The sequence below is a fragment of the Muscardinus avellanarius genome, assembly GCF_963383645.1.
Source record: "Muscardinus avellanarius genome assembly, chromosome: 21".
NCBI lineage: Eukaryota > Metazoa > Chordata > Mammalia > Rodentia > Gliridae > Muscardinus > Muscardinus avellanarius.
Window position 1 is genome coordinate 1,436,463 of NC_137807.1, and position 69,805 is coordinate 1,506,267.

General features: G+C 50.5%; 2 protein-coding genes across 3 annotated transcripts; both read left to right on the forward strand.

Moving 5' to 3' along the window:
• Window positions 1-2,017: 2,017 nt before the first annotated feature.
• Window positions 2,018-9,274, forward strand: PSMD9 (proteasome 26S subunit, non-ATPase 9; the record flags this gene model as incomplete). Of its 2 annotated transcripts, XM_080717978.1 has the most annotated exons (6): window positions 2,018-2,155; window positions 4,109-4,211; window positions 5,901-6,112; window positions 7,765-7,866; window positions 8,458-8,546; window positions 9,247-9,274. In XM_080717978.1, the coding sequence occupies 6 exons, from the start codon at window positions 2,018-2,020 to the stop codon at window positions 9,272-9,274; spliced, it is 672 nt and encodes a 223-aa protein (XP_080574104.1). The 2 variants fall into 2 exon arrangements, with proteins under 2 accessions (XP_080574104.1, XP_080574105.1); XM_080717979.1 differs by lacking the exons at window positions 4,109-4,211; window positions 5,901-6,112.
• Window positions 9,275-13,962: 4,688 nt separating this feature from the next.
• Window positions 13,963-59,153, forward strand: CFAP251 (cilia and flagella associated protein 251; the record flags this gene model as incomplete). Its single annotated transcript, XM_080717583.1, has 22 exons — window positions 13,963-14,154; window positions 14,248-14,490; window positions 15,138-15,410; window positions 20,582-20,722; window positions 22,191-22,300; window positions 23,595-23,706; window positions 23,835-23,915; window positions 26,351-26,428; window positions 27,994-28,044; window positions 29,776-29,987; window positions 33,499-33,693; window positions 34,933-35,183; window positions 36,208-36,359; window positions 37,283-37,456; window positions 38,919-39,103; window positions 44,187-44,301; window positions 44,701-44,864; window positions 48,325-48,415; window positions 49,919-50,062; window positions 56,111-56,339; window positions 57,322-57,423; window positions 59,041-59,153. The coding sequence occupies 22 exons, from the start codon at window positions 13,963-13,965 to the stop codon at window positions 59,151-59,153; spliced, it is 3,408 nt and encodes a 1,135-aa protein (XP_080573709.1).
• Window positions 59,154-69,805: the final 10,652 nt, after the last annotated feature.

Genomic DNA, 69,805 nt, shown 5'->3' on the forward strand with positions numbered 1-69,805 from the left:
TATTATGAAACAGGATCTCACTGAGTTGCAAAGGGCCTCACTAAGTAGCTGAGGCTGTCCGCAAACTGTAATCCTCCTGTTTCAGCCTCCCCAAGGCTGGGATGACAAGCGTGCACCACCATGCCCGACCTTATTCTTTATTTTAAAACAGGGTCTTACTAAGTTTCAGAGAGCCTCACTAAGTAGCTGAGGCTGATTGCAAACTTGTGATCCTCCTGTCTCAGCCTCCCAAGTATTGGGATTACAAATATGGGCCACCCCAGCTTATGTATGTATGTATGTATGTATGTATGTATGTATGGTGGTACTGGGGTTCCTGGAAGCCCTTCTACCTCTGAGCTACACTCCCAGACCGATTTTTAAAATATGTATATATATTTTTTATTTGGAAACAGGGTCTCCTAAGCCAGTGAGGCTGGCTTCGAACCTGAGTGATCCTCCTGTCTCCGCCTCCCAAGTGCAGGGATTACAAGTGTGTGCCACCATGTCCAGGTTAAGTATTTATAAATAAATAATAATTATTATATATATTTTTCTTTTTAGTCCTGGGCAGGCTTGCCCAATGCTCAGGCAGAGGACTATGTCCCCAACCCCTATTCACTACTACTTTTGTGTGTGTGTGTGTGTGTGTGTGTGTGTGTGTGTGTGTGTGTGGTACTAGGGATGGAACCCAGGGGCATTCTACCTCTGAGCTCCACCCCCAGCCCTAGTTTTTATTCTTTATTTTGAAACAACGTCTCACCGGGTTGCAAAGGGCCTCATTGAGTAGCTGAGGCTGTCCTCGAAATGCGATCCTCCTGTCTCCGCCTCCCAAATGCTGGGATGACAAGTGTGCGCCACCGCGCCCGGCCGGGACAGTCCTTTGCCACTCGAGCACCCAGGGCAGTGTGTGGCAGGTAGAAAGTTTCCCGTGACTATTTCTTTGGCCCAAGGACAGACACATAGATTGCTATCAATCTATATAGACGTGTAGACGGCCGTATGCACTGGTAGACTGTTATGAACATATGGCACCATCTTACAAATGAGAACACCGACGCTCAGGGAGGTGGAGGTAGTTTATCTAAGGTCACACACATAACAGCAAGTGACAAGAGCCCAGATTTAATCTCAGGCTTGTAAGGTTTGTAAAACTACAGGTAGAGATGGGCTTGGTGGTGCCTGCCTATAATCCCAGTACTTGGGAGGATGAAACAGGATCGCAGGTTCAAGGCCAGCCTCAGAAAGTAGTGAGCCGCTCATCACAGGTAGAACGCCTCTGGGTTCAATCCCCAGTGCCACAAAAACCAAATAAGTAAAAAATAGGGTTGAGGGCCGGGCATGGTGGCGCACGCTTGTCATCCCCGCGCTTAGGAGGCTGAGACAGGAGGATCGCACGGGTTCGAAGCCAGCCTCAGCTACTGAGTGAGGCTCTCAGCAACTTAGTGAGACTCTGTTTCCAAATAAAATTTTTATAAAAAAGGTCTGGGAGTATAGCCCGGAGGTAGAAAGCCTCTGGGTTCCACCGCCAGTACCACACACACACACAAAAATAATAATAATAGGGTTGAGGGTGTGGCTTAGAGGTAGAACACCCTGGGTTCAATCCCCAGTACCACAAACACAAAACCAAACCCAGAACATATTCTGTGTCTCATCAGTTTTGTAGCTGTGAAGAACTGAACTGGAGTGCCAGGGCAGAAATCCCTGGCGTATACAGCAGGAGCTCAATTAGTGCCTGTTGTGTGAATGAGAAAGGAACGAGTCCGCGAAAGTGAACTCAACCCTTAAGACGTGGGAGTCGGCACAGCAGCGGCCCGGGCCTCCTGGTTTCGGCACGCCCTCGGGGGTGACGTTCACTTTAAGACCTCGCGCTCCAGAGGGGCGTGGTTTACCAAGACCACGCCCTCGAAAAGCCCCGCCTCCGCTTCGCGGCCCGCGGCGAGGTGTTTTGGCCCGCGGCAGGACCCGTAGCCCCAGTCCCCACCCGCGTCCGGCGGGGCGGCCGGCTTTCCGGAAGGCCGGGCGCAGGTGCGCGATGTCGGGCGAGGAGGCGCGGCCGGGCGGAGGCTCCTCCGAGGCCCGCGCGGCCGCCGTCGGCGACATCCACGAGCTGATGCGGCGCAAGGAGGAGATCGAGGCGCAGATCAAGGCCAACTATGACGTGCTGGAGGGCGTGAGTGCGGGAGCTGGGCCCGCGGCCTCCGTCGCCCCCGCGGCATTTTTAAAAAAATATACTGGCCATTGAACGCAGGGGCATTCGGCCTCTGAGCTACACCACCAGCCATATATATATATATATTTAAAAATATATATAAACTTAAATATATATAATTAAACATATAAATTAAACATATATATATATATATATATAATTAAAATTTTTTTGGCCGGGCGTGGTGGCGCACGCGTGTAATCCCCGCGCTTGGGAGGCAGAGACAGGAGGATCGCGCAGGTTCGAAGCCAGCCGCGCGGGCTGGCTTAGGAGACCCTGTTTCCAAATAAAATTGTAAAAATTGGTCTGGGAGTGTAGCCCGGAGGTAGAAGGGCTTCCAGGAACCCCAGTACCACCAAAAAAAAAATTATATATATATATATATAGAAACGGGCTTGCAGAGTTACTGAGGCTGGCCTCGAACCTGCGGCCCTACTGTCTCAGCCTCCTAGGTATCGGATTGTAGTTGTGCGCCACCACACCCGGCCTGGCGCCGTTTTAAGTGCTCTGTCAGCCCACTTAGTCCTCACAACCATCCTTGGCAGGTGGGAGCTGTTATTTTCAGGACAGGGTGTGGAGGCTTAAACACGCCTAAAGACAAGAGCTAGGAAGTTTGCAGAGGCAGGGTGATGTCGCCACTACCGTCGGTCGGTTGTAAACGTTTACCCCGAGTATCTTAGATTTCATTATTGGAAGCGGGGCGTGGTGGCGTACGCTTGTAATCCCAGGATTTGGGAGGCAGAAACAGGAGGTTCATGGGTTCAAAGCCAGCCTCGGCAATTTAGCGAGGCTCGCAGAAATAGTGAGGCCTTGTTTCCAAATGAAGAAATAAAGTCGGCTGAGGGCAGAGCTTGGAAGTAGAGGGCCTCAAGGTTCAATCCCCAGTACCAGAAAAACAAGGAAAACAAACAAACAAAAAAACTCTTTAGTATATGTGAGAATCACCTGTGTATCTTGTAGACACTGCTTTTTTTTTTTTTTTTTTTTGGGTGGTACTGGGGGTGGAACCCAGAGGCTTTCTAGCTCCGGGCTACACTCCCAGACCTCTTTTTAAATTTTTATATTTGGAAACAGGGTCTCCTAAGCCAGCGCGCGCGGCTGGCTTCGAACCTGCGCGATCCTCCTGTCTCAGCCTCCCAAGCGCGGGGATTACAAGCGTGCGCCACCACGCCCGGCCACACTGCTTCTTTCTTCCTTTTTTTTTATTTTTATTTTTTTTTGTGGTACTGCGGATTGAACCCAGGGACATTCTACCACGGAGCTACACCCCCAGCTGTATTTCATTTTTATTTGGAAACAGGGTCTCACTAAGCTTGTAAGGATCTAAGTTGCTGAGGCTGCCCTCAAACCTGAAATCATCCTGTCTCAGCCTCCCAAGTATTGAGCTTACAGGGATGCCATCACATCCAGCTGTTCTCAAATTAAATTTATCTGATAAGGAGATAGTATCTAAAATATAGTAAGAAAAAAATAGACCTAAGATCTAACTAGACATTTTTGCCTAGGAAATGTGGCCAATACAAATGGCCAGTAAGCATACAAAACAATTATGAACACTATTAACTATCAGGGAAATTCAAGTCTAAAGTGAAAGCCTACTTTTTATTATACCCACCTGTTATATCCACTTTAAGACTTATTATACCCACTTAACATACCCACTTTTGTTATTGTTGTTGTCGTTACTGGGGATGGAACCCAGGGGCATTCTACCTCCGAGCTACACTGCTATCCCTATTTTTTATTCTTTATTTTGAAACAGGGTCTCACTGTATTGCAGAGGGCCTCACTAAGTAGCTGAGGCTGTCTGCGAACCATGATCCTCTGGTCTCAGCCTCCTGAATGCCGGGATTTCAAGCATGGGCTACCACGCCTGGCCTGTGCAGAGTTTTTAACCATGTGTCTTTCCTGCAGCAAAAAGGAGTCGGGATGAACGAGCCACTGGTGGACATCGAGGGTTACCCCCGTGCCGACGTGGACCTATACCAGGTCCGCACTGCCAGGCACAACATCGTCTGTGAGTGGGCCTGGCCGGGGGTGGGTGGGTGGGTGGGTGCTGCAGACCCACAGATGGAATCGCCTACAGCCAGGGCTGTCAGCCAGACACTGCTCTTCCTGCATGCAGCCACCTCAGTGTCCTCATGCAGGGACTGAGATTGAAGGGAGTGGGTTAGACTCTAGGGCCCTATATTTATGGCTTTATGGTTTGTTTTGTTTTGTTTTTGTGTACTGGGGTTAGAATCCAGAGCATTCTACCTCCAGGCCCTGGTTTTTTTTGTTGTTGTTTTTTTTGGTGGTACTGGGGTTCCTGGAAACCCTTCTACCTCCGGGCTATACTCCCAGACCTATTTTATATTTTTTATTTGGAAACAGGGTCTCTTAAGCCAGCACGGCTGGCTTCAAACCTGTGCGATCCTCCTGTCTCCGCCTCCTAAGCGCGGAGATTACAAGCGTGCACCACCACGCCCGGCCCAAGCCCTGTTTTTTATTTTTTATTTTGAAACACGGTCTCACTAAGTTGCAGAGGGCTTCACTAAGTAACTGTGATTCTCTAATCTCAGCTTCCCAAGTACTGAGATTACAAGTGTGTACCACCAAACCCGGCTTTTCTCTCTCTCTCTTTTTGTTTTTAAGAATTTTTTTTTTTTTTTTTTTTTTTTTTTTTTTTTTTGCAGTACTGGGGATGGAACCCAGGGGCATTCTACCTCCAAGCTACATCCCCAGCCCTATTTTTTATTCTTTATTTTGAAGCAGGGTCTCACTAAGTTGTAGAGGGCCTCACTAAGTAGCTGAGGCTGGCCGTGAACCTTCGATCCTCCTGTCTCACCCTCCCAAGTATTGGGATTAGGGATTACAAGTGTGCGCCAACACACCTTTTTTTTTTTTTTTTTTGCAGGCCTGGGGATGGAACTCAGGGGCATTTGACCTCAGAGCTACACCCCCTGCCCTATTTTTTATTCTTTATTTTGAAATCGGGTCTCACTGAGTTGCAGAGGGCCTCACTAAGTAGCTGAGGCTGTCCGCGAATCGCGATCCTCCAGGTTTCAGCCTCCTGAATGCTGGGATGACAAGCGTGCGCCACCACACCCGGCTACACCTGACTTTTGAGAACACTTTTTGAAGCTGGGCATGGTTGTGTATGCCTGTAATACCAGCTACAGGTGGGAGGCTGAAGTAGGAGGATCATAAGTTCAAGGCCAGACCGGGCAATTCAACAAGACCCTGTCTCGGCAGTGAAATTTAGAGCCAGGCATGGCAGCATATGCCTATAATCACAGTACCTGGGAAGCAGAGACAGGAAGATTGCAGGTTTAAGACCAGCTTCAACAACCTAGCGAGCCCCTGCTTCCAAATAAAAAATAAATAAATAAGAAAATTGGTTGGGAAGCCAGGCGTGGTGGCGCACGCTTGTAATCCCCGCACTTGGGAGGCTGAGACAGGAGGATCGCACGGGTTCTAAGCCAGCCTCGGCTACTTAGTGAGGCTCTCAGCAACTTAGTGAGACCCTGTTTCCAAATAAAATATAAAAAAGGTCTGGGAGTATAGCCCGGAGGTAGAAAGCCTCTGGGTTCCACCCCTAGTACCACCAAAAAAAATCGGTTGGGGGTGCAGCTTGGAGGTAGAACGCCCCCAGGTTCCATCCCTGGCACCTAAGGCAGGCAGGCAGTGAGCGAGCGTGCTATCTGCTGTCGCGGCTTCTCCCCAGGCCTGCAAAACGACCACAAGGCGGTGATGAAGCAGGTGGAGGAGGCCCTGCACCAGCTGCACGCACGCGACAAGGAGAAGCAGGCCCGGGACATGGCCGAGGCCCGCCAGGAGGCCCTGGGCCACAGGCTGGGCCCCGCCGAGAGCCGCAGCCCTCCGCAGGCCTTCGCCAGAGTGAACGGCGTCAGCCCTGGCTCTCCTGCCAGCGCTGCGGTAGGTAGGCCCCGGGAGGCCGTCTGGGCTGCGGGGCTGCAGCCCTGGATCCTGTACCCTCAGCAGACGCTGGCCCGCCCTGCAGCGTGGGGGTGGGGCAGGGTTGCGGGGTGGGAGCCCTGCTGCACCCAAGCTGCTGGGGAGACTCCCCAGTGACACCTGGGGCCGAGGGAGACGCTGAGATGTGTCTCAGAGGGTCAGAGGCTCCCTGCGTGGGGCGTGTTTGAGCTGAGCGCTGAAGAAATCAGCTGGAAATGGTGAGCACTGCCGTTTACCCAGGGTCCTGTCAGATGAGTCGCACAGCTGCCATGGGATTGTTAAAAACATGTGGAGCCAGGCCAGGCATGGAGGGGCATGCCTGTAATCCCTGCATTTGGGAGGCTGAGACAGGAGGATCGTGGTTTGCGGCCAGCCTCAGCTACTTAGGCCCTCTGTAACTCAGTGAGACCCTGTTTCAAAATAAAGAAAAAATAGGGCAGGGAGTGGAGTTCAGAGGTCGAATACCCCTGGGTTCTATCCCCAGACCTGCAAAAAAAAAAAAAAAAAAAAAATAGGACTGGGGGTGTAGCTCAAAAGTAGAATGCCACTAGGTTCCATCCCTAGTACTGAAGAAAAACAAAACATTTTGAGCTGGGCATGGTAGTGAATGCCTGTAATCCCAGTGCTTGGGAGGCTAAGACAGGAGGATTGCAGGTTCAAGGACCATCTCAGCAAGTAGCGAACTCTCAGCAATTTAGTGAGATCCTATTTCCAAATAAAAATAAAATAGGAGCCGGGCATGGTAGCGCACACTTGTAATCCCAGTGCTCGGGAGGCTGAGACAGGAGGAGTTTTCATAGCCAGTGTCCGCAGTCAGTGAGGCCCTCTGCGACTCAGTGAGACCCTGTTTCAAAGGAAAGAATTGGAGCCGGGCGTGGTGGCGCACGCTTGTAATCCCAGCATTTAGGAGGCTGAGACCGGAGGATCACGGTTCACAGACAGCCTCAGCTACTTAGGGAGCCCTCCGCAACTCAGTAAGACCCCGGTTTCAAAAAAAAAATTGGGCAGGAAGTGTAGCTCGGAGGTTGAATGCCCCTGGGTTCCATCCCCAGACCCGCCAAAAAAAAAAAAAAAAAAGAAATAGGGCTTGGCTTGGGGTATACTTCAGAGGTAGAATGCCTCTGGGTTCCATCCTCAGTACCACACACACACACACAAAATAACTACATAAAGTAGGCCTGGGGGTGTAACTCAGAGAAAGAATTCTCCCAGGTTCCATTTCCAGTATCACAAAAAACAACCCCCCCAAAAAAAAAACACAAAATAGGGCTGAGGGTATAGCTTGGAGGTAGAATGCCCCCGGGTTCAGTTCCTAGTGCCAAAACAAAACAGACCAGTAGCAATGAAAAACATTAGACCATGTCTTTGAGACAATTTCCATGCCTTCAGTTACCAACTTAAAGCGTCGAATCCAGTGGCTTTTCTTGAATCTTTCACCACAGCGCATCTTAAAACATTTTCATCATCCTAAAAAGAAAGGCTGGGTTTGAACCCGCGATCCTCCTGTCTCGGCCTCCCGAGCACTGGGACGACAGGCGTGTGCCGGCGACCTCAGCGTGAGGCGCTGAGCGTGCGTGGCCCTGGCTCGGCTCCATCTTGTCTCCGCCCCGCAGGGCCTGCAGGTGGACGATGAGATTGTGGAGTTCGGCTCCGTCAACACCCAGAACTTCCAGGCGCTGCAGAACATCAGCAGCGTGGTGCAGCACAGCGAAGGCGTGAGTCGCTGGGCTGGCTCTGGGCCGCAGCCCCAGGGTCGGGAGGCCGCTTACCACCGCAGCGCGGGCCTGGCCGCGCCCTCCCGGGTCTGCAGGGATGTGCCAGCCCCGGGGTCTCTGTGTGGTCCTGGGGGTTGGACGCCTGGCTTCTGTCTCCCTCCAAGCTACGTCACCATCCCGATTCTGCTTTTGCTTTCGGAAACCAGGTCTCAGGAGGTTGCTAAGAGCCTCGCTAGATCGCAGAGGCGGCCTTGAGCCTGCAGTCCTCCTGTGGCAGCCTCCCGGGGCTCAGCATTTTTCTTTTTCTTTTTTTTTTTTTTTTTTTTTTTTTTGCGGGTCTGGGGATGGAACCCAGGGGCATTCGATCTCCGAGCTACACCCCCTGCCCTATTTTTTATTCTTTATGTGGAAACAGGGTCTGACTGAGTTGCAAAGGGCCTCACTAAGTAGCTGAGGCTGTTCGTGATCCTCCGGTCTCCCCGAATGCTGGGATGACAAGCGTGCGCCGCCACGCCCGTGGCTCGGCTTTTTAACCGGGGTCCTTTCGAGTGTGGTGAACATGGTTCCGCAATGATCTGCTTTTCCTTTCAGAGCCCCCTGAATGTGACGGTCATCCGCAGAGGGGAGAGACACCAGCTGAGACTTGTTCCCACGCGCTGGGCCGGGAAAGGACTGCTGGGGTGACGACTGCCTTCATTAACCCCTCGCTCTCACAGTGCGGCCTCGGGGGCGCGGTGGACAGAAGGCTGGGGACCGTCGGGGCCCCTGAGTGATGGGCCCCCAGCATGTGTGGCACTGGTGATAAATACTTGTGGTGGACACGAGGCTGTGGGAACAGAGCGGAGGGAGCCCGGGGTCCCCTAAGAGTCTCTAGTCTTCAGTCCGCTGGGCACTTGTGTCAAGAGAATGAAAGCAAGCCACGCCTGTCATCCCCGTATTCGGGAGGCTGGACGGGAGGATCCCAGGCTCCAGGACAGCCTCGGCAAAGTAGCGAGACTCAGCATTCTAGTGAGACCCTGTTTCAGAACAAAAAACAATAGCCGGGCTTGGTGGTGCACGTTTGTAATCCTAGTACTTGGAAGGCTGAGACAGGAGGCATCCCAGGTTTGAGGCCAGCCTCAGCAACTTAGCAGGACCCTGTTTCAAAATGAAATGGGCAGTGGGCTGGGGGTGTAGCCTGGATGTAGAAAATCCCTGAGTCCAACCCCCTGTACCACAAAAATAAAATCAAAGGGCTGGGGTGCAGCCCGGTGGTAGCGTGCCCCTGGGTCTGAGCCCAGTTCGGAGCAAGTGACCCTCGGAGGATGGGGGTGCGGAGGGGTCACTGCGCACCCTCCTGAACGGAGCCGCCGCTGAGGCCATCCCCTCTCTTCCTTGCAGCTGCAACATTATCCCTCTGCAGAGATGACGGCACGGCCCAGCCACAGGAGGGCTGCCCCTTCCCTGGCTCGGAGCGCGAGGGCCTGGAGAGCGAAGCCGGGCCCCGCCTCAGTGCGACCCCGTGGACCAAGGCATCATTGGAGACCTGCTTTGTGTGAGCGCCTTGTGCGCATCAGCCCGGCCCTGAGTGGGAGCTCTCTGAGTTGTGGGCACTTGAGTGGGAGTCACTCTGGCAGGTGACAAGATGACTGATTCTTTTATGGAATTTGTTTTCCAAATAAACAGTTTTGCAGTGCTGATATGACCATGTTATCACCCCAACTGGATTTCTTATGAACCTCTCTAGCCAAAGCACAGGCTTGGAATCCCAGCACTTGGGAGGCTGAGACAGGAGGATCACAGGTTCGAGGACAGCCTAAGTAAGGAGTGAGACTCATCAACCTAGTGACACCCTGGTTTTTTTTTTTTTTTTTTTTTTTTTTGGTGGTACTGGGGTTCCTGGAAGCCCTTCTACCTCCGGGCTACACTCCCAGACCCATTTTTACTTTTTTAAAATTTGGAAACAGGGTCTCCTAAGCCAGGAGACCCTGTTTTAACATAAAATTAAATAGGGCTGGGAGTGTATCCTGGAGGTAGAATGCCCCTGGCTTCAGTCCCCAGTACACACACACACACACACACACACACACACACACACACACACACACACACACACCCCTAAGAGCGGATGGGGTTGGAACATCCCTAGAGAAAACCAACACAAACCAGCAACTGGGCTGAGGTCAGGAGTTGGCCAGCATCTTCCCTGGCATCGGGTCCTGGCAGCCATGGACACGGAAGGTTTTGGAGAGCCAGTGCGTCCATGTGGTGGGGCCTGCAGCCACCTAGCTCCCCTTGGAGATTGGGGAGCCTAGATCCCCGGGGTAGCCCAGCGGCTGGCCGCTGTGCTTCAGAAATCCCGTGAGGCAGCTAAGATGAGAACTCTGCAAGCCAGGCCAGGTGCGCGCGCCTGTCATTCCGGTGCTTGGGAGGCTGAGGCCGGAGGATCACAGGTTCAGGTCCAGCCTCAGAAATGTAGGGTGACCCTATTTCCAAAAGAATACATAAAATAGGCTGGAGGTATATACTTTGGAGGTAGAATGCCCCTGGACTCAATCCCTAGTACAAGGGTGGGGGGAACCCTGCAACGTATCTCCTAATTTGGTGTTTGGTGGTTGGGCTCTGGGCCATGGCCGAGGTCACAACGCTAAGGTGTGCTTGGCTTTTCTCGTGGGACCGTGAGACTCCCCGGAGCTGCTGTGGTACCTCGGGCTGATTTCTGACCTTGTGGGCTCCAGCGGTCACGCTCTCCCCGTCCTCACGGCCTCTCCCTGTTTAGAGGGGCCTGGCACATCCTGTGAGGCGCCTGTGCCCCGGGGTCGGGGTTCGCGGGGCAGGTGCCTGTGCCGGCCGGTGTTACGGTGCCAGCGCTGGGGTGTCGGCCGCCCAACACCCCCCAAGCTGCTGGGCGGGAGAGTCCTGCGTCCCTCGCACGGCGCTCGCGTGTTTGCAGTTTAAACCGCACGCTCTAATTCTAATGTTTTCCAACCTCTTTATAGATCCGGACTATAATAAACAGCGTGCGGCATCGTTTATCCCTGATGTTTTTGTTTTTGTCTTGAGGTGTGTGCAGGTGAATTAGCTAACGGGCCCTGGCGTGCGGCTGAGGGAATCTTCATTCCTATAACGACAGAAAGGTTGTGTGAGGCCCCTGGCAGGCTCCTGCAGGCCTCGGCCGGAGCTCAGGGCACCTGCGGGCTCAGTGTGGGGCTCTAGCCGAGGCAGTGCGACCCCGAGTGAGCCTGGTTGTCGGTGGGAGCAGGCGAGCGGTGTAACCCTCAATCCCAGCTGGCCAAGCTCGGGGTGCGTCGCCCCAGCCCAGCGAGCTAGCCGCTGCAGCAGGTGCGTGCCGCAGGAGCCCGGGAAGCCGCCCCTGGTTTGCCAAGAGAATCTCATCCACAGGCCGCCTCGATCGATCGCGTGCGGGATCGTGTGCGGGCTGCGGAGGCCAGAATCGCCAAGAGGAAGCCCGGGAGGCCGAGGAGGACGAGGGCGCGGCCCCGCCGGCAGGGGGCGCGCGAGCCCCGCTGGAGCGCTCGGGCACGTGACCACTGTCCCAGCCGCTCGCTTGCCGGTCAGATGCCCCAGGCGGGGCGAGGGGGCTGTTTCCATGGGGACGGAGCTTGGGTGGCAACCGTAACTAGGGAGCTCCCGGAGAAGGCCAGGAGGAGGCTGAGGCTCCGCTTGGCAGGACCGAGCACCGGAGGCGCTGTGAGTTGGGGGTGGGGCCCGGCTGGGGGCCCGGCCTGGGGGGCGCTGACTCTCCTGAGGGGCGTTTGCTCACCCGGGCTGCCAGGCCTGGGGCTGGAGAGCCACACTCCTGTCGCCCCTCCCCGAAGCCCCCCCCCCACTCCCCCAGGATCCCAGCCCGGGCGGGGAGCACTCACCGGCAGCACCAGAGCCACACTTGTACAGTGGAGGGACTGAATTCTTCTCAAGTCATCGGGCCTAAGTCGTTTCACCTCTCAGAGCCTCTTGTTCGTTGTAAAGAAAAGCAAAGGGCCAGTGTCTAGGCCCCCCCCCCCCCAGTGCTAGGGATCAAACCCAGGGGCATCCTACCTCTGAGCTCCACCCCCAGCCCTATCCTAGTTTTTATTTTTATTTGGAAACAGGAGGGCCTAAGTGGCCGAGAACCTGCGATCCTCCTGTCTCAGCCTCCCAAGTACAGAGATGACAGGTGTGAGCTGCCACATCTGACCTGCGTCGAGGGCTTTCAAACTGTTAGCTTTCTTTGCAAAATTAGGATGGCTTTTATCCTCATAAGAACTGTTATACGCTTCTTAGTCCTGTCTTTGGAATTATTGCAAATGCCCAGGATAGGCATGGTGCTGCCTGTGGGGAGATAAATATATTTTATATTTTATATTTATTTATTTATTTATTTATTTATTTATTTATGAGGCGTGGAACCCAGGGGCATTCTACCTCCGAGGTATACCCCCCAGGCCTATTTGATTCATCATTTATTATTATTATTTATTATTATTATTATTATTATTATTATTATTATTATTATTATTGGTGGTACTGGGGATGGAACCCAGGGGCATTCTATCTCTGAGTTACACTCCCAGCCCTACTTTTTATTCTTTATTTTGAAACAGGATCTCACTGAGTTGCAAAGGGCCTCACTAAATAGTAGTTGAGGTTGTCCTCAAACTGTGATCCTCGCCGGGCATGGTGGGCACGCTTGTAATCCCCGCGCTTGGGAGGCAGAAACAGGAGGATCGCGCAGGTTCGAAGCCAGCCCCGCGCGCTGGCTTAGGAGACCCTGTTTCCAAATAAAAAAATGTAAAAATAGGTCTGAGAGTGTAGCCCGGAGGTAGAAGGGCTTCCAGGAACCCCAGTACCACCAAAAAAACAAACAAACAAACAAAAAAACTGTGATCCTCCTGTCTCAGCCTCCCAAATGCTGGGATTACAAGCGTGCACCACCACACCCGGCATGAATACATTTTAAATAGTTAGAGGCTCTACAGTTATTCCTAGAAAAATAAAACAGCCTGGAATCAATATTTGTAAGATTCAGGGCCAGAGATGGGTATGGTGGCACACATCTGCAATTCCAGTATTTAGGAGGATGAGACAGGAGGATCTCAGATTTGAGGACAACCTCAGCAACATAACAAGAGACTCAGCAATTTAACAAGACCTTATTTGAAAAACAACATATAAAAAGGGATCGGGGTAGCTGGGCGTGGTGGGCACGCTTGTGATCCCAGGGAGGCTTAGAAGGATCGTGGTTCAGGGACAGCCTCAGCTACTTAGGGAGGCCTCTGCAACTCAGTGAGACCCTGTTTCACAATAAAGAATAAAAAACAGGGCAGGGGGTGTAGCTTGGAGGTCAAATGCCTCTGGGTTCCATCCCCAGACCCACACACAAAAAAATTTAAATAAAAAGGATGGTGGTATAGCTTGAAGATAGAATGCACTAGTCACACACACACACACACACACACACACACACACACACACACACACACACACTCGGGCTGAGTATGGTGGCATGCAGTTGTAATCCCGGTACTTGGTACTCGGGTGGCTGAGACAGGAGGATTGCATATTTGGGGACAGCCTCAGCTACTCAGCAACACAGGGAGATTCTCAGTAACCTAGAATGACCCTATTTCAAAGCAAAAAATAAAATAGGGCTGGGTGTGTAACTTGAAGGTAGAACACCCCTGGGTTCAATCTTCAGGCCATAAAATAAATAGATTGATTCCAGCCAGGTTTTCCCAAATGTGACATCCTTTATCCCCATGGAAAGTAACCAGAGCTGATAGTGTGTATTTCAGCCACAGATCAGTGCCCAGAAAATCAAAAAGGGAAACAGAGGGGCCTGCTAATTATCATGGTCAAAACTTTGTGTGTATGTGGGACTGGGCGTGAAACCCAGAGGCTTTCTACCTCCTAGCTACACTCCCAGACCTATTTTTTAATATTTTATTTGGAAACAGGGTCTCACTAAGTTGCTGAGAGCCTCACTAAGTAGCTGAGGCTGGCTTCAAACCTGTGCGATCCTCCTATCTCAGACTCCCAAGTGCAGGGATTACAAACATGCGCCACCATGCCTGGCTTACGGTCAAAACTTCTTTAAAGGAAACTCTACAGAGAAGAATGTCAGATACAGAAGAAAATACCCTGGGGGAAACCAAAGAAAATGAAGAAACAGAAGTAGAAGAAGAAGAAGAAGAAAACCTCAATTATAAAGGAGTAGAAAACACAGAGCAGAATCTGGAAGAGGAGGCTGCTTTAGTGTGGAGACAATCCCAAGAGGAGGGGGAGGAGGAGAAAGAGGAAGAGGAGGAGGAGGAGCAGAGAGAGGCCAGGGAAGAGGAAGAGGGGGATAAAAAAGAGGAGGGGGAAGAGAAGAGGAAGGAAGAGGGGAAGGTGGGAGAGGAGAAGGAGGGAGAGGAGGGGGAGGAGGAAAAGAAGAAAATGAGGGAGGAGGGAGAGGAGGGGAAGGAGGGAGAGAAAATGAGGGAGAAGGGGGAGGAGGGGGAGGAGGAAGAGGAGGAGGGGGAGGAGGAGGAAGGGGAGGAGGGGGAGGAGGAGGAGGGGGAGGAGGAGGGGGAAGAGGAGGAGGAAGAGAAGGAAGGGGAGGAGGAGGGGGAGGAAGAGGAGGAAAAAGAAGAGAGAGAGGAGGAAGAGATCATGAGGGAGGAGGGAGGAGGGGAGGAGGGGGAAGAGGAGAAGCAGGGGAAGGCAGCTGTCACAGGGGCAGCTCTGGAGCCGGAGGCAGCAGGGGTCCAGCCGGATGCCGCAACAGAGCCCCAAGAAATGGCTAAGTCCTCTGCCAGTTTGGAGAAAGTGGCTAGTTCCCACTCAACCATCTCAGAAATGTTTGAGGTAAGTAGGGAGGAGGGCGACTCAGTCCTCCTGCCATCCAGAGGTGGGGACTGGGTGCTGGTAGATGCAGGGGTAAGACATCCTGCATCCATTCATCTTTCTTTCTCCTTCCTTCCTTCCTTCCTTTCTTTTTTTTTTCGGCACTGGGGGTGGAACCCAGGGGCAGTCTACCTCCGAGCTACACCCCCTGCCCTATTTCTTATTCTTTATTTTGAAACCGGGTCTCACTGAGTTGCAGAGGGCCTAAGTAGCTGAGGCTGGCCGCGAACCGCGATCCTCCGGTCTCAGCCTCCCAGATGCTGGGATGACGAGCGCGCGCTGCCACGCCCGGCCCTTTTCTTTCTTTCTTTCTAAAGGAACTCCAGAGAGGGAGCAGGTCAAAGACTTCGCTAAAATCCAACAGCTGGGAGACAAACGAACTCCTAAGGAGCCTGGGCTCACAGTATGAGCTGCTGAACCTGGGCCAGAGCAGGTCGGAGGATCAGCTGGACAGCTGGTCTGAGGGGCCGCCGGGCGAGGGCGCCGAGCCTCAGGAGCCCGGGGGCGCCAGGGCCAGGAAGAGAGGAAAGGGCGGGAGGAGGATCTCCTACTTCCTCAGTGAAGAAGAAGAGAGAAGATTCCAGTCCAAAGCCGGGCTCTCTAAGGAATCTCTGGTGTCCACCACCTCGGAAGACTCTCTGTTTCAGAAGGATGAGCGTGCCCCGGTGTACCCCTTGGTAAGCGAGTGCGTGGCGCTGGAGACCGAGCCAGGGGCGTGCGACCTCCGAGCCCCAAGCTCCACCAAAGCCCTATGTATGTATGTATGTATGTATGTGTGTATGTATGTATTGGTGGTACTCAGGGTGGAACCCAGAGGCTATCTACTTCAGGGCTATACTCCCAGTTCCCAGATCTATTTTATATTTTTATTTGGAAACAGGGTCTCACTAAGTTGCCGAGAGCCTCACTAAATAACTGAGGCTGGCTTCGAACCTGCGTGATCCTCCTGTCTCAGCCTCCCAAGCGCGGGGATTACAAGCGTGCGCACCACGCCCGGCCTTATTCTTTGTTTTGAAACAGGGTCTCACTGAGTTGCAAAGGGCCTCACTAAGTAGCTGAGGCTGTCCGTGAACCCCAATCCTCCTGTCTCAGCCTCCCAAATGCTGGGATTACAAGGGTGTGCCACCACTCCCGGCTCCTATTTTTATTCATTCATTCATTCATTCATTCATTCATTCATTCTATTATTTATTTATTTATTTATTTATTTATTTATTTATTTATTCAGCCAGCCAGCCAGCCATTTGTTTGTTTTGTTTTCGGTGCTAGGGATTGAACTCGGGATCCCAGGTGCGCATCACCACACCTGGCTTGGCAGCACAGTTCCGACCTTCAAAGAGCTGCGGTAGCCAAAGACAAAGAGTCTGCCTAGAAATGTTTCTTCTCTATAACTAATTTATAAAATGGCTAAATGAATTTCCAGGATGAATCAGAGGATCCGTTTAAGCTTAGCAAGTTTCCAAAAAGAACAATTTCATTTGCATACTTTTAAGAACCAGGCAAATATTAAGTAATTCTGTTCCTAGAAGTTGCAGCTTGAGACAATTGTGATTCTATAATTCTACCACTCACACCCACATAATGAGAGCTCTAAGTGGAAAATAAGGGAGAGGGAACGGGGACAGGGAGGATTCAAGTTGGCGGATGGAGGATGGAGGGGAGAAGCCGGCCCTGCACCTGCTCCGCCTGGCCTGGGAAGAGGTGAACGGTATATCCAGGCCACAGTCATGAGTATTGTTGGACCAGAAGAAAAACTTCGTAGGCTTGATTTCTTGTGTGTGTGTGTGTGGGGGGGGTACTGGGGATGGATCCCAGGGGCATTCAGCCTCCGAGGTCCTCCCCTAGCCCAATTTTTTATTATTTCTTCTCCTCCTCCTCCTCCTCCTCCTCCTCCTCCTCCTCCTCCTCCTCCTCCTCCTTCCTCTTCTTCTTCTTCTTCTTCTTCTCCTTTCCTCCTCCTCCTCCTCCTCCTCCTCCTTCTTCTCCTTCTCTCTCTCTCTCTCTCTCTCTCTCTCTCTCTCTCTCTCCCTCTCTCTCTCTCTCTCTCCCTCTCTCCCCCCCCATTCTGTTTATATGGTGAATGACATGGATTGATTTTCGTATGTGAACCAGCCTTGCATCCCTGGGATGAACCCTACCTGGTCATGGTGAATGATTTTCTTGATGTGGTTTTGAATGCGTGTTTCTAGTATTTTGTTCAATAGTTTTGCATCCAAGTTCATCAGAGATAAAGGCCTGTAGTTTTCCTTCCTTGAACTGTCTTTATTCAGTTTGGGTATTAGTGTGATGTTGGCCTCATAGAATGTATTTGGGAGAGTCCCACTTTTTTCTATTTCACGGAATAGTTTGAGAAGTATTGGGGTTAGCTCTTCTATAAAGGTTTTATAGAATTCACTTGGAAAGCCAGGCGTGGTGGCGCACGCTTGTAATCCCCGCGCTTGGGAGGCAGAGACAGGAGGATCGCGCAGGTTCGAAGCCAGCCGCGCGCGCTGGCTTAGGAGACCCTGTTTCCAAATAAAAATGTAAAAATAGGTCTGGGAGTGTAGCCCAGAAGTAGAAGGGCTTCCAGGAACCCCAGTACCACCAAAAAAAAAAAAAAAAAAAAGAATTCACTTGGAAAGCCATCTGGTCTTGGGCTTTTCTTTGATGTTAGGCTCTTTATTGCTGTTTCAATCTCTTTGATTGTTATTGGTTGGTTTAAGTGTTCTATATCTTCTTGACTCAGTTTAGGAAGGTTGTATTTATCTAGGAAGTTGTCGATTTCCTCCAGATTTTCCATTTTGTTGGAGTATAGTTTTTCATAGTAGTTTCTGATAATCCTCTGGATTTCTACGCTGTCAGTAGTAATGTCTCCTTTTTCATCTCTTATCTTCATAATTTGGGTTGATTCTCTCTTTTTTTTAGTTAGGTTGGCTAGTGGTTTATCTATCTTGTTAATTTTTTTAAGAAACCAGCTTTTGGTTTTGTTTATTTTCTGTATTTTTTATTCTCTATTTCGTTAATTTCTGCTCTAATTTTAGTAATTTTCTGTCTTCTACTGGCTTTGGGGTTGGTTGTTCCTGCTTTTCAAGGGCTTTGAGGTGTGTCGTTAGGATATTTATATGAAGATTTTCTGTTTTTCTTATGTGAGCACTCAGTGCTATAAATTTTCCTCTTAATACTGCCTACAAAGTGTCCCAGAGGTTTTGATATGCTGTATCTTTATTTTCATTTGTTTCTAGAAATTTCTTGATTTCACCTCTTACATCTTCTATGACCCATTCTTCATTCAGAAGTGTGGTGTTCAGTCTCCACATGTTTATTTTGTTTCTCTGGGTCTTCTTATAGTTGATTTCTAGTTTCATTTCATTATGGTCTGAAATGACACAGGGAAGTATGTAACATTTTTTTAATTCGCTGGTGCTCATTTTGTGTCCCAGGATGTGATCTACTTTGGAGAAGGTTCCATGAGCAGCTGAGAAAAATGTAAACTCCGCTGTAGTTGGGTGAAATATTCTAAATGTGTCCAACAGGTCCATTTGGTTAATGGTGTTCTTTAGTTCTGAGGCATCTTTACTGAACCTTTGTCTGGAAGATCGGTCTAGTGTTGTGAGAGGTGTGTTGAAGTCTCCCAGTATTATTGTGTTGGGATTTATGTGTGACTTCATGTCACAAAGAGTTTGATTTATGAAAGTAGCTGCACCTATGTTTGGGGCATAGATGTTGATTATTGTTATTTCCTCTTGCTGGATTATTCCTTTTACCAGTAAAATATGACCTTCTTTGTCTCTTCTAATTTGGTTTTTTTGTTTGTTTGTTTGTTTGTTTGTTTGTTTTGCGGGTCTGGGGATGGAACCCAGGGGCATTTGACCTCCGAGCTACACCCCCTGCCCTATTTTTTATTCTTTATTTTGAAACCGGGTCTCACTGAGTTGCAGAGGGCCTCACTAAGTAGCTGAGGCTGGCCGCGAACCGCGATCCTCCAGGTCTCAGCCTCCCAAATGCTGGGATGACAAGCATGTGCCACCACGCCCGGCTTTCTAATTTGGGTTTGAAGTCTAAGTTGTCTGGTATCATAGTTGCTACTCCTGCTTGCATTAGAGTTCCTTTAGCATGGATTACCTTGCTCCAGCCCTTTACCTTGAGTTTGTTCCTATCTTTACTTGTAAGGTGTGTTTGAATTGAGGCCTTTACTTCAGTGATCGCATCCTTTATTTCTTTTAAACTCTCTCTAAATTCTTTTCAAAGGTCCTGTATTATTTCTACAGTTATGTTCCTGATTTGATCTTCTGGAGATCTCTGAATTTCTGTGTTATCAGGTTCTGATGTTGTGGGGTTGTGGGCGTTCACTGCTCCATTGTTATTCCTCTTTAACATGATTTTAGAAGTTTGTGCCTTCTCTGGGTTTTTCCCTGGGTCACTACGACTTCACTTAGGGTGCTCTGGATCTCGAGTCTGTGGTAATCTCAGTCACCACTATTCCTTTACTGGGTTGTATTGCAAAGTCTCAGACCCAGGGAGTTAATCGAGGCTGCGCGAGACCGTAGGGGTGCCGGGCTGGGCATTTTCCCATGGGAGCTAAAACTAGGGTGTGGTATCTCTGCCACCACTACTCCTTCACTGAGTTGGACTGCAAAATCTCAGACCCAGGGAGAATATCAAAGCTGCGCAAGTCCCTGAGGGTGCAGTGCTGGAATTTCTCCTCTAGGGGCCACAATTTCACTTACAGTTATTGAGTGTGCTGATCTGGAGCTGTCGCGGGTGTGGCGAACTCGCTGCTGCCTCTGGCAATATTGCGCTGCTGCCATGCCCTCAGCAGGCATAAGGCTGGCCTATTTCTTTTCTGGTTTTGAGCTCTGTTCTGAGTCTCTGGAGGGCGTGATGATCTTGGCCACTGGGAGTTTTAGACGTTCTTTGCGCTGAAAAAACTGCTGAATTACACCCAGATGATCCACAGCTGCTCACTTCAGCTCCTTGTTTACCTTTCCTCTCTGGAGCCTGGTGGGTTGTTGAGTGCGCTGATCTGGAGCTGTTGCGGGCGCAGTGAACTCGCCATCTCTGCTGGCAATATGGCGCTGCTGCCACACCCTCAGCCATGAGGCTGGAGTATTTCTTTTCTGGTTTTGAGCTCCGTTTTGAGTACCTTTCTTCTCTGGAGCCTGGTGCTGCGAGGCAAGATGGCGCTGGCACGGCTCGACTGCCGCAGTGAGGGCTGGTTTCTTTTCTGGTCTCTGGTTGTTTTTCTAGCCTTCTTTTTCTCTGTCCCTTGTATTTAGTTTTTATTTCTCTGCTGATGGTGTTTTCTGGCTATGAAAAGCGCTGATTTTGTGGTAATAGAGATCGATTGTTAGTGGGACTCGTAAACACCGCTTTTCTCAGTTGCCATCTTCCCGGAAGTCTCTTTTTATTCTTTATTTTGAAACAGAGTCTCACTGAGTTGCACAGGGCCTCACTAGGTAGCTGAGGCTGGTGGTGAACTGCGCCACCACGCCCGGCAGCAGACTTTGTTTCTATATTCCAATATAATTGCAGTGATTTTTAGGATCTTATCATTTAACCATTCTGTGTGTGTGTGTGTTACTAGGAATTGAACCCAGCGGCATTCTATCTGTGCACTACACGCCTAGCCCTATTTTTTTTTAAACAGGTCTTGCTAGGTTGCTGAGAGCCTCACCATTTGCTGAAGCTGTCCTCGAACCTGCGATCCTCCTGTCTCTGCCTCCTGAGAACCGGGATGACAAGTGTGTGCCACCGCACGGGCTCCTGCTGAGAATGTCTTCAAGTGGCTTCTCCTCCTGGGGCGGCTGCCGGGTCCTCCGTGGCTCGGGCTCGGGACACTCGTCCTGCTGAGCTTGCCTCTGCCTTGCAGACCCTGACCTGGTCCTTTGGATGGAACAGTTCTCTCCCTGTCTTCTACATTCGGGACGTAAACCAGAGGGTGCTCCTGTACGTGTGCGGGCACACCGCCATCATCTACGACGTCTTCCAGAACAGCCAGCACCATCTCCAGGTCTGAGGCTGCCTTCCGCCTCGTGGGGCCTTCTGCTCGGGATTCAGGCTGGCTTCATCGGGTCCCCGACGTACCTTCCTGCTGTTCCTTTGAGCAGGAGAAAGCCCAGCTTTTATTTATTTATTTATTTATTTATTTATTTATTTAATTTTTTTTGCAGTACTAGGGATAGAACCCAGGGGTATTCTACCTCTGAGCTACACTCCCAGCCCTATTCTTTTTTATTCTTTATTTTGAAACAGGGTCTCGCTGAGTTGCGGAGGGCCTCACTAAATAGCTGAGGCTGTCCACGAACCGGGATCCTTCTGTCTCAGCCTCTCAAGTGCTGGGATTACAAGCGTGAACCACCACACCTGGCTCCCAGCTTTTATTTTATTTTATTTTTGGGTTTGGAGATAGAACCGAGGGGCATTCGACCTACGAGCTATACCCCCAGCCCTATCTTTTATTCTTTATTTTGAAACAGGGTCTCACTAAGTTGCGGAGGGCCTCACTAAGTAGCTGAGGCTGTCCGCAAACTGCAATCCTTCTGTCTCAGTCTCCCAACCAGCTTTTATTTTTAATTTTGATTTTTTTATGGTACCGAACCCAGGGCACTCTACCTCTGAGTTACACCCCTGTCCTGATATTTATTTATTTATTTATTTATTTATTTATTTATTTATTTATTTATTTATTTAAGTACTGGGGATTGAACCCAGAGGCATTCTATCTTTGAGCGACAACCCCAGCCTAATTTTATTTCTTTTTCTTTTTCTTTCTTTCTCTTTGGTGGTACTGGGGTTCCTGGAAGCCCTTCTACCTCCAGGCTACACTCCCAGACCTATTTTATATTTTTGAAACAGGGTCTCTTAAGCCAGCGCACGCGGCTGGCTTCGAACCTGCGTGATCCTCCTGTCTCCGCCTCCCAAGAGCGGGGATTACAAGCGTGCGCCACCACGCCCGGCTCTAATTTTATTTCTTATTTGGAAACAAGGTCTTGCTAGGTTGATGAGAGTCTCACTACTTATTGAGTCTGTCCTCAAACCTGCAACCCTCCTATTTCAGCCAACTAAGAACTAAGATTGCAGGAATGTGTCACCACGCCTGGCTCTATTTTTTATTTATTTAATTAATTAATTTGCAATACTTGGGATTGAGCCCTGGGACATTCTGCCTCCACGCTATACCCCCAGACCAATTTCATTTCTTACTTGGGAACAGGGTCTCACTGAGATGTAGCAGGCCTCGCTAAGCTGCTGAGGCTGGCCTCGACCCTGAGATCCGCCCGTCTCAGCCTCCCCAAGTCCTGGGATTGCAGGTGTGCACACCACGCCGGGCTGAGGAGAGATATTTGAGCGGGGAGTTGAGTCCCACCCGGAGGAGCTTTGAAGGCGCTGCCATCTCTCCGTGGGCCCCGGACTTTCCTGAGGGTTCCCAAGGCAGGTCACATATAGATGTCTGAGAGCGTTTATTGCTCTGTCCGCAGGGCCACCCCAACGTCATCTCGTGCCTGTGCGTCAGCGAAGACAGGCGCTGGGTCGCCACAGCAGACAAAGGGCCCGGATGCCTGATCATAATATGGGACTCCTTCACAGGGTAGGCGCCGCAGCCCCTCCGTCCTCTCCTTCATTTCCGTAGAGTATCTGCCACTGAGTCAGCAAAGACGGTCACGCCGGGGCCTAGACCCCTGTTTGTTGGTGGCCCTGAGGGGGCGGACTCACAGTAACCCAGCTCACACGTGCTCGAAGCATAAGCCCGGCAGGTGCAGGTGACACAAGCCAGTCCTTGGGAGGCTGAGCCTGGAGGATCACAGATTCCAGGTCACCTGCCTCAGCAGCTTAGCGAGACTCGGAGCAACCTCCGCGAGACCTTGTTTCTAAATAAAAAGGGGCTGGGGTGTAACCTAGAGGTGGAACAGCCCTGGTTCGATCCCCAGGGTTAAAAACACAGAGAGAGCTGAATGCCAGACCTGTCGCTTAAAATGAGGAGCACTAAGCCAGGCGCGGCGGCGCACGCTTGTAACCCCAGCATTCGGGAGGCTGAGACAGGAGGATGGCGGTTCGCGGCCAGCCTCAGCTACTTAGTGAGGCCCTCTGCAACTCAGTGGGACCCTGTTTCAAAATAAAGAATAAAAAAAATAGGGCAGGGGGTGGAGCTCAGAGGTCGAATGCTCCTGGATTCCATCCCCGATACTGCAAAATAATAATAATAATAATAATAATAATAATGATGATGATGATGATGATGATGATGATGATGATGATGATGCCGGGTGTGGTGGGGCAGTTTGTAATCCCCACACTTGGGAGGCGGAGACAGGAGGATCGCGCAGGTTCGAAGCCAGCCCCGCTGGCTTAAAAGACCCTGTTTCCAAAAATAAAATATAAAATAGGTCTGGGAGTGTAGCCCGGAGGTAGAAGGGCTTCCAGGAACCCCAGTACCACCAAAAAAAAAGATAAATTAATTTAAAAAGAAGAGCACTGCTTTTACCAGGACAGATGTTGTGGCCTCTGATCAGGTCACCACTTTTGGCAAGTTCTTTTCTTTTTATACTTTCTTTTTTTAAATGGTAGGAGAGCTTTCACCCAGGAGCATTCTACCTCTGAGCTATATATACACCAGCTCTTTTTTTTAAAGTATTTATTTATTTATTTATTTATTTATTTATTTATTGCAGTTCTGGGGATGGAACCCAGGGGCATCTACCCCCGAGCTCCACCCCGTGCCCTATTTTTTATCCTTTATTTTGAAACAGGGTCTCACTGAGTTGCAGAGGGCCTCACTAAGTAGCTGAGGCTGGCCTCGAACCGCGATCCTCCTGTCTCAGCCTCCCGAATGCTGGGATGACGAGCATGCGGCACCGCGCCGGCCCTCTTGCCCTGTTTTGCAGGATTCCCGTGCACACCATATTTGACAGCTGTCCAGAAGGCAACGGCATCCGGGCGATTGCCATGACCCGGGACGCCAAGTACCTGGCGACCATCTCCGACGCCGAGGTCCAGGTGAAGCGCCGGGGCTGGCCCCGCAGTCAGATGACCAGGTCCCCGCCGGGCCTGCCCGCGCTTAGCTCGGGTGCTTGGCTCAGTCCCTCAAGTCCGGGTCCCTCCAGCGCCGCCTGCCTCACTTACAGGAAGTGTGCATCTGGAGGTGGACCCTGGCGGTGGAGACGCCCGCGTGCACCCTGGAGCTGCCCAAGGAGTACGGGCCCCAGGTGGGTCCCGGCCCAAGGCCAGCGCGGCCACCCCGAAGCCAGGCCTCCTCCGCTGCTCGCGTTCGTTTATGGTCCTGGGGATGGAACCCAGGGCATTCTGCCTCCGAGCCGCACCCCCAGCCCTATTTTCTATTCTTTATTTTGAAACAGGGTCTCACTGAGTTGCAGAGGCCTCACTGAGTAGCTGAGGCTGGCCGCGAACCCCCATCCTCCGGTCTCAGCCTCCCGAGTGCTGGGATGACAAGCGTGCGCCAGCAACGCCTGGCTGAAGATTTACTTTTTTTTAAATTTTGCCATCATATAGCTCCAATTGTGTGTGTGTGTGTGTGTGTGTGTGTGTGTGTGTGTGTGTTGTGTGTTACTGGAGGTTGAACCTAGTGGTCTTCTACCACTGAACTATATCCCCCAGTCCTTTTCGTTTTATGTTTGGTCCTGGGGACTCAACCCAGGGGCATTTCACCTCTGGGCCACACCGCCGGCCTCACTTTACTTTTTATTTGGAAACAAGGTCTCGCTGAGTTGCTAAGGGCCTTACTAATTTGCTAAGGTTGGCCTCAAACCTGTCATCCTCCCCTCCTAGCCTCCCAAGTACTGGAACTACAGGCAAGTGCTACCATACCCAGCCAAAACAGTTATTTTGAATCCTGGTTTACTTTCCAGTTAATAGATGATGAATGACAATTAATAAAACTTAAAAGTAAACACATTTATACTACTTTAACGACCAGTATTTGAATAATATTCTTTTTCTCTATCAAATGCTGTGTCTTTTCTGGTTTATATTCCTACTCAGTTATTTATTTTAATTTAATTTAATTTAATTTTTTTTTGGTGGTACTGGGGGTGGAACCCAGAGGCTTTCTACCTCCGGGCTATACTCCCAGACCTTTTTTTAAATATATTTTATTTGGAAACAGGGTCTCACTAAGTTGCTGGGAGCCTCACTGAGTAGCTGAGGCTGGCTGAGAACCCCCATCCTCCGGTCTCAGCCTCCCAAGCGCAGGGATTATAAGCGTGCGCCATCACGCCCGGCTTTATTTTCGTTTTAATTATTAGCCTGGGAGCCAGGCCAGGTAGCACACACTTGTCATCCCAGTACTTGGAAGGCTAACACAGGAGGACCACAGGTTTGTAGCCAGCCTCAGCTACTTATTCAGGCCCTCCACAACTTAGTGAGACTGTTTCAAAGAGAAAATAAAATAGGAAGCCGGGCGTGGTGGCGCACGCTTGTAATCCCGGCATTCGGGGGGCTGAGACAGGAGGATCGCGGTTCGCAGACAGCCTCAGCTACTTAGTGAGGCCCTTTGCAACTCAGTGAGACCCTGTTTCAAAATAAAGAATAAAGCCGGGCATAGTAACGCACGCTTGTAATCCCCGTGCTTGGAAGGCGGAGACAGGAGGATCGAGCAGGTTCGAAGTCAGCCTTGCTGGCTTAAGAGACCCTGTTTCCAAATTTTAAAAAAAAAGAAGTATAAAATAGGTCTAGGAGTGTACACTGGAGGTGGAAGGGCTTCCAGGAATCCCAGTACCACCAAAAAAATAACAGGGCAGGGGGTATTGCTCGAAGGTTGAATGCCCCTGGGTTCCATCCCCACCCCGCCCTCAAAAAAATGACTAGTCAGGCATGGTGGTGTACCTTTGTAATCCCAGCATTTGGGAGGATAACAGGTTCGAGGACAGCCTCAGGTACTTAGTGAGGCCCTTTGCAACTCAGTGAGACCCTGTTACAAAATAAAGAATAAAAAACAGGACTGGGGTTATAACTCGGAGGCAGAACACCCTGGATTCCATCCCCAGGACCACAAAAAAGTAATAATAATAAAATAAAATAGGATAGGGGTGGAGCTCAGAGGTAGAATATCCCTGGTTCGATCGTCAGTACCGCAAAAAAAAAAAAAAAAAAAAAAAAAAAGAAAGAAAAAAATTATCAGGCTGGGCTCTGTGGTACACACTTGTAATTCCACTACCTCAGAAGTTGAGACAGGAGGATTGCAGGTTCCTGGCCAGTTTCAGAAACTTGTTGAGACTCTGTTTCAAACTGAAAAATTAAATAGGGGTGGGGCGTAGCTCGCAGGTAGAATGCCTGTGGGTTGCATTCCCAGTAACACACACACACACACACACACACACACACACACACACACACTTATTATTTAGCTGGCTATGGTGGTGCACACCTGTAATCTCAGTACTTGGGAGGCTGAGATAGGAGGATCGCCGGTTCGAGATTAGCCTCGGCAACTCCCTTCAATTTAGAGAGGACTTGTTTCCAAATAAAAAATAAAATGGGGGTGTAGCCCAGAGGTAGAATGCCCCTGGGTTCAATCCTCAGCGCCGCACACACAAAATTATTTAATTCTAGCATTCAACTTATTCAGAGAGAAACATAAAATGTATTATCATCATGTAATATATTTTTATACTTTCTGTTTCAGAAGTACCTTACTTTTAATCCAACAAATAATAAAGAATTGGTGAGCAATAGTAAAACGCAGGCAATATATTACTCCTGGGTAAGTAGAAATATTTTATTTGTTTTAAATGTGGGTACAAGTATTTGTTTATTATTTGAGTATAATGTTTTGGTAATATAACAATATAGTATCTATTTGGAAAGCAATGAATACATATTAAAATATAAATAATATATGTACATATTTTCTTTAATTATAGTATTTATTTTAGTCCCATCGGAGGTTAGCATATTAAATCAGAAGTAGATAATTAAATTTTGTTTAATTTTCTTTAATGAGGCAAGCTGGGCATGGTGGCACACGCTTGTAATCCCAGCATTCAGGAGGCTGAGACAGGAGGATCGCAGTTTGTGGACAGCCTCAGCTACTCAGTGAGGCCCTCTGCCACTCACTGAGACCCTGTTTCAAAGTAAAGAATAAAAAATAGGGCAGGGGGTGTAGCTCCAAGGTTAAATGCCCTTGGGTTCCATTCCCAGACCCACACACACACAAGAAATATAGCAATGAGGAAAATATTTATTTGAATATATTTACAGGTCTAAAAGATAGTTTTTTTCTGACTGTGGTGGTGCAGGCTAGCAATCCCAGTACTTGGGAGGCTGAGACAGGAGGATCACAGGTTCACGGCCAACCTCAGCTACTTAGGCTCTCTGCAGATCAGTGAGACCCTGCCGGGCGTGGTGGCGCACGCTTGTCATCCCAGCATTCGGGAGGCTGAGACAGGAGGATCGCTGTTCACGGCCAGCCTCAGCTACTCAGTGAGGCCCTTGGCAACTTAGTGAGACCCTGTTTCAAAATAAAGACTAAGCCGGGCGTGGTGGCGCACGCTTGTAATCCCCGCGCTTGGGAGGCGGAGACAGGAGGATCGCGCAGGTTCGAAGCCAGCCGTGCTGGTGTAAGAGACCCTGTTTCAAAAATATAAAAATAGGTCTGGGAGTGTAGCCCGGAGGAAGAAGGGCTTTCAGGAACCCCAGTACCACCAATAAATAAATAAATAAATAAAGACTAAAACATAGGGCAGGGGTGTAGCTTGGAGGTCAAATGCCCCTCAGTTCCATCCCTAGACCCACTAAATAAATAAATAAATAAATAAATACGATAAAAATAGGGTGGTGGGTGCGTAGCATGGAGGTAGAATGCCGCTGAGTTCTATCCCCAGTACCTCAAAAATAAAATATAACAGAGTTAAGGGTGTAATTTGGAGCTAGAATATCCCTGAGTTCAATCCCCCGGAACACACACACACACACACACACACACACACACACACACACTTGCCAATTTCTGATTCTGTTTAGATATATTTGTGTTTTTGTTTTGTTGGTACTAAGGACTGAACCCAGGGAGTTTTACCTCTAAGCTACACTCCCAGCCCTTTTTATTTTATTATTTTTGTTTTGTTTTGTTTTGAAACAGGGTCTCACTAAGTTGCTGAGGCTGGCCGTGAACCTGAGCTCCTCCTGTCTCAGCCTCCCCAGTACTGGGATGGCAAGCGTCGCCACCACGCCTGGAGAGGTATATTTGTTTTGATTTTGCTATTATGTAGTTCCTCTTCCGGAAACCAGTTCTTTCTCAGTAGTAATTCTTTTTTCTGTGCTTACTAGTATGAAGAGAAAGATATGCTGGCTTATAGCGCCCCTCTTTTAACAGAGAAGGTAAGCATGCCTGTGGCCTCCTTCCATAGCAGGTTTGAGGAGAATTAATATGTACGTGCGAGTTTAGTTGTTTGAGGCTATATCTTGTATGTCTTAATACTAAACGGTTGTTATTCATACCGAAATTTTAGCTGAACATAATGGAAGTCTTGCTAAAAGTAAAATGTCGCCGGGCGCGGTGGCGCACGCTTGTAATCCCTACCCTTGGGAGGCGGAGACACGAGGATCACGCGGGTTCGAAGCCAGCCTCGCTGGCTTAAGAGACCCTGTTTCCAAATAAAAATATAAAAAATAGGTGTCTGGGAGTGTAGCCCGGAGGTAGAAGGGTTTCCAGGAACCCCAGTACCACCAAAAAGAAAATAATAAAGAAAGAAAGAAAGAAAGAAAGAAAGAAAGAAAGAAAGAAAGAAAGAGTAAAATGTCATAGAGAAAAAGATTACCCTTAGGAACAACTAGGCCCCCAAGTGGTGGATTTTAGCGGGTATGTTGACAGAAAAAGACGCGTGCTCCGTGGTGGTGTGGAGCGTAGTTGAGTCTGAGTGGATTCCTCACCAAACCGCTCAGATTCAGAATAACTCTCACAAACTGGGGATTCAAACTGGGTGGGCGGCGCACATCCGTCATCCCGGGACTTGGGAAGCTAAGAAAGGAGGGTCGCGAGTTTGAGACCAGCCTCGGCCACTTAGTGATTAACTCTCAGCAACCTAGCAAGACCCTAGTTATTTATTTTTTATTTATTTATTTATTTATTTTTTGTATTACTGGGGATGGAATTTAGGGGAATTGTACCTGCAAGCTACTCTCCCAGCCTTATTTTTTTTAGTCTTTTTATTTATTTATTTATTTATTTATTTATTTATTTATTTATTTTGGTACTGGAGATGGAACCCAAGGGCTTTCTACCTCTGGGCTATACTCACAGACCTATATTTTATTTAATTGGGAAACAGGGTCTCACTAAGTTGCTGAGAACCTCATTCCGTAGCTGAGGCTGGCTTCGAACCTGTGCGATCCTCCTGTCTCAGCCTCCCAAGCGCGGGGATGACAAGTGCGCGCCACCACGCCCGGCTGGTCTTTTTATTTTTTCAAACAGGGTCTCACTGAATTGCAAAGTGCCTCGCTAAGTAGCTGAGACTGTCCTCGAACTGCGATCCTCTTGTCTCAGCCTCCTGAATGCTGGCATTACAAGCGTGCGGCACCATGCCCAGCTTCTGATTCTTTATCTTTTAATTTTTTTTCATTTTCTGGGGATTGCATCCAGGGGAATTTTGCCTCCAAGCTACACCCCCAGCCCTATTTTATTTTTGGAAGCAAGGTCTCACCAGGTTGATGAGTTTTACTACTTGCTGAAGCTGTCCTGAACCTGCATCCCCCCAGGCTCAGCCTCCCAAGTACTGGGGTTACGGGCCTGCGCCACCAGGCCCGGTACCTTTCTCTTTTTATCTCGTTGTATTTCAGCATAATGTTAGAACGAATGTTTTTGTTTGTTTTTGTTGTTTTTGCGGTACTGGGGGTAGAACCCAGGGGCATTCTTCCTCTGAGCTACACCCCCAGCCCTGTTTTTTATTCTTTATTTGGAAACAGGGTCTCACTGAGTTGCAAAAGGCCTCACTAAGTAGCTGAGGCTGGCCACAAACTGCAATCCTCTGGTCTCAGCCTCCCAAGCGCTGGGATGATGAGCGTGCCCACCACGCCCGGCTAGCAACTCATAATCTGTCTTTTGAAACACAGACGTTCAATAAACTTGTGGGGAAATTCAGCCAGTCCATCTTTCACTTGAACTTGACCCAAATCCTCTCGGCGACGATGGAGGGGAAGCTGGTGGTCTGGGACCTACACCGGCCACTGCGGTCCTCCAGCGTCTTGAACCTTCCCTACATCAAACCCTGTAAACTGGTGCATCTGCAGAAAGAGGGCATCACAGTGCTCACCACGATCGACAGGTAATTAACCTCATTAAGAAACAGCCGGGCTGGCGGTGCACCCATGTGATCCAGCGCTGGAGGCTGAGACAGGAGGACCGCGGGTTCAAGGACAACTTCAGCAATTTAATGAGGCCCTTTGCAACTCCATGAGACCCTGTTTAAAAATAGGGCAGGGGGTGTAGCTCAGAGGGAGAATGCCCCTGGGTTCCATCCTCAGTATTACAAAAAAAAAAAAAAAAAAAAGCAGCATAAACCGGGCGTGGTGGCGCGCGCCTGTAATCCCAGCGCTTGGGAGGCTGAGACAGGAGGATCGCCCAGGTTTGAAGCCAGCCTCAGCTACTGAGTGAGGCTCTCAGCAACTTAGTGAGGCCCTGTTTCCAAATATAATACAAAATAGGGCTGGGGGTATAGCCTGGAGGTAGAAAGCCCTTGGGTTCCATCCCAGAACCACAACAAAACAAAACAAACAAACAAATAAATAAATAAATAAATAATAAATGAATAGGGCTGGGGGTGTAGCTCAGAGGGAGACTGCCCCGGGTTCCATCCCCAGCACCTCCTCCCACACAGATGAAGAAGTAGCTATCGGCAGTTGTTAAAGTATTTTAGCATCTATTTTTCTATGCATAGAATATTTCTGGGGAGACTCATCATTAACTGAGAACACTGGTTGCCTCTGAGGAGGAAATCTAAGAACAATGATGGGGGTGGGTGCGTTTATTTCCTTTTATAGGCCCACTTATACTAATTGGGTTTTGTTAAGAAATCATGAGCATGAATTATGTTAAAAAATCCCTTTGTACTGGTAAGACAAAAAGTAGCTGTTTTTTTCCTTCTGAGCTAATTAGAACTGTTTTGTACTCTAAATTTTACGTGCTTTAAATTTAAGAAAAATAACTCAGATAGCTGTATTGTTTTTGTCTGATTGCAAAATAACATTTAGACTTTGTGTAAAGATTAAATGGGAGGCCGGGCGCGGTGCGCGCTCCTCATCCCAGCACTCGGGAGGCTGAGACCTGGAGGATCGCGGTTCGCGGCCAGCCTTGGCTACTTAGTGAGGCCCTCTGCAACTCAGTGAGACCCTGTTCCCAAATAAAGAATAAAAAATAGGGCTGGGGGTGGAGCTCGGAGGTAGAATGCCCCTGGGTTCTATCCCTGATACCACAACAAAACAGAACAAAAAATATATAGGGCTGGAGGTACAACTCAGAGTTAGAACTCCCCCGAGTTCAATCTCCAGTATCACTCCCCCCTCAACACACAAGAAAGCAAAAACAACCTCAGAAACCTAGTGAGACCTTGTTGCCAAATAAGAAATAAAATAGGTCTAGGGGTGTAGCTTGGAGGTAGAATCCATCCCCAGTAACACACACGCACACAAGTCATCCCCAGTAACACACACACACACACGCACACAATCCATCCCCAGTAACACACATGCACACACACGCACACACACACACACACACACAATCCATCCCCAGTAACACACACACACACACACACACGCACACAATCCATCCCCAGTAACACACACGCACACAATCCATCCCCAGTAACACACACATACACACACACACGCACACAATCCATCCCCAGTAACACACACACACACACACACGCACACACACACGCACGCACACACTGCCGTGGTGTCCAGCAGGGGGCGGCAGGGGCGGTCTTGGTTGATTACTCTGCCCTCCTTATCAATCAGAAACCTCCTTGAAGCTCCCGACATCATATATGAGGAAATTCCCTCCCTCCCCAACTCCCCGTGATGAGAATTGTATCACACTCTTTAAAAAAGAAAAGGACAACAGCACAAGCGCGGCAGGCTCCCTGGGACGAGCCGGGCTGACCTGAGAGCCCTGCCTGGCGCCTGGGGCGTTTGGACGGCGCCCACCGCGGCGCCTTCCCGGGCAGAGGTCCTGCCCCGTGGTCAGCCTGTGGGCTTGGGGCACGGCTCAGTCAGGTGGTAGAGGACGTAAGTCACGCCCACCCCATGGAAGACGGCAAAGGGCGTGTCAGGGAGTGTGAACGCACACCCGGCTTGCCTCCCACACACCTGGTTCCCTGCGTGGCCCGGCCGGGCCCTGATAGAACTGCGGGTTCGCGTACGTCCCCTCTGGTATCTGGGATATACTTACACTGAAAAGCTGTCCTAGCCGGGCATGGTGGCACATGCTTTAATCCCGGTACTTGGGGGACTGAGACAGGAGGGTTGAAAGTTTGAAGCTAGTTTCCGCAACTTACTGAGGCTTTCAGAAACCTAGCGAGACCCTGTCTTAAATAAGAAATAAAAATGAGTTGGGATTCAATACTCGGAGACTGAGCCAGGAGGATCTGGATTTGCCACCAGCCTCAGCTACTGAGCGAGGCGCTCTGCAACTCAGTGACACCCTGTTTCAAAATAAAGAATAAAAGCCGGGCGTGGTGGCGCACGCTTGTAATCCCAGCACTTGGGAGGCTGAGACAGGAGGATCGCACAGGTTTGAAGCCAGCCTCAGCTACTGAGAGAGCATTTCAGCAACTTAGTTGCTGAAATAAAATATAGAATAGGTCTGGGAGTATAGCCTGGAGGTAGAAAAGCCCCTGGGTTCCAACCCAGTACCAAGGAAGGAAGGGAAAAAATTGGAGCCGGGCGTGGTGGCACACTCTTGTAATCCCAGCATTCGGGAGGCTGAGACCGGAGGATCAGGGTTCATGGACAGCCTCAGCTACTTAGTGAGGCCTTCTGCAACTTAGTGAGACCCTGTTTTAAAATAAAGAATAAAAAATAGGGCAGAGGCTGTAGCTCGGAGGTCAAATGCCCCTGGGTCCCATCTCTGGACCCTCAAAAAAAAAAGAAAATCAGGCTTGGGGTGTAGCACGGAGGTAGAATGCCCCCCTGGGTTCTATACCTAGTACTGCAAAAAAAAAAAAAAAAAAAAAAAGAGCTGATAGTATAGCTTGAAGGTAGAATGCTTCTGGCTCCAATCACCAGTACAAAAAAATTATTCATTTTATTACCTACCTGAGATTCAAATATATCTAGACATTTTTTTATTGTATTTGCTTAATAAGAAACCCTAGGCTTTGAGCAAATTTCTTACCTTCTTTGGGCTTTAGTTTTATAGATATGAAGTGGGCAATTAGATACAGTTTTTCTTTCTCCATTTTTGGTACTGGGTACTGGGGATTGAACCCAGGGGCATTCTACCTCTGACCCACACCCCCAGCACTATTTTACTCTCTTATTTTGAAACAAGGTCTCATTAAGTCGCAGAGGGCCTCAGTAGCTGAGGCTGGCTGAGGACCTGCGATCCTCCGTGTCTCAGCCTCCCAAATCCTGGGATTCCGAGCATGCGCCACCACGCCCGACATGGTGGTGTCGTTTCGAAACAGTCTGTCTAAGTTGCCAGCGCTATCCTCAAACCTGTGACCCTCCTGTCTCAGCCGTCCAAGTACTGGGATTGCGGGCGTGCCCCACCACACCTGGCCAAGTTTTTCTATTACCGCCGTCTAACGAAGCGGCATGGTTCTGTTCCAGCTACATCGTCACAGGCGACATTAAGGGTAACATTAAGTTTTACGACTGCACCCTGTCCATCGTCAACTGGTACAGCCAGTTCAAGCTGAGCTCCATAAGGACGCTGTCCTTTTCAAAGACCCCGGCAAGTCCTCCCACCGAGAAATCAAACTTCCCCCCAGACTGTACTTTGAAAGGTGACCTTTTTGTTACCAGGTAAGTTGTTATTTGAATGTAGTCATTTGGATGGTCAAAAGTGGCTGACGTCAGGCCAGGCTCGGTGGCGGATACCTGTCATCCCAGGGTTTGGGAGGCTGAGCCAGGAGGATCGTAGGTTCAAGGACAGCCTCAGCAAGTAGTAAAACTCTCGTCAACCTAGTGAGACCCTGCTTCAAAATAAAAATAAAAGAAGCCGGGCATGGTGGCGCACGCTTGTAATCCCAGCATTTGGGAGGCTGAGACAGGAGGATTGCAGTTTACCGCCAGCCTCAGCTACTCAGTGAGGCCCTCTGCAACTTAGTGAGACCCTATTTCAAAATAAAATATAAAAAATAGGTCTGGGAGTAAAGCCTGGGGGTATAGCAGGGGGTATAGCTCAGAGGGCCCCTGGGTTTCATCCCCAGACCCACAAAAATAAAATAAAATAAAATAAAATAAAATAAAATAAAATAAGCTGGGTGTTGTGGCACATGCTTGTAATCCCAGCATTTAGGAAGCTGAGACAGGAGGATCCCAGTTGTGGACAGCCTCAGCTACTTAGTGAGGCTCTCATCAACTTAGTGAGACCCTGTTTCCAAATAAAATATAAAAAAGGTCCGGGAGTATAGCCTGGAGGTAGAAAGCCTCTGGTTTCCACCCCTAGTGCCACCAAAAAAAAAAAAAAAAAGAATAAAAAGTAGGGCTGGAGGTGTAAGCGCAGAGGTAGAATGCCCCTGGGTTCCATCCCCAGTACCATAAAAAAAGAAACCGGAAGCTGATCAGTCCTCACCCTGAGCGCTAATCTCTGCCGAGCCGCGGAGTCCTGGGGCCGCGGGGCCGAGCTGGTCAGCTATGGGCTGAAGGCGGTGGATAATTAACAGCCGTAACATTTCCAGCCTGAATTATCAGCGAGTCTGCTTAATCACCCTCGCGGTGGTTCCGGGCACATCTGTAGGGTGCCCCCAGCTCCAGTATTTGCATACACAGATGAATATTTGCACGCGCAGATTAGCTAATCGTACAACTGGCTGCCCATCTGCATCCGTAATGACTCAATTTACAGGGAGAAAATGGGCCGTTTTCTCCTTACAAATGGAGGCTGCGGGCATTGGTGGTGTATTTTTGGAATTCTTGGGTTAATCATGTCGCTAAATTACCGACGACAGAGGCGAGTGGCGGGCCGTGAGCAGCAGAGGAGCCGGCATCCCCGGCCCCTGCGAACCGCCGCCGCCGGTCGGGTCTCTCCTCGGCAAACAGGAATTTTATCATCGCCACGTCTGATGCCACCGTGTACCACTTAACGACAGATGGCACCAAACTGGAGAAGCTGTTCACGGAGCCCAAAGATGCCATCTGCGCCATCTCCTGCCACCCGTACCAGCCCTTCATTGCCGTCGGCAGCGCCTGCGGCATGATCAAAGTGTGGGATTATGAGGCAAAGAAGTACCTCTTCAGCAGGGTCTTTGAGAAGGGGCTTGGTGTCCAGAGCCTCACCTACAATCCCGAAGGTACGTTCTCCGCTCCCACAAAACCCCCAGGGGCTCTGCCCTCTCCCACAGAAGAGGTGCCCCCCCTCCCACCTCCCTCTCTGCAGGACTACAGATTGAACCCAGGGGCCTTCTGAGCCCTTCTACCTCCGGGCTACACTCCCAGACCTATTTTTTTAGTTTTGGAAACAGGGTCTCTTAAGCCAGCGCGGCTGGCTTCGAACCTGCGCGATCCTCCTGTCTCCGCCTCCCAAGCGCGGGGATTACAAGCATGCACCACCACGCCCGGCACCCCCAGCCTGTTTAATTTTTAATTTTTAATTTTTTTTTTTTTTTTGCGGTACTGGGGATGGAACCCAGGCCCATTCTATCTCCAAGCTATACCCCTAGCCTGATTTTTTTTTTTTTTTTTTTGGTGGTACTTGGGGTGAAACCCAGAGGCTTTCTACCTCCGGGCTATACTCCCAGACCTTATATATATTTTATTTGGAAACAGGGTCTCACTAAGTAACTGAAAGCCTCACTAAGTAGCTGAGGCTGGCTTCGAACCTGCGCGATCCTCCTGTCTCCGCCTCCCAAGCGTGGGGATTACAAGCGTGCGCCACCACGCCCAGCTAGCCCGATTTCTTTTTTATTCCTTATTTTCAAACAGGGACTCACCGTGTTGCAGAAGGTCTCACTAAGTAGCTGAGGCTGGCCTCGAACCTACCATCCTCTTGTCTCAGCCTCCCAGTACTGGGATGGCAGGTGTGTGCTACTGTGACTGGCTTATTTGAAGACTGTGTGTGTGTGTGTGTGTGTGTGTGTGTGTATGGCACTGGGGATTGAACCCAGAGGCATTTTATCTCCGAGCTACACCCCTAGCCTCATTTTTTATTCTTTATTTTGAAACAGGGTCTCACTAAGTTGCTGAGGCTGGCTACAAACCCGCCATCCTCCCGTCTCAGCCTCCCAAGTCCTGGGACGACAAGCGTGCGTCACCAGGCCCGGCTCGGACTCTACTTCTTGAATGAATGAGATTGTTTTGTCATGGCTGTCCTTTCAGGAGCCCTGCTCGGAGCCGGCTTCACAGAGGGGACCGTTTACATTCTTGACGCAATGTCTTTAGAAAATGAGGGCCCCAAACCTTTCAAGTATTCCAGAACCAGCGTGACTCACGTGAGCTTCTCCCACGACTCGCAGTACATGGCGACGGCTGTAAGTGCATTCGTGGACTGCGTCCGGTGGCTTAGCACTCTTCTTTAGAACCGAGATGGCGCATGCCTGTCATTCTAGTTCTGGGGAGGCTGAGGCAGGAGGATCGCAGGTTCGAGGTCAGTCTCAGCAAGTAGTGAAACTCTCGTCAACCTAGAGAGACTCTTTCAAAGTAAAATAAAGCCGGGCATGATGGTGCAAGCTTTGTAATCCCAGCACTTGGGAGGCTGAGACTGGAGGATCGCGGTTTATAGACAGCCTCAGCTACTTAGTGAGGCCCTGTTTCAAGTAAAGAATAAAAAAATAGGTCTGGAGGCATAGCACGGAAATAGAACGCCCCCTGGGCTCCATCCCCAGTACCGAAAAAATGAAAAAATAAAATAAAATCCTGCTGGGGGTGTAAAGCTCGGAGATAGAATGCCCCTGGGTTCCATCCCTAGTACCACAAAACAAACAAACAAATAAACAAACAGGGCGTTGCTAAGTTGAGAGTCTCACTACTTGCTGAAGCTGTTCTCGAACCTATGATCCTCCTGTCTCAGCCTCTCAGGGACTGGGATTATAGGCGTGCACCACCATGTTTTAAAACAAAGCAAAAAAGGGCTGGGGGTGTAGCTTGGAGGTAGGCTGCCCCTGGGTTTGATCCCCAGAATAAAAGAGAAAAAGCAGTTAGACATAGTGGGGTACACTTGTAATCCCAGCATTGGGGAGGCTGAGACAGGAGGACCACAGGTTCGCGGCCAGCCTCAGCTACTTAGCGAGGCCCTCTGCAACTCAGCGAGACCTTGTTTCAAAATACAGAATAAAAAAATAGGGCTGGGGTATAGCTCGAGGTAGGATGCCCCTGGGTTCCATCCTCAGTACCTCAAAAACAAACAAACAAATAAATAAATAAAGACTGACTTCCGCTCCTTGGCCACCTTCAGGACGTCAACTTCACCGTGGCGGTGTACACGGTGGTCGTTAGGAACAGGCAGCGGGTCTGGGAATACCTAGCCAGGCTGCGCTCCCATCGCAAGAGCATCCGAAGCCTCCTGTTTGGGGTTCACCTGGACAGCAACGAACCGCGGCTGCTGAGCCTGGGGTCAGACCGGCTCTTGGTGAGCGCCTCCTGCCCGCCTGGCCCGGGGACTGTGTCTTCTTGCTACTTCCCTGTGTGTGCAGGGAGTTTCCTTGCAGGAAACGAGCACAACCAAGTGGTCGTCACTGTATCCGGGCGCCAGTGCTGAAGGGGCCTCCCCGGGGGCCAGGCCGGGGCGGCGGGTCCCCAGGGCTTGGGGCTGCCATGGGGCCCAGCCTGCCTAGCGAGCAGGAGGCCCTGGGCCCCATCCCCGTCCTGGAGAACCGGATCAGACCCAGGGATTCAGAAGCCATCAGCCAGCGTATTTACCCATCCACGCCCTCCCTTCCCTTCCATCTCCTCCTCACCCGGCCATCCTTCTCGGCCACCAAAACATACCCGCGGGCCAATTCCAGCAGAAACCGAATCGGACCGGTGACTGCCAGGTGCTGAGCTTTAGATATGAATTAACTTCTTTTCTTTTCTTCCTTTCTTTTTTTGCTGTACTGGGATGGATCCCAGGGGCATTCTACCTCCAAGCGACACCCCCAGCACTATTTTTTATTTTGAAACCGGCTCTCACTGGGCTGCAGAGGGCCTCACTAAGTAGCCGAGGCTGTCCGCGAACCACGCGAACCACGATCCTCCTGTCTCAGCCTCCCGAGTGCTGGGATGACAAGCATGCGCCACCACGCCCGGCTCTTCCTCTACCATTTTTGAGGTGTGTGGCCGTGGGCAAGCCGCTCTGTTTGGTCCTCTGTAACGTGGGCACAGTAGGGCTATTGGACAGGGAGTTAGGGCTAAACTACCCAGGGCCGTGCACATGTTAGGGCTTTAAGCTTTTTAGGGCACTGAATTTGCCAGTTTCTCATCATGAATTCTCAGTAATAGTAACTGATAATAGCTGGGCGTGGTGGCGCATACCTGGAATCCCAGCATTCGGGAGGCTGAGACAGGACAGTGGCAGTTTGCAGACAGCCTCAGCTACTTAGTGAGGCCCTTTGTAACCCGGAGAGGCCCTGTTTCAAAATAAAGTAAAAAAAAAGCGCCGGGCGTGGTGGCGCACGCTTGTAATCCCCGCGCTTGGGAGGCAGAGACAGGAGGATCGCGCAGGTTCGAAGCCAGCCGCGTGCGCTGGCTTAGGAGACCCTGTTTCCAAATAAAGATGTAAAAATAGGTCTGGGAGTGTAGCCCGGAGGTAGAAGGGCTTCCAGGAACCCCAGTACCACAAAAAAAAAAAAAAAAAGAATAAAAAATAGGGCTGGGGGTGTAGCTCGGAGGTGGAATGCTCCTGGGTTCCAGCCCTAATATCACACAAAAATACAATAACAATAACGGTGCGCCATCAGGGTGACGCTAGGGTGTTCTTTTGGGCACCTGGTGGCACTGTCTCCCCAGAGTAGGACTGTCGGCTGATGACGGCCAAGGCTGCCCCCCCCCACGGAGACCCCCGGCACGAGCTGCGCCTGGCTGGGTCCGGCTTACTCCCCGGCTCCCCGCAGATCGAGTATGATCTCATCAAGAGCTACAAGGACCACCTGGAGATCCTGGACGTGCACCGCACCGACCAGGGCAGCCACCCCACCTGCATGGTGTGGTACCCGCCGCTCACCAAGGAGCTCTTCCTGCTCGTCTGCAACAGCGGGTACAAGGTGAAGCTCCTCAACTCCACCACCAAGATGTGCAGGTGAGCGCGGGGCTCCAGCTTCTCAGCCCCAGCCCGCCCGCGACGGCGGGGTGGCCACCGCCATCCTCCTCGCTTTGCAAGGGAAACTGAGGCACCGGAGACATAAGTGGTGGTCACCTCGGGTGGCGAGGCCGGGCCCGGTCGGAGGCAGGACGCAAACCCGGAGCCGTTACTCCTGGCCAGGCGCGGCGGGGAGGCGAGGTGCCCAGGGCTCGGGGCCTGCGAAATAGCCAAGAAGACAGCCGGGCGCCACCGGTGGCGCACGCCTGTCCTCCCAGGACCTGGGAGGCCGAGACGGGAGGATCGCAGGTTCAAGGCCAGCCTTAGCAAGTAGTGAGACTCTCATCAGCCCAGGGAGACCCTGTTTCTAAATAAAAATAAAATAGGGCTGGGGGTGTCGCTCGGAGGTAGGACGCCCCTGGGTTCCATCCCCAGGATCACACATGCACACAAGAAAGGGTTGGCGACCAAACTGCGGACGTTTACAGGCAGCACCGGAGGCCGCCATGCCTCCCCTCTGCAGAGGCGGGCTCGGGCTGCTCCTCGGGCCCGCGTGTCCTCCCGGGCCAGCCCCGCCGCCCTCGTCCTCCTTAAACATCCGCAAGAGCCCCGCACAGTTTTGCCCCAAATTGCCAGATACGCACCAAAGGCCAGACCGGGGCCACAGGTCCTTCCTCTTCTTTTAACCCCCCCCCCCCTTTTTCTTCTATTCTCAAGCAATTCTTTTTCCAGAAGGGGAGGGGAAATCACATCATATAATAGCAAGAAAAATCAGCACTGTGTGTGTGTGTGTGTGTGTGTGTGTGTGTGTGTGTGTGTATTGCTGAGGTTGGAACCCACAGGCATTCTACTTCTGAGCTACGCCCCAGCCCTATTTTATTTTTATATTTATTTATTTATTTATTTATTTATTTATTTATTGTGGCACTAGGGGTGGGACTCGGAGGCTTTTTACCTCTGAGCTACACTCCCAGACCTATTTTATATTTTATTTAGAAACAGGGTCTCACTAAGTTGCCGAGGGCCTCACTCAGTAGCTGAGGCTGGCTTCGAGCCTGTGCGATCCTCCCGTCTCCGCCTCCCAAGCGTGGGGATGACAAGCGTGCGCCATCACACCCGGCTTATTTTAGGTTTATTTTGAAATAGGGTATTCGAGTCACTACTTGCTGAGACTGGCCTAGAACCTGTGATCCTCCCGTCTCCGCCTCCCCGGCGCTGGGATTACAGGAGTGTGCTACCGTGCATTTTGTTTGCGGGTGAAGTCCTGCGGGTTGATCCCAGAACCATTCTACCCCCGAGCTCACCCTCTTTTTTTGGTATTTGTTTTGAAACAAGGTCTTGCTAGGTTACTCAGCGTCTCATTACGTGGCTGAGGCCAGCCTCCAACCCGCGATCCTCCTGTCTCAGCCTCCCAAGTACTGAGACGACAGACGTGTGTGCTAACATGCCCGGCTCGTTTTCAGAATATTCAAAAGAACAGCAAAAGGCCAGTAAACGGAGGAGCAGATGCTCAGCCGTCTATCAGAGATGCAAATGAAACAAGATGCCATGTTTTACAAATCAGATTAGCACAGATGAAAGCATTTGGTGCGGGGTGGGGCCGTCTGTCATGGCTGCGGCGGGGTGGACACCAGGTGACCTTTGGGGAAAGCTCTTGACACCTCTATTAAATCTCATGGTATCTGCTGACTTCTAGGAATAGAGCCCACAGAGCTATTTACGCAGTTAATGCCAAGACATAAGTAAAAGGCTCTCTTGTTGGAAAATATGCTTAAAAAGGGAAAGAATCCAAACGCCCATTACGAGGGGGTTAGTTAAATGGTGGCTGGCGAGCCGGGCGTGGTGGCTCACGCTTGGAATCCCCGCGCTGGGGAGGCTGAGAGAGGATCGCGCAGGTTCGAAGCCAGCCTCAGCTACTTAGTGAGGCTCTCAGCAACTTAGTGAGACCCTGTTTCCAAATAAAATAGAAAAATAGGTCTGGGAGTGTAGCCCAGAGGTAGAAAGCCTCTGCGTCTGCCCCCAGTACCACCCAAATAAATAAATAAATAAATATAAAAAAATAAAAATAAAAATAAAGCCAGGCGTGGTGGTACATACATTGCAGGTTTATGGCCAGCCTCAGCAACTCAGTGAAGCTCTCTGCAATTTAGTGAAACCCTTCTTCAAAATAAAAAGTAAAATAGGGCCAGGAATGGTGGCACATGCTTATAATCCCAGTACTTAGGAGGCTGAGACAGGAGAATTGCAGGTTCATGGCCAGCCTCAGCTACTTAGTGAGGCCCTCAGAAATTTAACGAGACCCTGCTTCAAAATAAAGAATAAAAAATAGGGCAGGGGGTGTAGCTTGGAGGTAGAATGCCCCAAAGTTCCATCTCCAGTACTGAAAAAATAAAAATAAAAATAATTAATTAGATGATTACTTTTTCTATTTATGTTTTTCTTTTCTTTTCTTTTATTTTCTTTTTTTTTTGGGGGGGGGTTGGAACCCGGGGCATTCGACCTCCGAGCTACACCCCTGACCTATTTTTTTTATTCTTTTTTTTTTTTTTTTTTTTTGGTGGTTCTGGGGTTCCTGGAAGCCCTTCTACCTCCGGGCTACACTCCCAGACCTATTTTTACATTTTTATTTGGAAACAGGGTCTCCTAAGCCAGCGCGCGCGGCTGGCTTCGAACCTGCGCGATCCTCCTGTCTCCGCCTCCCAAGCGCGGGGATTACAAGCATGCGCCACCACACCCGGCTTTTTATTTTAATAATTTTGTGGAACTGAGCATTGAACTCAGGGACATTCTATGCAGCCCCTAGCCCTATTTTATGTTTAAAACAGGGTCTCATTGGGTTGGTGAGAGCCCCACACTTTGCTGAGGCTGTTGAACCTGCGACCTTGTGTTCTCAGACTCCCAAGTACTGGGATTACGAGCGTGTGCCGCCACGCCCTGCCAATATTTTTTATTTTGAAACGAGGTCTCATGCCAGGTTGCTGAGACTGACCTCATGCCTGCGATCCTCTGGTCTCGACCTCCCAAGTCCTGGGGGGCACGGTCATGCCCCGCTGGTTGAATCCATTGTTAATAATGAGGCTCCAGAAATCAAAGAGGAATCGGGACCCACAAGAGCTGGGCCCTGTGTGAACACTGCGGCCATTTCCTGTGGTTCTGTGGTCAGCCCTCGGGGCTCGGAGAGTGCACGGGGCTGGTCCTGGGCCTGGCCCACGGTGACGCCAGCCCAGGGCCGATCCCGGGCAGCTGAAACACTGAACCACAGAAAGCCAAGCCGCGCGGCCCGCCGCACTCAGGAGGCTGCGCCCAGGAGTTTAAGGCCAGCCCGGGCAGCAGAGTGAGATCTGTCTCAAAAAAAAAAAAATAGTTGACAACTTTATTTTACTTTATTGCATATATCTTTGGTGGTAGTGGTATTAGAGATTGAACGGAAGGGCAGTCTACTTCTGAGGTACAACCCCAGCCTTGATTGATTGATTAATTGATTGATTGACTTATTTATCTATTTTGCAGGTTTGGGGATGGAACCCAGGGGCATTCTACCTCCGAGCCACACCCCCAGCCCTATTTTTTATTCTTCATTTTGAAACAGGGTCTCACTGAGTTGCAAAGGGCCTCACTAAGTAGCTGACGCTGGCCACAAACCGCCATCTTCCTGTCTCAGCTTCCTGAATGCTAGGATTACAAGCTTGCACCACCACGCCCGGCTTATTTATTTATTTTTTGAGACAGGGTCTCACTAAGTTGCTGGGTGTCTTGCTATGTTGCTGAGGCTGTCCTTGAACCTGTGGTCTTCCTGTCTCAGCCTCCCATGTACTGGAATTACAGGCATGTGCCACCCTACCCTTTTTTTTTTTTTGCAGGTCTGGGGATGGAACTCAGGGGCATTTGACCTCCGAGCTACACCCCCTGCCCAATTTTTTATTCTTTATTTTGAAACAGGGTCTCACTGAGTTGCAGAGGGCCTCACTAAGTAGCTGAGACTGTCCGCGAACCGTGATCCTCCTGTCTCAGCCTCCCAAATGCTGGGATGACGAGCGTGCGCCGCCACGCCCGGCTCATACCCTTTTTTTTTAAAAAAAATTGTTGTTTTGTGGCATTGAGGATTGAACCCAGGGGCATTCTATCTCCAAGCTCTACCCCCAGCCCCTTTTATTTTTTATTTTATTTTTTGCAGTACTGGGGATGGAACCCAGGGCCATTCTACCTCTGAGCTATAACCCCAGCCCTAATTTTTATTCTTTATTTTGAAACAGGGCCTCACTAAGTTGCCGAGAGCCTCACTAAGTCACTGAGGCTGGCTGCGAACCTGCGATCCTCCGGTCTCAGCCTCCCCAGGGCTGGGATTACAGGCGTGCACCACTGCACCCCGGCTACACGGTTCTAACTTAATATACCGGGGTTTTTGTAAACCTGTGTATTGTATATAGACTTGTACATGAGTCATCTAGGACAAATGCGGCCTCTCGTTCTAATCCCGTGGTCCCCCATCCAAGAACAGGGTGCCTCCCCGCATCCCGCCAATGCCCGTCGTCTGCTTGGCCCTGCTTCCTAGTCTCCGGGCGCTTATGCTGGGGCCTAGTGCTCCCGTCACTCAGCTGTTCCCGTGAGGAAAGTCAGCCCCGGCTCCGAGAATGTGCTTCTGAGTCGCAGCCTCCCTGAAGTCTTAGCCGTTTGGAGCCACCCTGTTATTTTCAACAGTCTTTTAGCAGCGACCCAGAGAGGCTTTTGCTTAAGTCTCAGGTACCGGCTCAGCTGAGTGACAAGACAGAAAACTCAGAATTAAAAATGCATAAGGTTATCCAGGCGTGGTGGGCACGCTTGTCATCCCAGCATTCGGGAGGCCGAGACAGGAGGACCTCAGGTCGGAGGACAGCCTCAGCGACTTAGTGAGGCCCTCTGCAACTCAGTGAGACCCTGTTTCAAAATAAATAATAAAAAAATAGTGCTGGGGGTGTTGCTTGGAGGTAGAGAAATGCCCCTGGGTTCCATCCCTGGTACTGAAAAATAAACACGACCAAATAGTCTCGCAAGCCTGTGTCTCGATCTGTGGGATTCTAACATCCGCCTTGTTTCTTCCGTTCAGAAAGACGCTGCTGGGGCCCACTTACGGGTCCCCCATCGAGCAGACGCAAGTGCTGCCCGTGAAGTCCACCACGGAGCTGCAGAAGCGCTACCTGGTGTTCATCAACAAGGACAAGGTAGCGGCCCTCGGTCGGTCACTGTCGTCGTCCTCTGAAGACGACCGGGTTTCTAGGTGACGGCCAGGCTCCGGGGCCTGTCCCCACAGCCACTGCCAGCGGGGTCAGCGGCGATACTGAAATCGCCACGTGTTGTTGAGTGCGGCTGTGTGTGTGTGTGTGTGTGTGTGTGTGTGTGTGTGTGATACCCTGGAACCCAGGGGCCTTCTACCTCTGGGCTATACTCCAAGACCTACTTATTTTATATTTTATATGGAAACAGGGTCTCACTGAGTTGCCGAGAGCCTCACTGAGTAGCTGAGGCTGGCTTCGAACCTGTGCGATCCTCCTGTCTCAGCCTCCCAAGGTCTGGGATTACAGGTGTGCCCCACCACGCCCGGCTTACGCGTCTCTTTCTAGGTCGGCCTTCAGATCTTACCGGTGGACGGCAACCCACACAAGACGTGTGCCATCATTTGCCACCCGAGCGGGGTGGCCGGGATGGCCCTTTCCTATGACGGCTCCTACGCCTTCACGGCGGGAGGACAGGACTGCTCGGTGGTGCAGTGGAAGCTCAACTTGAGGTGCGTGACATCAAAGGGAGCCCATCTTTCCTCTCTGTTTTTTCCCTCTCTTTCTTTCTTTCTTTCTTTCTTTCTTTCTTTCTTTCTTTCTTTCTTCTTATTTTGCAGCACCAGGGATGGAACCCAGAAGCATTCTGCCTCTGAGCTCCACCCCCAGCCTTAGTTTCTAGTCTATTTATTTATTTATTTGCAGTGCTGGGGATGGAACCCAGGGCCATTCTACTTCTGAGCTACACCTCCAGACCTATTTTTTTTATTCTTTATTTTGAAGCAGGGTCTCACTGAGTTGCAAAGGGCCTCACTAAGTAGCTGAGGCTGTCTGCAAACTGCGATCCTCCTGTCTCAGCCTCCTGAATGCTGGGATTATGTGCGCTGTCACGCCCGGCTGCATATTTTATTTATTTTTGAAAAAGGATATCATAGGTTGATAAGAGTCTCACTACTTGCTGAAGCTGTCTTTGAACCTGCGATCCTCCTGTCTCAGCCCCCCAAGTCCTGGGGTGACAAGTGTGTACACCATACCTGGCTAGATTCCTCTCTCTTTTCCTTCCTTCCTTCCTTCCTTCTTCCTTCCTTCTTTCTTTCTGTGTTTCTTTCTTCTCTTTTCTTTTCGCTTCTCTTTTTCTTTTTTTTTTTTTCTGCAGTACTAGAGATTGACCCCAGGGCATTCTACCTCTGAGCCACACCCCCAGCACTATTATTTTATTCTTGATTTTTGAAACAGAGTGTCAATAAGTAGCTGAGGCTGGCCGCGAACCTGTGACCGCCTGTCTCACCTCCCAGATCCTGGGATTAAGATTCGTTCCTTTCAACCCCCAGCAGATGCTATGGAACCCCTACCATGTGCCAGACGCCGGGCTGGGGTGTCACAGGGCCCGTAGGGCGCCCTTGTCACATCTGTTCATATTAATGTACAGACCGAAGGTTACTGTTCCGTCTCGTGGACCTCGGTACTAAATTTGTGGTTTAGACAGTGTGCGACCACCTGGGCTTGTCCTGGCCCCCCACGTCCTTCCCACTGTCTCTCCTGCACACCCACGGCACCCACACACATCTAGAAGTGGAAATTGTAGAGCGCGGTGGCGCACGCTTGTCATCCCAGCATTCGGGAGGCTGAGGCAGGAGGATCGCGGTTCGCGGCCAGCCTCAGCTACTTAGCGAGGCCCTCCGCAACTCAGTGAGACCCGGTTTCAAAATAAAGAACGAGCCAGGCGTGGTGGCGCAGGCTTGTGATCCCAGCGCTTGGGAGGCGGAGACAGGAGGATCGCGCAGCCTCAGCAGCAACCAGCCTCAGCTACTGAGTGAGACCCTGTTTCCAAATAAAGTATAAAACAGGTCTGGGCCCCCGAGCCGTCGCGGGTCTGGGGTGGTGGGCTTGCCAAGGAAAGCCCGGCTTTCCTGAGCTTCCCGTGCGGGGCCAGAGCCCAGGCTTCTGAGAAGTTTGGTTTAATCTGTTGTGGAAACAAGTATTCTACACTATGAGCCCTTCACCGCTGCCTCTGGCGACTTAATACGCTCAGCGCTTCACCAATAGAAAGAGATGTGAAAGCCCCGAGCACGTCAGCAGAGAGAATTCCTGACCGCAGGTGCCATGGCAGAGTTTTAGGGGGAAACAAAGGTGGTGGATTCCTCATGCTCTGGCCTGCTCCCCCCCCCTTTCTTTTTCTTTTGGGGGGGTACTGGGGATGGAACCCAGGGACATTCTATTTCCGAGCTACACTCCCAGCCCTATTTTTTATTCTTTTTTTTTTTTTGGTACTGGGAATGGAACCCAGGGGCCTTCTACCTCTGGGCTATACTCCCAGACCCATTTTATATTTTATTTGGAAACAGGGTCTCTTAAACCAGATGAGGCTGGCTTCGAACCCGCGCGATCCTCCTGTCTCAGCCTCCCAAGCGCGGGGATGACAAGCGTGCCCACCACGCCCGGCTTACCCCCAGCCTTTTTTATTTTTGAAACAGGGCCTCACAAAGTTGCTGAGGCTGTCCTTGAACCTCCAATCCTCCCATCTCAGCCTCCTAAGTACCGGGATTGCAGGCGTGTGCCCTCATGCTGGGCTTAGAAGTAAAGGGACCGATCATCTGGTTAGCAAAAGCCAGCGAGTGGATTGGATACTTATAAATATTTCAGATTATTAGCCTTTCGTATGAGGCAAAGCGAGTCTCATGCAGAAATAGGTTTTTCTTACCATGTGGAAGGCCTATTTTGGGAAAGCCTGACCCGGTGTTAGAGAGCAGAGGGTTATTTTTATCGACCGGCACAGTTATTTTATCCGACCGTGGTCTCCCGAGTCTTGACGGAAGCCATGAGCGCGGGCGGCCACCTGCGCAGCGCCCCAGTCCTCTGGGGCCTAGAGTCATGGGTAAAGCCGCTCCCTGGGGGGACGGTGGCTTCTGAAAATGAGAGTGTGCCCCCCCAGGAGAAACGACGTCCCACAGACAGACAAATCGCCCGGCCGGCCTGTCCTCAGCGGGAAAATTACCATAATGAAGGTAATTTTATAATGTGCCCTGTCTGCCAAGTACGCTTGAAATTGAGTTTTCTGCCGGGCGTGGCGGGCACGCTTGTAATCCCCGCGCTCGGGAGGCGGAGACAGGAGGAGCGCGCGGGTTCCAAGCCAGCCGCGCGCGCTGGCTTAGGAGACCCTGTTTCCAAATAAAAATGTAAAAATAGGTCTGGGAGTGTAGCCCGGAGGTAGAAGGGCTTCCAGGAACCCCAGTACCACCAAAAAAAAAAAAAAAAAAAAAGAAAAGAAATTGAGTTTTCTGCCTTTGCCCTTAAGATAGAGGGAGTGTGTGTGCGTGCGTGCGTGTGTGTGTTCTACTAGAGATTAAACCCGGGGATATTCTACCTCTGAATTATATCACCAGTCCCCCCTATTTTGGTGGTCCTGGGGGTGGAACCCAGGGACCTTCTACCTCCAGGCTACACTCCCAGACTTATTTTATATTTTATTTGGAAACAGGGTCTCACTAAGTTGCTGAGAGCCTCACTAAGTAGCTGAGGCTGGCTTCGAACCCGCGCGATCCTCCTGTCTCAGCCTCCCAAATACTGGGATCACAAGCGTGCGCCACCACGCCTGGCTCGCCAGCCCCTTTTTATTTTGAAAGAGCATCTTGCTAGGCTGCCGGGGGTCTCACTAAGTTGCTGAGGCTGTCCTCAAATCCGCGATCCTCCTGTCTCAGCCTCCTAAGTACCAGGATTACAGGTGTGCGCTGCCGTGCCCTACTATGGAGGGACTTTTCATACCGAGTTTCCAAAAGACCCCGACATTGGGGTCTCTGTAATTAAATTATCTTCTCAGCTGTCATTAAGTTCATTTTGATGTTGGCCTGGGGATGCAGTGTCCCGCTCCCGAGTACTTCCTGATACTGATGTTTCTGTTTTGTCCCAAAGACTGTGCTTTCGAGGATCATTTCTACCGTTTGTTACTAGAGAACTTTCTCTGTTACTTTCCAGCGCGCTGGAGGCTGCGGTTTCCCTAGGGGGCGAAGACTTGACCCCGTTCTATGGTCTGGTGTCTGGTGGCAGGGAAGGAAAATTCTACAGGGTAATTGTTCTCCAAGTTAACGCTTCCTGGTAACATCTAGTTAAGTTTGTCGAAACTAACATGTCTGGGCTTTCGTCTTTTCTTTCTTTCTTTCTTCTTTTTTTGGTACTGGGAGTTGAACCCACGGGCAATCTACCTCCGAGCTACACCCCCAGCCCTATTTTTAAAATTCTTGTTTGTGAAACCGGGTCTCACTGAGTTGCAGAGGGCCTCACTAAGTGGCTGAGGCTGGCCGCGAACCCGCATCCTCCTGTCTCAGCCTCCCGAGTCCTGGGACTGTGAGTGTGCGCCACCGCGCCCGGCTCCTCTTTTTCTTTTTTCCAAAGCTCTCTTCCCTCCCTGTTGATCTCAAAATATACTTTCTAGGCCGGGCGTGGTGGCGCCTGTTTGTGACCTCAGTACTTGGGAGGCTGAGACAGGAGGATCTAGGGTTTGAGGACAGCCTCAGCAGTGTAATGAGGCCCTCAGCAACCTAGGGAGACCCTATTTCAAAAAAGAAAATCATGAGTGAGGTGTGGTGGTGCGCACCTGTAATCCCAGGATTTAGGAATCTGAGACAGGAGGATGGCAGGTTCAGGGCCGGCCTCAGCCATTCAGGGAGGCCTGTGCAACTTAGTGAGACCCTGTATCAAAGTAAAAAAATAAAATAAAACAGGGTTGGGAGTGTGGCTTAGAAGGAAGAGGCCCTTGAATTCCATCTCTACTACCACACACACACACACACACACACACACACACACACGCACACACACGCGCACACACACGCGCACACACACACGCGCACACACCTGGGGTTATAGCTCAGAGGTAGGTTATAGCTCTATACCCTGGGTAGATGAGTATCTATATTTTTTAAAACGTGCTCTTTGTTTTTCTTTTTTGTGTTACTGGGATGAGCCCAGGGGCATTCTATGTCTAAACTACACCCCAGCCCTATTTTTTATTCTTTTTTTTTTTTTTTTTTTGGTGGTACTGGGGTTCCTGGAAGCCCTTCTACCTCCGGGCTACACTCCCAGACCTATTTTTACATTTTTATTTGGAAACAGGATCTCCTAAGCCAGCGCGCGCGGCTGGCTTCGAACCTGCGCGATCCTCCTGTCTCTGCCTCCCAAGGGCGGGGATGACAAGCGTGCGCCACCACGCCCGGCCTTATTCTTTATTTTTTGAAACAGGGTCTCACTGAGTATTTCCTCACTCAGCAGCCCAGGCCGGCCACTTAAAACCTGCGATCCCCCTGTCTCAACTCCCCAAGATTGGAATTACAAGCGTGCGACTCCACGCCCAGGTCTATTCTTTTATTTTGAAACAGAGTCTCACTAAGTCGCCAAGGGCCTCCTAAGCTGCTGAGGCTGGCCTCAAACCCGCGATCCTCCGGTCTCAGCCTCCCAGGTGCTGGGATGTGAAGCGTGCTCCGCCAGGCCCGCTGACAGCCCCTTGATGTGCTAAGAGCCTGCACGTAGCTGGCGGGCCACGGGCGCTACGTTTCCGTTCCCCTTCCCGCAGGAGCTGGAAGACTATTTTCACTACTCTCAGCTCCGCAGTCAAGGCATCGACACGATGAACAGGAGGAAGGTGTCGGAGCACATCTGCCTGTCGGAGCTGCCCTTCGTCATGAGAGCCATTGGCTTCTACCCGACGGAGGAGAAGGCAGGTACAGGGAAGACAGCGGCAGCGGGCGGGGCGTGCTATTTATAACAGCTACCTCTGGGAAATAATTATAGGTCAAAGGAGAGATTGGCCATTTTTTCTTACATAAATGGATCAGAGAGAAGAGGTTCCGGGCATTTCAGATGTGTCCCTGGGTAACTGGTTCACAGCAAAGATTCATGTCCTAATACCAGTTACTCGGGAGGCTGAGGCGGGAGGATTGTGTGGGTATGGGGTTAGATAGCAAGACCCTGTCTCAAAACAAAACAAAGGAGCCGGGCGTGGTGGCACACACCATAATCCTGGTACTTGGGAGGCCGAGACAGGAGGATCGCACAGGTTTGAAACCAGCCTCAGCTGCTTAGTGAGGCTCTCAGCAATTTAGTGAGACCCTGTTTCTAAATAAAGCATAAAATAGGTCTGGGAGTATAGCCTGGAGGTAGAAAAGCTCCTGGGTTCCACCCTCAGTACCAAAAAAAAAAAAAAAAAAAAAGGTCTGGGGTGTAGCTCAGAGGTAGAATGCCTCTGAGTTCAATCTCCAGTACCATAAACAAACAAACAAACAAAAAACAGCTGGGCCCGGTGGTGCACAGCCATAATCCCAGTACTTGGGAGGCGGAGACAAGAGGATCACAGGTTCAAGGCCAGCCTCAGCAACTTAGTGAGACCCTGTTTCAAAATAAAATATATATATATTTATAGCTGGGTGTAATGGTGCATGCTTGTAACCCCTATACTTGAGAGGTTGAGACAGGAGGATCACAGGGTCGAAACCAGGCTCTGCAACTCAGTGAGAACTTATTTCTAAAGAAAAGAATAAAATAGGCCTGGGGGTATCGCCTGGAGGTAAAATGCCACTGGGTTCCATCCCCAGTAACAGCAAAAAATAAAAATAAAAAATAAATAGCCAGCCGGGCGTGGCGGCGCACGCTTGTAATCCTGGCGCTTGGGAGGCGGGGACAGTAGGATCGCGCAGGTTCGAAGCCCCTCGCTGGCTTAAGAGACCCTGTTTCCAAATAAAAATATAAAATAGGTCTGGGAGTGTAGCCCGGAGGTAGAAGGGTTCCATCCCAGTACCACCAAAAAGAATAAAAATAAAAATAGAAAATAAAAAATAAATAAAGTAGGTCTGGGAGTGCAGCTCAGAGGTAGAGCGCCCCTCAGTTCAATCCCCAGGACTGCAAAACAAAACAAACAAAATGGCCTCGTCATCCCCGAAAGATGCCTTCCTTAGAGCAGTCTGATGTTGGTTGGATGGAGCGCAGGCTTCCAGGCTTCCAGCGCTGGGCGGGCGGGGCTGGTCCAGCTGGCCCTCCCGGCCGGGCCGCCTTCCCACCATCGGCAGGATCTAGGGGACATGGCTGTGGGGCGCTGGTTACGGCGCTGGCTGCGTCGGTAGAACCCAGTGGTGCTGATATCGCCTCATGGTTATTCTCCCCGTATGGCTGCCTGAGTTAACCAGGCGTGGTGGCGCACACTTGTCATCCCGGCATCCAGGAGGCTGAGGCGGGAGGATCCGGGTTCGCGGCCAGCCTCAGCTCCTTAGTGAGGCCCTCTGCACCTCAGTGAGACCCTGCTTCAAAAAAAGAATAAAAAATAGGGCACGGGGGTGTCGCTCAGAGTGCCCCTGGGTTCCATCCCCAGTACCATAAATATTTATGAATATTTATTCTTTGAAGACATCTTCTGAAGGAGGTTCTGTGGTCCAGATGTGCCCCACATCTGTGTGCGAGCTTGTTGGCTGACGAGTGCGTTTGCATCTGTAGCTGCCCAGGGAGAACTTCCTCATCTTAAATTTTCGTGTCAGATTTATAGTGACTGAAACATCCTTTCAAGTTGGGCGTGGGGGCGCACGCTTGTGATGCCAGGGCTTGGGAGGCTGAGACAGGAGGGTCACAGGTTCGAGGCCAGCCTCAGCTACTTAGGCCCTCTGCAACTTAGTGAGACCCTGTTTCCAAGATAAAAAATAAAAAATTGGACTAGGTGTGTAGCTCAGAGGTAGAATTCCCCTGAGTTTGATCCCTAGTAACTAATACACACACACACACACACACACACTCTCTCTCTCTCTTTCCCTCTCCCTCTCCCTCTCCCTTTCTTCTTTTAGGGTTTTAAAACTTCTGAACTCTAGCTTTTCTGTGGTTAGCAGAACATTTCCTATTAAGATGTAGCAACCCCCGTTACCTAAGAAGTTACAGGAAGAAGTGTCCTGGCACGTAGAGTGTTTTTAACACTTGGGTACATAAAAGATTCAACACAGAGATTCGAATCCGCCCCCTAAAGACTGTACAGTATTTATATTTTTCTTATGTCATTATAACCGCCTCAGGGATTTGAAAGTAGTCAGTGGAGTAAATTGAAGCCAAATTATACAAGAATATGACCCTCCCCGAAGGATCCCTGCGCTTCTCTGCGCAAAGAACACAGCCAGAGTGATCAGCTGGTGGGCGGTGCTCACACACTGTGCTTATTTTTCTTTTTTTGGTGGCCCTGGGGGTGGAACCCAGGGGCTTTCTACCTCTGGGCTATACTCCCAGACCTTTTTTATATTTTATTTGGAAACAGGGTCTCACTCAGTAGCTGAGGCTGGCCTCGAACCTGTGACCCTCCTGTCTCAGCCTCCCAAGCCCTGGCATCACAAGCGTGCGCCCCCACGCCCAACTTGAAAGGATGTTTTAGTCACTATAAATCTGACACGAAAATTTAAGATGAGGAAGTCCTCCCTGGGCAGATGTAAATGCACTCGTCAGCTGACTGTTGCTTTTTAATTGAATGATTCATCGGGGCGCAGTGGCACCAGTCTTTAATCTCAGTACTTGAAGGCCGAGACCGGAGAATTGCAGGTTCAAAGGCAGCCTCAGGAATTTAGCGAGACTCAGCAACTCAAGTGAGACTGTTTCCAGATTTAAAAAAGAAAAATAAGGGGCCGGGCGCAGTGGCGCACGCTGTAATCCCAGCGTCTGGGAGGCGGAGACAGGAGGATCGCACGGGTTCGAAGCCAGCCTCAGCTACTTAGTGAGGCTCTCGGCAACTTAGTGAGACCCTGTTGCCAAATAAAATATAAAATTGGTCTGGGAGTATAGCCCAGAGGTAGAAAGCTTCTGGGTTCCACCCCCAGTACCACCAAAAATATAATAATAATAATAATAATAATAATAATAATAATAATAAATAATAAGGCTGGAGTTGTAGCACAGAGACAGAATGCTCTGGGTTCAACCCTCAGTACCACAAAAATAATGAAATAAAATAAATGATTAACAAAGCATACAATCACAGACAGAGCTTAGATGTCCAGTTCTACAGTCAATGTTAAGAAAGTTTCATCTTTTTTTTTCTTCTTTTTTTCTTTTGGTATTAAGGATTGAATTCAGGGTCATTCTAACTCTGGGCTCTACCCCCAGGCCCTATTTTATTTTACTTTTATCTGGAAACAGGGTCCTGCTAAGTTGCTGAGGCTATCTAAGAACCCGTGATCCTCCTGTCTCAGCCTCCCAAGCACCGGGATTATAAGTGTGTGCCACCACACCCTGCTCACAAATCTACTTTTGTGAGTGTGTCCTTGGAACCAGGTATGGCGGTAGCAGGCCTGCAGTCTGAGACAGGAGGATCACAGGTACGAGGCCGACCAACCTCAGCAATCTAATGAGACCCTGCTTCAAAATAAAAAATTAAAATAGAGCTGGGGGTGTAACTCAGAGGAAGAATTCCCCTGCGTTCAATCCCCAGTATGACAAATTAAGAAAGAAAAAAAGAAAAAGAAAAGAAAAGAAGGGTATATCCTATAAAGCCGGGCGTGGCGGCGCACGCCTGGAATCCCAGTACTTGGGAGGCTGAGGCAGGAGGATCGCAGGTTTGAGGGCAGCCTCAGCAACTTAGCAAGGCCCTCAGAAACTTGAGACCCTATTTCTTTTCTCTTCTCTTCTTTCTTTTTTTCTTTCTTTCTTTTTTTTTTTTGTGTGGTACTGGGGATGGAGCCCAGGTACATTCTACCTCAGAGCTACACCTCCAGCCCTATTTTTTATTCTTTATTTGGAAACAGGGCCTCAGTGAGTTGCAAAGGGCCTCGCTAAATAGTAGCTGAGGTGTCCGCAAACCGTGATCTGCCTGGTCTCGGCCTCCCAAATGCTGGGATTACGGGCACTCTTGTGTAGCTCGGAGGTAGAGTGCCCTGGGTTCCATCCCCAGTACTGCAAAAATAAAATAAAATAAAATAAAAAACGTTATGTGGGGAGGAGGGAGAGGCCCAGCCTGGAGCCCTAGAGACCATCGCAAGAGGAAGCTGGCTGCCATCTGCCGCTCTCACACAGACACGGACTGCCTCGGTTCAAATGGCGCATGCTCCTCTCCACTTAACGGGAGGTTATAAAACTTAACGAGAAAACATAATTCTCACGCCCTCGGGGGCTTCCCGGGGCTGACAGTGGATCACACATTCAAAGGTGGGTCAGGGACACGGGCAGAAGGAAGTTACCCAGAGCGCGGCCTCGGCAGCCGCCGGGGGCCTGGGGCAGCAGTACTCAGAGGCCTGGAGCCGTCGAACGACCCCCTCCCACGGCTAAGCCAAATGCCCCACAGTTCTTGGGAACAGAACAACGGGAACAGAGGCCGTAGGTCGTTTTCCCAAACACGGCTGAGTGAGTTTTAAGAGAAAACCTTTTTTGGGTGTGATGGCACACGACCGTAATCCCAGTACTTGGGAGGCTGAGACAGGAGAATTGCAGGTCAGTCTTAGCTACGTAGGCACTGTGCCACTCAGTGAGACCCTGTTTCAAAATAAAGAATAAAAAATAGGGCTGGGGTATAACTCTGTGGTAGAATGCCCCTGGGTTCCATCCCCAGTACTGAAGAAAAAAAAAAAAAGAATAAAAAATAGGCCTGGGCCAGGCGTGGTGGCGCACGCTTGTAATCTCAGCATTTGGGAGGCTGAGACTGGAGGATCGTTGTTCATGGACAACCTCAGCTACTTAGTGAGGCCCTTAGCAACTCAGTGAGACCCTGTTTCAAAAATAAAAAAACTGCTGGACGTGGTGGTGCACGCTTGTAATCCCAGCGCTCGGGAGGCTGAGACAGGAGGATCACGCAGGTTCGAACCAGCCTCAGCTACTTAGTGAGGCTCTCAGCAACCTAGTGAGACCCTGTTTCCAAATAAAATATAAAATAGGTCTGGGAGTATAGCCCGGAGGTAGAAAGCCCCTGGGTTCCACCCCAGTACCACCAAAAATAAAAAAGTAAAAATAATAAAAATAAAAAGACTAAAATATAGGGGGAGTAGCTCAGAGGCACAGTGCCCCCAGGTTCCATCCCCAGTACCAATAAATAAATAAACAAATTAATTAATAAATTAATAAATAGGTCTGGGAGCGTAGCTTGGAGCTCGAATGCCCTGGGTTCAATCCCCAGTATGAATGAACCAATGAACAAACGAAGGCATGTCACAGGTGCTTGGCAAGGCAGGGAGTAGCAATCGCGGTGAAAGGAAGAGAGATGAAACAGTGTTTCCGGCTCCGACACAGTGTTACAGCAGCTGTAACAAAGTATCACACGCTGGGGGCAGGAAGACAACAGAAACATTTATTTGTTAGTTAGTTTGTTTGTTTATTTCAGCATTGAGTATGGAACCCATCGGTGCACGTTAAAACAACAGAAATTTAGGATTCTTTCGCGGAGTCCCTAATCCAGGCGTCGGGGCGCTCGCTGTGGCCCCGCAGTGGGGATTCGCAGTGGGGATTCTCCTGCGCGCTGTGCGGTCCCGGCGGCGGCCGCGGCCTGTCCACCGTCCCTGTGCACTCCTGTTCTCATGGACACCTTGGGCTGGGGCCCATCCTGCCCTCGGGGCGCTCCGCACTGAGATGCGCCCCCAGCCCTTTTGTTCTGTTTTGTTATTGTTATTGTTACTGTTATTTTGAGACAGTGTTTCCCTAAATTGCCCAGGCTGGCCTTCAACCTGCGATCCTCCTGTCTCAGCCTCCCCAAGTACGGGGATTACACGCATGTGTCACCAAACCCAGCTCATGATCTTTTTTGTTTTTTTAATTTCTTCCCTAGATTGAGGACATGTTTAACGAAATCAAGTTCAGTGAATACGTGGACACTGGCAAGCTAATTGACAAAATCAACCTGCCAGACTTCTTCAAAGTTTATCTGAACCACAGGCCGCCATTTGGCAACACCATGAATGGCATCCAGGAGAGCTTCGATGTCCTTGGCTTCACTAACTCCCAAGGAAAGAAGGCCATTCGGAGAGAGGATTTCCTGACCTTGCTCCAGACTAAAGGTAAACACATGAGCCGGGCGTGGCGCGTGCTTTTCAGCCCAGCCTTCACGAGGATCAGGGTTCGCGGCCAGCCTCAGCTACTTAGCGAGGCCCTCTGCAACCCAGTGAGACCCTGTTTCATAACAAAGAATAAAAAATAGGGCTGGGGGTGTAGCTTGGAGGTAGAATGCCCCTGGGTTTCATCCCCAGTACCAGTAAATAAATAAGTAAATAGTCGGGGAGCCTATTATTACTGGCATGGTGGCGCACGCTAGTAATCCCAGCATTTGGAAGGCCGAGACAGGAGAATCACGGGTTTGCAAGTAGCCTCAGCTACTTAGTGAGGCCCTTTGCAACTCAGTGAGACCCTGTTTCCAAATAAAGAATAAGGATAATAATAATAAAAAACAGGGCAGGGGGTGGAGCTCGGAGGTAGAATGCCCTGGGTTCCACCCCCAGTACCACACACACACACACGCACACACACGCGCGCACACACACACGCACACACACACGCGCGCACACACACGCACACACACACGCACACACACACACACACAGTGATTCAGGTCCCAGCTTCCTGGAACTCTTCAGGTTTCACTTATAAAATGGAGATACCTTAGCCGGCGCAGTGGCGCACGCTTGTCATCCCAGCACTTGGGAGGCCGAGACAAGAGGATCGCAGGTTAGCGACCAGCCTCAGCTACTTAGTGAGGCTCTCAGCAACTTAGTGAGATCCTGTTTCAAAATAAAAAATAAAGAAATAATAATAGAGCTGAGGGTATCGCTTAGGGAATGAATGCCTCCGGGTTCCATTCCCATTTCTGAAAAAAAAATAATAATAATAGGGCTGGTCGTGTAGCTCAGGGGAAGAACGCCCCAGGTTCAATCCCCAGTCCCCCCAACCCCCACCACGCACACAGGCCTGGTCTGAGGATCCTAAACTAGGCCCTGAGGCTGCACTTTGCCGGAGCTGAAGCCTCCTCCCTCCCCCTTGGCGCAGGTGAGCACATGACCGCAGAGGAGCTCTCGGACTGCTTCGCTACGCTCTTTGGCCTGAATCCCGAGGGCTGGAAGTCGGAGCCCGCAGCCTGCTCCGTCAGAGGTACCCGGGCGGCTGGCTTATTTGTCGTAGACTTAGCGCTTGTCCCTCCTGACTGTCAGCCCTTCTGAGCGCACAGCTAAGCCATTTGCCGGGAGCCCAGTGACTGCGTCATGGGGCGGCGGGCGGCCCTGTCGGCCCGATGAAGCCTTTGTGCCTCGCTCGGTTCTCGATTCCTTAGATCTAGTCTCCTTCTGTGCGGCTCGGGTGTGTGGCCACCGGCCGCCGGGATCGGGGAGAGTTTGGCAGTGGTTTCAGAAAAAGAGGCGCGGGCAGGCGAGGGGAGGATTAGAGGCTTCTCTTCAGCGCTGCTGGAGGAGTGTAAAGAGCGCCTCCGCCCTGGACGCCAGTGTGAAGCTCCTCAAAGACCAGGAGCAGGACGGAACCGCCCCGCGACCTGACTATTCCAACTCCTTGGCTTTTGTTGTTTGTTTTTGTTTTGATTTGGTGGTACTGGGGTTCCCGGAAACCCTTCTACTTCCAGGCTACACTCCCAGACCTATTTTATATTTTATTTGGACACAGGGTCTCTTCAGCCAGCTGAGGCTGGCTTTGAACCTGCAAACTTCGAACTCAGCTACTTAATGAAGCCCTCTGCAACTCAGTGAGACCCTGTTTCAAAATAAGGAATAACAGATAGGGCTGGGGGTGTCGCTCGGAGGTCTAATGCCCTTGGGTTCCAAAGGGAAAATAAAAAAGTTCTTAAAGATCGTCCCGGGCGGGGGCGACGCTGAGTGGTAGAGCTCCCTTTACCTGGCCTGCTTGATGTCCGGGCTCCACCCCAGCACTGAAAACAAATAAATAAATAAAAGTTCCCCTCCTGCTGTTGCTAAGACCATGCTACTTCTTTTAGCCCACTGGGCTTCAAAATAGAGTTGTGTAAGCCCAGGACGAGCCAGTCCACACAGCTCCTCTGCGCCTCCGGCAGGGCTCAGCTACCTCCAGGGCAAGTCAGGGGGCCGGCGGCGGCTGCTGAGGCTGTCGGACACAGCCCTCTCCTGTCTCCTGCCTCGCTGGCTCCAATCGTGTGTGTGTGTGTGTGTGTGTGTGTGTGTGTGTGTGTGTGTGTGTTACTGGGGATGGAACCCAGAGGCAGTCTACCCCCAAGCTACACCCCTAGCTGTCATTTTTATCTTTTACTTTGAAACAGAGTCTCACTGAGTTGCAAAGGCCCTCCTAAGTAGCTGAGGCTGGCCTCGAACCCGGATCCCCTTGTCTCCGCCTCCCGAGTGCTGGGCTTCCAAGCATGGCCACCTCACTGGCTGCTTCTCTGCCTTTTGCTCAGCATCATACCCCTGTGTTTCTGGAAAATCCTCCGGAGTTAGAGACCTAATGACTGGAAGCCGGGCGTGGTGGCACACACTTGTAATCCCAGCATTTGGGAGGCTGAGACAGGAGGATCCGGGTTCGAGACCAGCCTCAGCTACTTAGTGAGGCCCTCCGTAACTTAGTGAAACCTTGTTTAAAAATAAATAAAGAATAAAAATAGGGCAGGGACTGTAGCTTGGAGGTTGAATGCCCCTGGGTTCCATCCCCAGACCCACAAAAAAAAAAAAAAAGAAAAGAAAAAAAAACCTAGTCACTGGGAAGGCATTTGATTTTCTCTTCTTGTTTGGCTAGGTTCGGAAATTTGCCTTGAAGAAGAACTTCCAGACGAAATCACTGCGGAAATATTCACGACTGAAATTCTTGGCTTAACCATTTCAGAAAATTCCAGACGAGACGGACAGTGAAATTGCGCGGAGCGGCGTCGGAAGCTCCGAGGACCTTGCGTGCGTGTGTGCCTTGGGGCACGCGTGCGATGCGGCCTTCTGGCAGACACTACTTTTCCTGTGTGTCTCTACCCCTGGCTCGAATCTTTAGACTGTGCAGACATTAAAAGCAAATTTCTGTTTAGCAATGGAATTTGCCAAGTTGGACATTCCGCCGTTTCTGAAATAGAAAAGTGGGCCGGGCAGCAGAGCTCGGGCAGCTGGTAAGCGGTGCTGGGTACCAGGCCGGTCTTTGGGCGTCTGGAGCCAGCCTGGGTGCGGAAAGCGCAGAGGGGCCTCGCCCGCCGCAGGCCTGCCTTCTGACGCGTGTGGTCCGGGGAAGTGATCAGTGGCCCTAACCCCTTGCCCCGAGTGTCACCCGGACCCTTGGCCACGGCCCCGTGGGGATCAGTCCTGCCTGTCGCGAAGCTGAGGGTGGAGTGCTGGGTGCTCGGTCCTCCTCGGAGCCCCCGAGCGCGGCTTTTTCGAGCGGTTGTGCGTGGCCGTTACGACGGGCGTCACAGGCCGTGCTCAGCCCGGTGCCAACCGCCAGGCAGAGGATGCAGAAGCAGCTGGAGCCCGCGCTGCACCTGGGCCGGAGACCGCACGCAGCTGCGCCCGCTGCACCCCGCGCCCCCTGGGCCCTGCTTAGCCACCACCGCGCTTGGCTGGGCTCCAGAACACACAGGAAGCAAACCGGGGGCCACTGCCCCGGCTTCAGGGACATTTATGGGACAGTCCTATGACTTTACAGTGGGATTCTGGCCTTAAAAAATGATGTAGCAGGTCAGGCGTGGCGGTGCATGCCTGTAATCCTAGTACAGCAACTTATTTATTTGTTTGTTTGTTTGTTTGTTTGTTTTTGCAGGTTTGGGGATAGAACCCAGGGGCATTTGACCTCCGAGCTACACCTCCAACCCTATTTTTGTGTGTGTGTGTGGGGGGGGGGGTCTGAGGATGGAACCCAGGGGCATTCTACCTCCAAGGTACATCCCTGCCCTATTTTTTATTCTTTATTTGAAACAGGGTCTCATTAAGTTGCAGAGGGCCTCACTAAGTAGCTGAGGCTGGCCACAAACCATGATCCTCCCGTCTCAGCCTCCCAAATAATGGGATTACAAGAGTGTGCCACCACGCCCAGCCCTATTTTTTATTCTTTATTTTGAAACATGGTCTCACTAAGTGGCTGATGGCCTCACTAAGTAGTGGAGGCTCTTCTTGAACCTGCGATCCTCCTGTCTCAGCCTCCCAAGTATTGGGATTACAAGCATGTACCACCACACTCAGGTATTTTTTGGTTTGAAACAGAGTCTCCCTAAGTTGCTGAGGGCCTTGCTAGGTTGCTGAAGATAGTCTCACACCTGAGATCCTTCTGTCTCAGACTCCAAAGTACTGGGATTACAAATGTGGACCACCACACTGGCTAAATAACGTGTGTGTGTGTGTGTGTGTGTGTGTGTGTGTGTGTGTGTTTATGTGTGGTGCTGGAGTTTAAACCCAGGGCATTCTACCTCTGAGCTACGCCCCTGTCCTACATTTTATTCTTTATTTTAAAGCAGTCTCACTGAGCTGCAAAGGGCCTCCCTAAGTAGCTGAGGCTGTCCGTGAACCACGATCCTCCTGACTCAGCCTCCCAAATGCTAGGATGACAAGCGTGCGCCCCCACGCCCAGCCCCAGCCCTATTTTTTTATTCTTTATTTTGAAACAAGGCCTCACTAAGCATCAGAGGGCCTCAGTAAGTAACTGAGGCTGGCCTTGAATCTTAGATCTTCCTGTCTCAGCCTCCCAAGTGCTGGGATGACTAGTGTGAGCCACCACGCCGGCTAAATAATATTTTTAATTCACTGAAAGTGCCGTTGGAAAGAGCAGTCTGTGTGGGAGAGAAACAGATCGCGGCAGCATCCTCGTTCGCGCTGAGCCCTCCCATCGCATGGTGTCCGCTTGAGAACTTGGCACAGTGAGAGTCTTTGAAACATCCGGGAACATGGAAAGGAACCACGTTCCCCAAACTGGGCTATGTCACCGCAACCTTGGGGCGGACAGCTTCTGCCAAGGTTCTGCAGGCGCCCGCCTGCCGGAGCCTGTCACCAGGGCTTTGCGACCTGGTTTGCAATTTGTTCTTTTAAAAAAGCACGAATAGAAAAACAAGCTTTATGAATCAATTTTGCAGCTGCTGAGGGCTTAGGAGATGCGTTACAAAGCCAGTTAAAAAGTTCCTGGGGACATTTGAGGGAACAGGAAACTCTCAAGTGGCTTGTTGTCCTCTTCAAAAAATAACTCGGGGTTGGACTCAGCCTGGACAACAGCCAGGGCTTTTTATTTTTTATTAAATCTGGCCCCCTTCGATTTTGTTCTTATCAACAACATATATTGGAAGAATTGTCTTGAGCTGAACTGACCAGTGGCCAGTTGGAGTCACTAGGGCCGGGACCACTGTGAGATGCAGGCCGAGATGTGCTCCCTGCGCTGAGCAGGCCAGCGTGCAGGGAGGCGGAGGTCCCGGCTTGGGGTGTTTATCCACGAAGGCTAAAATGGCGATGAACAAGCCGGCTGTGGTGATGCGCACTTGTAATCCCAGTACTTGTGAGGCTGAGACAGGAGGGTCACAGGTTTGGGGCCCCTCTCAGCTACTCAGCGAGGCCCTCTGCAACTTAGTGAGACCCTGTTTCAAAACAAAAACTAAAGCTAGGCGTGGTGGCGCATGCTTGGAATCCCAGCATTTGGGAGGCTGAGACAGGAGGATCGCAGGTTCGCGGACAGCCTCAGCTACTTAGTGAGGCCCTTTGCAACTCAGTGAGACCCTGTTTCAAAGAAAAGAATGAAAGAGGGCTGGGGGTGTAGCCTGGGTGTACAATGCCTCTGGGTTCAATCCTCAGTACTGCAACAAAAAAAGGAAAGAAAGAAAGGAAGGAAGGCAGAAAGGAAAGAAGGAAGAGACAAAGAAAGAAAGAAAGAAGAAAACTAAATATGATTCTGTTTTTTTTTTTTTTTGGTGGTACTGGGGTTCCTGGAAACCCTTCTACCTCCGGGCTACACTCCCAGACCTATTTTATATTTTTATTTGGAAACAGGGTCTCCTAAGCCAGCGAGGCTGGCTTCAAACCTGCGCGATCCTCCTGTCTCTGCCTCCCAAGCGCGGGGATTACGAGCGTGCCCACCACGCCCGGCTAAAATTGCATATGATTCTGCTGGACCTTTGGTGTGTCCCTCAAGATCCAGAGTATGGGCTCCAGCAGTGGTCTTCCAGTACCACCAGCAGCCCCATCCCTGGAGGCCCGGAGCCCTCCCCAGCGCGGTGAGCGCGTTCCTGGCACAGCCTTCGTACCAGAAGCCTCAGCCTTGGCTTCTGCCATCGGATCTCGACCTGCGTGCGCCTGCTGTGGCTAAGCCCTTGGCCTCAGTTTCCCCCTGGACATCGTGGGGTGGCAGGAGGATCAGAAGCCATGGCGGGGGTAAAGCCTGCCTGGGCCGGGCTCGCGCTCCCAGCGCAACAGGCTGTCGACCAGGGCACGGGGGAGAATGACCTTGTCCTAGATGCAGCCTGCTCCAATCGGGCCTCTCCTGGTTTCGGCCTGGGGCCCTCAGTGAATATACATGGAATAATTAAAAGAATGAACTTGAAACTTCTGTGCTCTTTTAAGAGCAGACGCAGCCTTGGAATCAAAGCAAATAGCAAGCGCTCATGGGGCTCTGCGTCTGGTTGGCCGACTCTTTCTATAACAGGCCCGAGAGTAAATATTGAGAGTCTTTGGGCCAGGGAGTTTTCTGTGACAATTCCCCAGGGCTGTGTCCGTTACACAAGCGCCACCACTGTAGCCGCCACAGGAAAGAGCGACCCTGGCTGCCTTCCAGTCGCTGTACTCGTGGCCCCTGAAATTTGGGTTTCATGATGCTTGCATGATACCTATCCTAGCATGTTACCTTTTTTTTTTTTTTTTTTGGTCAACCATTTTAAGTGTGATGCCCAGCTGTAATCCCAGGACTTGGGAGGCTGAGACAGGAGGATCATGGGTTCGCTTGTGACCAGCCTCAGCAACGTAGTAAGGCCCTTCGCAACTGAATAAGACCCTGTTTAAAAAAAAAAAAAAAAGCCAGGCATAGTGGCGCAGGCTCATAATCCCAGCATTTGGGAGGCTGAGACAGGAGGATCCCTGTTCAAGGACAGCCTCAGGTACTTAGGCCCTTTGCAACTCAGGGAGACACTGTTTCAAAATAAAGAATAAAAAAAATGGGTCTGGGAGTGTAGTTTGGAGGTAGAATGCCTCTGGGTTCTATCCCCAGTACCGCAAAAAAAAAAAAAGAAGGAAGGAAGGAAGGAAAAAGGGAAGGGAGGGAGGGAAGGAAGGAAGGAAGAAAGAAAAAGAAAAAAAGAAAGAAAGAAAGAAAGAAAGAACGAAAGAAAGAAAGAAAGGAAGAGTTGGGGAGGTAGCTCAGAGGTAGAATATTCCTTGGTTCAATCACCAGTAGCACCAAAAAAAAAGAAAAAAAAAGTGACAGCCGTTCTTAGCTTAAGGACCACACAAAACCACAGGGCAGCCAGGATTTGTCCCACAGATCATAATTCACCCGCCCCGCCCACCGCTCATGTCAAGTCAAGGTGACCAATCCTGACAGTTTTCATTGCTGTTGGTTTTTGGTGTTACTGAAGGTTGAGCCCAGGGGCATTCTACCTCTGAGCTACACCCCAGCCCTATTTATTGGTGTGTGTGTGTGTGTGTGTGTGTGTGTGTGTGTGTTTGTGGTACTGAGGATGGAACCCAGGGGCATTCTACCTCTGAGCTACACCCCAGCCCTATTTTTAACTATTTATTTTGAAACAGGGTCTCACTGAGTTGCAGAGGGCCTCACTAAGTAGCTGAGTCTGGCCGCGAACCGCGATCCTCCGGTCTCAGCCTCCCGAATGCTGGGGTTACAGGCGTGTGCGCCACTATGCCCGGCTAAAAACAGGCTCTAAAAATGAACTGGACACCACCTGCCTGGCTCGGCCCCTGTCTGCACGCGCGTCCCGCCCCATCCGTCCTTTCTGCCTCCAGCGAACGCTCCTGAAACAGCTGGTGCCCACCGTCCAGGGGGCCCACCCTCACCGCCCGGCCCACACCGACCTGGCCCCTGGAGGCTTCCGCGGGATGCAAAACAAAAGGTTCTTCTTTTACTTCGATATTTGTTTATTTATCGTGGCACTGGGGATTGGACCCAGGGGCATTCTGCCTCTGAGCTCCACCCCAGGCCTCTTTTATTTATACATTTATGTTTTCGTTTTGAAACACGGCCTAAGTTGCAGACGGCCTCGCCGCGTTGCTACGGCGGCTGTGAGCCTGCGCTCCTCCCGTCTCGGCCTCCCAAGGGGTCTTCTGGTAAACTTGTGTGTGTCCTCAGGCTGTGGCTACCCAGGTGTCTTCTGTGTGAGCGGGTCCTTCGGGGATTTGGCCCACAGCTCCCTGCAGGCTGGGGTTTCATAATGGAGGGCCATAAACAGATCCAGGGCCCCGGGAATCCACCCCACGTCGTAACCCTGCCCAATGTCATGTCACCGCTGGCGTAGCTGAAAGAAATATAAAAGGAAGGAGAAAAGAAAAGAGGAAGAGGAAAAGTGTGGCTGGGAGAGCCGGGCGTGGTGCTGCACACCTGTCAGCCCAGTACTTTGGAGGCTGAGACAGGAGGATTGTAGGTTCAGGACAGCCTCGGCAGGTAGTGAGGCTCTCAGCAACTTAGCGAGACCTGTTTCAAAAATAAAAATAGGGCTGGAGGTGTAGTTTGGAGGTAGAATTCCTCTGGGTTCAATCTCCAGTACTAAAACAAACAAACACACCACCACCAATAACAACAACAAAAAACCCCAGCTACCTGGAGGTGGTGGTGCACACCTGTAATCCCAGTACTTGGGAGGCCGAGACAGAAGAATCAGAGGTTCAAGGCCAGCCTCAGTAATTGAGCAAGTGTCTATTTTCAAAAAAAAAAAAAAATAAAATAAAAGGAGCTGGTGTGGTGGCGAATCCCAGAATTGGAGTAATTTTAGTACTTGGGCGGCTAAAATAGAAGGACCACAGGTTTGAAACCAGTCTCAGCAAGTCAATAAGACTCTCATCAACCTAGTGTGACCTTGTTCAAAATAAATAAATAAGCTGGGCGTGGTGGCGCATGCTTGTAATCCCAACACTTGGGAGGCTGAGACAGGAGGATCGTGGTTCGTGGCCAGCCTCAGCTACTTAGGCCCTTCGCAACTCAGTGAGACCGTTTCAAAATAAAAATAGGGCTAGAGGTGTAGCTTAGAGGTAGAATGTACCTGGGTTCGATCCCCAGTATCACAAAAAAATAAATAAAAATTAAAAAATAAAATAAAATGGGGCTGGGGCTAAAGCTCAGAGGTAAAATACCCCTGGGTTCAACCAAGACGCTTGTCATCCCAGTACCTGGGAGGCTGAGACAGGAGGATCGCAGATTCGTGGCCAGCCTCAGCTACTTAGGCCCTCCTGCAACTTACTGAGACTCTGTTTCAAAATAAAGAACGAAAAATAGGGCTGAGAGTGTAGCTCAGAGGTAGAACGCCCCTGAGCTCAACCCCCAGTGCCGCACATACAATAAACAAACAAAACGATGGTATTTATTTTTTGTGGATCTTACTGTATAAAGCAAATGGAAGTGTTTTCTTTGGGGGAGGCTGAATTTAATTACAGCAACCAGCCCAGTTCGTAAGTGTGAAAGTGTGAGCCTGGCCCACCACCAGCAGGTCTCACTGATTCCCCCAGACCCGGCCAGGCCTCTGGGCAGAGCACATGTCAGATACCAGCGCCGCACCCAGAGAGGCTGGGAGCATCCCGTGTGGACGGCCACGGCCCCCTCTCCTCCGGGAGCCTCTCTTCTTTGTGTGTGTGGACCTGGGGGTCGATCCAGGAGCGCTTTGCCTCCGAGCCACAACCCCAGACCATTTTATTCTTTTATTTTGAAACAGGGTCTCGCTAAGTTGCAGAGGGCCTCACTAAGTAGCTGAGGCTGGCCACGAACCTGAGATCCTCCTGTCTCGGCCTCCCGGGTGCTGAGATTACAGGCCTTGCTTCATTTTTCTTTTTCATCGACAACCCAGGCACGGAGGACCTCACTGCTACCCCCTCCTGAGTTCCACACGGGTTCACTGCCGCCAGGTGCCGCGCTGGGCCAGCGTCCAGTGTGGACAGGGAGTTGCAGCTCAGGGAACTCACGCTTGACAGAACAGACACAGAAATGGAATACAGCATTGCCAGGCGTGGTGGCGCAGGCCTGCAGCCCAGTGCTTGGGAGGCTGAGACAGGGGAACACGGGTTCGAGGCCAGCACAGGGTAACTTCGTGAGGCCCTATTTAAGAATAAAAAGGGCTGGAGGTGTAGCTCAGAGGTAGAATGCCCCCCCCCCTTCCTCAGCTCAATCCACAGTTCCACCAAAGTGGAAGGAAGGAAGGAAGAAGGAGGAAAAGAAGGAAGGGAGGGAGGGGATGATGAAAAACATAAAAGCCAGCCAGGGCTCTGGGAGATACATCAAGAGCAGACTAAAGTTTTTGTTTTGTTTGTTTGTTTTGTGGAACTGAGGATTGTACCCAGGAGTATTCTACCTTTGAGCGTCTCCGCCCCCCACCCAGTTCTTTTGTGGCCGTGATGGCACCATGGGCTCTTTTCCTAGATTGAATGAAAATCTGTTGAATTGGGATATGAAGACTAACAGGCAGCTCGGATGCAGCTTCAAGTCTTTATTACAAAGTCAGTAGAAAATAGAAAAGGAAAAAAAAGTAGCAAGCCCGGCAGACAGGCCGGAGAGCCCCAAATGGGAGCTCTGTCTCCCTCTCCAACCCCAGCCCTTAAACAGAGGTTTCCTATTGGTATGTTCTTTTCATACTGTTACCAAGGCAACGGACTAGTAACCTATTTCTTAGGCAGGTGGTGCTGCAGGGATCAATAATCTACTTTGAGCCGGGCGTGGTGGCGCACGAGTGTAATCCCAGCATTCGGGAGGCTGAGACAGGAGGATCGCGGTTCGTGGCCAGCCTCAGCTACTTAGTGAGGCCCTCTGCAGCTCAGTGGGACCCTGTTTCAAAATAAAGAATAAAAACTAGGGCTGGGGGTGTAGCTTGGAGGTAGAATGCCCCTGGGTTCCATGTCTAGTACCACAAAACAAACAAAAAGAATAAAAAATAGGTCTGGGGATGTAGCTCAGAGGTGGAATGCCCTGGGTTCCATCCCCAGCACCACAAAAATAAATAAATAAATAAATAAATAAATAAATAAATAAATAAGCAAGGCCTAAGGCCCTTGGTATCATCAGAGTCACCGTCATCTCAGGGCTTTTAATTGTTTCATATATTTGTAGGGCTAAAGGCTTCAGTGACCTCCACATACTTCTAAGGCTAGGGCTCTAAGTGCCTTTACATTCTTACTATGGGTTAATAATTAGGGCAGAGGGCAGGGGGGGGTATGGGGGAGCTCTGACGTGCACCCATCCCTGCCTGAGCGCCTGCGCAGCAACCAGACTCTAACCACCCCTTGTGTTTTATTGGAAATTAATACTGGAGCAATTTCCCAATACTAGCACAGTTCTATTTTTGTCTTACTTTTTTTGTGTGTGTGTGTGGTACTGGGGACAGAATCCAGGGGCATTCTACTTCCAAGTGACTCCCCCAGCCCTATTTTTTATTCTTTATATTGAAACAGTGTCCCACCGAGTTGCAGAGGGCCTACTAAGTAACTGAGGCTGACTGTGAACCTGCGATCCTCCTGTCTCAGCCTCCTGAATGCTGGGATTACAAGTATGAGCCACCATGCCTGGCTCCTTCCTTATTCTTTGCTTCTTTCTTTCTTTCTTTCTTTCTTTCTTTCTTTCTTTCTTTCTTTCTTTCTTTCTTTTTTTTTGTGGTACTGGGGTTCCTGGAAGCCCTTCTGCCTCTGGGGCTACACTCCCAGACCTATTTTATACTTTTTATTTGGAAACAGGGTCTCTTAAACCAGCGTGGCTGGCTTCGAACCTGTGCGGTCCTCCTGTCTCCGCCTCCCAAGCGCGGGGATTACAAGAGTGGGGATTACAAGCGTGCCCACCACGCCCCGGCCTTATTCTTTCTTTTGAAACAGGGTCTCACTGAGTTGCAGAGGGCCTCACTAAGTAACTGAGGCTGGCCACAAACCTGCGATCCTCCTGTCTCAGCCTCCCAAGTACTGGAATTACAAGCGAGCGCCACCACAACGGGCTTCGTACTGTGTTTCAGATGAGGTGGCCGGGGAGGTTCATGCAGAGGGGACCGAGCCCCAAAGCCGGGGCTGTGGCAGAAGCAGAGGCGGGTACAGCCAGCCCTGCAGTGCTACGGCCCCAGAGGAGGTCTGCTGCAGGGCCCACAGTGGTCACCAGGTTCCTTGGGCTTCCAACGTGTGCTTCTGTCTCAGGAGTCTGAGTAGACTGTTTTCGTGGGCTAGCTGTCTTTTCTGTAAGTATATCCAATCCTTTCAGTTTCTGTCTCAGAAGTGGACTATGTTCCATTCTGGGCTTGGAGCTTTCTCTCCTCCCTCTCTGAGAGCTAGGCCTGGTAATGACCCGCTCCCCAAACCCCAGAGCGTCTCTCTTTATAGAAATGACACACTGATCCCGTCCCAAGTTGCTAGGTTTCAAAGAAGAAGCGCCAAAGCTGGGCCCGACGTTTCCTTGCAATGACACATCTCTGTTCCAGAGACGGAAACCTCCTCCACGCCATGGCGCGGCGACCCAGCCTCCCCCCTGGGGAAGGCAGAGCAGCGGGAGTGGATTAAGCGTTGAATTTGGCAGCCTGGGGTAAGAGGAGTTTGACTTCAGTCCTGCATTTAGCAAATACTTTCCACTTTTACTTCGCGCCCACACTGTTCTGTTCCAAGTGCTCGACAAATATTGTATAGATTAATTTCTATAAGAGTCTGTATGAGGTACGTGTTACTATCTGCCTCCCTGTCTCACAGATGAAGCCAGGAGAGGTTAGGACACAACTCAAGCCATAACTAACTTACTTTGACTTAGTCACTGTTTCAAAATAAAAAAGGACTGGGGAAAGCTAGGCATGGTGGCGCGTGCCTGTAATCCCGGGAGGCTGAGACAGGAGGATCGCAGGTTCAAGGAGAGCCTTGGTAAATAGCGAGACTCTCGTCAACCTAGTGAGACCTTGTTTTAAGAATAAAAATAAGAGCCTGGCATGGTGGCGCATGCTTGTAATCCCAGCATTGGGAGGCTGAGACAGGAGGATCACAGTTTGCGGCCAGCCTCAGCTACTTAGCGAGTCCCTTTGCAACTCAGTGAGACCCTGTTTCAAAACAAAGAATGAAAAAACAGGGCCGGGGGTGGAGCTCGGTGGTAGAATGCCCCTGGGTTCCATCCCCAGTACCAAAAAGAAAAAAAAAAAAAAAAAAAGAATAAAAATAAGGCCGAGACAGGAGGATCACAGGTTTGTGGCCAGCCTCAGCTATTTAGTGAGACCCTGTTTTAAAATAAAGAATAAAAAAATAGGGCTGGGTGTGTAGTTCAGAGGTAGAATGCCCCTGGGTTCCATCCCTAGTACCACAAGCAAATAAATAAATAAATAAATAACCCAGCACTTAGGAGGCTGAGACAGGAGGATCGCACAGTTTGTAGACAGCCTCAGATACTTAGTGAGGCT